Source organism: Lactuca virosa, chromosome 4 (genome assembly GCF_052849685.1).
Source record: "Lactuca virosa cultivar CGN04683 chromosome 4, Lactuca_virosa_CGN04683_v6, whole genome shotgun sequence".
Classification (NCBI taxonomy): domain Eukaryota; kingdom Viridiplantae; phylum Streptophyta; class Magnoliopsida; order Asterales; family Asteraceae; genus Lactuca; species Lactuca virosa.
Window position 1 is genome coordinate 378,634,756 of NC_136429.1, and position 72,089 is coordinate 378,706,844.

Below are 72,089 nucleotides of genomic sequence, written 5' to 3' on the forward strand. Positions count from 1 at the left end.
AGTTCATAAGGGAAAAAGAGCTTGTTGGGTTTGAGCCAGCAGCATTGTTGGAAGACATCTGAAAGAAAAGAAAAACAAGTTCCATTAGATTAAGAGTCCTTAATAAGTCACCCAAATGAAATATTAAGGCTAGGATCCAACAGACTATTTATATTTGAAAGAGGGATGTCGTAATCCAAGCTATAAAATATTTGAAGGTAGGTAAATGATGATTTACCAATTTCCACCATAAGAACGAAATATTTTATTATTAGGTTTTATTGGATTTGAAACTCCTAGATCTTTTGAGATACATTGAACTTTTCAATGGCATGTTTAAATCTCGATTGTGCCCTCTCAAGTTTCTGACTGGGATGCCGAGGATCACAAACAAGGTGTGAATAACCATACAAATTGACTTGGTACCCTTAACTATATTACCTAATCGATGTGCCGGTTAACCACACACGCTCCACCGATCTATAATAAAGTCAAGTTACCCTTTGCCACACTTACTAGTCCTTGTTAGTGTGTCGGTTAACCACACACGCTCCACTAACGACTTGGTAAGGTACAAAGTGTAATTTTATGGGCTAGCACCTATTTCACATTTTTCCTAAAGTAACTAAGATTGGGAATTAATAATGTATAGTTACTTTATAATTCATTATACTTTTAATGAGAGTTAAAGTCTTGTCCTACCCGTTCGGCTAACGACCCTCCACCAGTCAAGGAAGCGGTGGGTGAGAGTGGACACCCATTAAGCTGCCATTTTATAGGCAACAACCTTATACCCCCCTTATAGACCGGCTTCGTGAATGAGGCCTACTTGCGGTAAGATTGACTTATTCTTATACATATCTATATAAATAAGATTATAATAACAGTATAAGTGTGGATTTTTAAACTTTTAAAAATCTAAGGTTTAATTTGGAATTAAAGTATTAAAGTGTAAGACTTTACAAATTCCAAAACTTGAGGGCAAGTTTTGAAACTATTTCAAGACTCTTCAATTTGTAACTTATGAGTTTTAATGGTTCATAAAGTTGAAGACTCTTCATTTTATGAAACCTCCTATTCTTTAATGACAACTTTTAAAGAAGTGACTTTTGGTTATCCACAACTTGAGGAAAAGTTATGGACACCATCATTAGCATTAAGATCATGAATTAAACTAGCATGTAGGTTACACACAATTCCTATGATCTTCTAAAACTCATAAGAACAAATATTCATATCAAACAATTTCAAAAAATCATATTTAACATATAAAAAACTTGAAAATTGATAATAGTCATTTGAAATGGGTTAACATAATCATTACCACTTTTAAAAACAGATTTTACAAGTCCAAAACAGTTTGGGATAATGATTCTAGCCCATTTCCAGCAACAAAACTTGGAAAACTGCCCAGCACGCACCTACTCGTCGAGTGCATTATCCTACTCGACGAGTAGGATGAATTTTGTCTTGGACTCGTCGAGTTCTCCCCTTGCACTCGGCGAGTCCAGTCAAACAGTGAGCAATTTTTCGATTTTTCAAGCAGTTTGCATCAAATATACAGAAAACAATCCTAGGCTCTGATACCACTGATGGGTTTTGAGCATTCTAACACTCCTATGGTGTACATGCAACCCTATAAACCTTGAATCTATGTTTTCTCTAATATACATGAAATTTTGATTTTTCAAGGTTTACTTCCTAACTAGCATGGCATGGGGAATATGTAATATAAAAACTAGTAGAAGTACATACCTTTCTTGTTGCTTGGATTCCTTGAAGACTTTGTGAGCCTAGCATCCCAAATGTTGTGCCTCAAATGCTTCACACAACACCACAAGACTTGGAATAACTTAAGAGAATGTCACTAACACTCAAAATCGGTTATGCCCTCTTAGAATCAACGAGTGGCCGATTTTGCTAGCTATAGGGTTCCTTTTATAGTGTTGTCACAATTAGGGTTTACACATGAATGCCCTTAATTGTCATGACTCTTCATTTCTAATGATCCATGGGTTTGTAACTCCCATATCCATGGAGCTCCAAATGGTTATAACCCAACACCATAAACCATGGATCATGAATCCACCATAAAAGATCAGATGATTGTCATAATCAACCCTATGTATTTACTTGGTCTCATTTTGATCACCAAATTAATTCTAAATTAATACTTGATCAACACTAATTAAATAATACTATTATTAATATATTAGAACTTATAATATATTAATAATCACAAGTGTCCTTTCTCTCATTTAGTCTATCCAAGTATTGCAATGCCATGCAACCTAAATGGACCATGCCGGGTCGGGTCAAGTACATACCAAATAAAGTTATGGACTTAGACACTATATCCAACAATAATAACTATAATGTATCTACTTGTATTCCTCCCCCCCCCCCATAAAAGCATTTAAAATCATTTAAAAGGTAAGTTAAATGGGTATGAACTCACCTGCAGTTAATGATACGAATGAAAGATCGATTTGTAGGATGCTAAGTGCCAAGTGAAGCCTTGAGCACAACGGATCCTAATAAGCATATAATGACACATATATGTATATAATTAGTGTTTAAACGACTAATCATGTAAGGAACACACCTTAGGAACTAGGAAACACTTATATTGAAGTGTTATAATCACAAAGGATTGCATCTAAGGAGTTTACGGCCACACTATGGTGTTTACGGCCATGTGTTCACGGCCCTTTGTGTTTACGGCCATAGGGTTTACGGCCCTATGAGTTTACAACCGTAAAATCATGAAGTATTGTGCCAAAGAGGTGATTTAAGGTCTTAAAAGGATCAAGGAAGTGTTCTAGACCCAATCCAAGCTTTAAAGAAGAGTTTATGACCAACTAGTAGCCTTAACAAGGGTTTACAGCCAAGGGAGATGCTCCTGGCCGTAAACTCTCTTTGTTCTTGGGATTTGGTTGATTTCAAGGATGAAAATCAAGGGATTCTACTAGATAACAAGTATAGGAAAAGGATACTTACAATATGGAAGCAAAAAGAGTTGATTTCGGCCCAAAACACTAGTGTGTGTTCTTGGTGTTCTTGGTGATCTTGAAGATCAAACCCAAAAGATGAAGTTAATGGATGAAATCAAAGGGGTGATACTAGATAGTGAGATGTATCAACAAAACAAAGGATGAAACACTTACATTTTGGGAGATAAAAATGAATATCCTTATGATACTTGAGAGAGAAATCAAGTTCTTGAGGTTGAAATGGTGACTAATGAGGAATAAGGAAGAAATATCATATTTATGGCATGAGTTTACGGCCACCTTGAGTTTACGGCCGTAAACTCATGTGATGTGGTCGTAAACTCCACATGATGAAGTTTATGGCTTGCTTGGTGCACAATGGACTCAAGCAGATACTTCCTAACACCCGGTCCTTGGATGTACTATGATTAGAACACTCAAATAGACCCTAAACAATGCTAGAAGATAGCAGATACGAGTCTGACTTTGATTGAGTTGAAATGTTGTACAAGATAGAAATTTCGGGTTGTCACATCATCCCCCCGTTAGAGAGAATTTCGTCCCGAAATTAGAGTTTAAGCAATTACAAATAATTAAGCGAAAAGATGAGGATATTTCAGTTTCATTTGATCCTCGCGCTCCCAAGTGAATTCAGGTCCTCGCTTGGCATTCCAGCGAACCTTCACTATCGGGATACGGCTTTTCTTCGTTTTCTTGACCTCTCGGTTCGTGATCTCTACAGGTTCTTCCACGAAGTTGAGGCTCTCATTGATCTCGATCTCGTCAAGTGGGATTACAAGAGTCTCGTCAGACAGACACTTTTTCAAGTTCGATATGTGGAAAGTAGAATGTACGTTACTGAGTTCGCGAGGTAGTTTGAGTTTGTAAGCTATAGGGCCGATTCTAGCGAGAATATCGAAAGGCCCTACGTATATTGGATTTAGTTTCCCACGCTTTCCGAAGCGTATCAATCCCTTCCAGGGTGAGACCTTCAATAGAACACGGTCGCCCACCTGGAATTCCAACGGTTTCCTTCTCTTGTCTGCGTAGCTTTTCTGTCGGTCTCTAGAGGCTTTCAATCGTTCACGAATCTGAACGATTTTCTCTGTCATTTCCCGAATGATTTCCAGACCTGTGAGAGTGCTGTGAAGAACCCGTCCTTTAGCTAACTGCGTGTTGCCCACCTCAGCCCAACAAAGAGGGGATCTACACTTACGGCCATAGAGAGCTTCAAATGGAGCAGCCTTTATGCTCGTGTGATAACTATTTTTGTAAGAGAATTCGACAAGGGGTAAATGAGTATCCCATGCTTTCCCAAAGTCTATCACGTAGTCTCGTAACATATCTTCCAAAGTTTGAATAGTCCTCTCACTTTGCCCGTCGGTTTGCGGATGGTAGGTGTCACACCCCAAAACCGGAACGGCGGAATCGTTCGGGGGTGGAGGACGTCATGTTCAGTATCACAACAATGCAAAGTAGTAAACAAGCAACAACATCATCCATTGCATTAATAATATAATTTGATACAAGTGTGTTCTGTCAAGTTATATAGACACCAAAAATATACATCAAAATAAAAGATGAGTCTTGAACGAGCTCCATCTTCTCAAAACCTGGCACCGGTACCTGTCTACTGGTGACCTGAGGATACAAGTTATTTTGAAAGAGTTTATCAGCTTTAAAGCTGGTGAGATCATAAGTATATTAATGTCTGTATTTGCATGAAAGTGCTTGTAAGTCTGTAATTGTATAAGTTTGTAAAAGTTTGTAATTATTTGAACTCCCCTAGAAAACCCTATGTTTCCTACTAAAAGTAGCCTTCTACCAAGGCATCTAGTATCTGTGTGTGTGTCTCTTGTAAGAGTATGTATTTTCCCAAATCCGACTATCATTAACCAAAAATATAGTTTTTACATTATTGTTTATTGTGTGAAGATCACAAAGTAAATGTAATGGGAAAATGAAATAGTACTGTAGTGTTGTATTAAGTAACTACTGCTGTACTAACTACCTTAAACCAATTGTTATTTAAAGTACCATGTGATCGGCCTGTATCCTGCTACCGACTCATAGAAAAACGACGATGTAAGACGTCGTAAGAAATGACGTTTGACACCCGTAGACTTGCAAGTCCCACTGTAGCGAGCAGCAAGGTGTAGGATAGTCAATCCAATATAGATTTATACACAAACTCATACGCTCCCCGCTTAAGGAGATTTTGGATACAAAACAGTCATGACAGGTAGTGCCATGCCTCATTACGTGGCTCACATAAATGTAATAATGTTCTAGTATATGTATGTGCTAGCTGTATTGTGTGTTCTCTCCCTATCTAGCATGTATTGTTTGTTTCTCATCATAATATTCTATTGTTTGTTTCTCATCATAGTATCTATTGTTTGTTTCTCATCATAGTATCTATTGTTTGTTTCTCATCATAGTATCTATTGTTTGTTTGTTATTGACTCATGTATGAACTGACTCATTATATGTTTCACTGTTCTAGTAATAGTATTAGTATCTCCCTAAACTATACCTATTATAGTTTACTAGTAATGTTGTTTGAATGTATGAACATGTTTGTGTACCTATGCTACCCAAAGGTATTGAACTGAATGAAATAACCTTTTATTTCTATACACATATACATGATATATAACTAGGATTCAAACGACCTTCGGACAAATAACCTGAATACCCTAAGTCCACAACCAAACAAGGAACAGGAAGTAAGGTGAGCTATCAGTCCTAAGTCCTTTCAATCCTACTTATATAACTATATCTACATAGATACACAGAATATAAGTTAAAAGAGTTTAATAACAGTATTTGATATGAAAAAGAGTTTATAAAACAGTTTGAAGTAAAACAGTTTGGTAACACAGTTTGAAAAGTAAGAAATCCACTTGTTTGGTAGTTATTAATCACATGTGATTGATATAATAACTATAATTGTTCAACTTGTATCCCCCCCATAAAAGCATTTAAAAACATTTAAAAGGTTAATTAAAGGGGTATGAACTCACCTGTAGTGAGTGGTTTGGATGAACGGATTGATATAGGATGTTAAGTGTCAAGTGAAGACTTGAACACACACAAGGATCCTAGTTAACATATAATAACACATATATGTATCGAATTAGTCATAAAACAACTAATTAACCATTTTAAGACATCCTAAGACATGTAAAACACTTCATTTAAGTGCTATAAGTGCTAAGGATTGCATCTAAGGGTGGTAGGACCTTGATATTGAGTTTGGGGTCCAAGGGTAAACTCTTTTGGAGTTTACGGTTTTGTGACCAACTCTCATTGAGTTTACGGTCGTAAACCCATGAGTTTACGGCCGTAAACTCATGGTACTTTTACCATTTTGTGTTTTGAAGCTTTAAAGGTCATAAGAAGCATTCATACTTCATGTTTAAGCCTTAGGAAGTGTTTAGGGCACCATTTCACTCCTTTTTGGAGTTTACGGTCCTTGGACCATTTCTCCTTGGGTTTACGGCCGTAAACCCAAATGGTTTATGGTCTTTTGAGGTTTTAAGTCCTAAGCACATCAAGGATGGTATCTAGACTAGTTTCCAAGGCTTGGTAAGGGACTAGGGCACACTTTGGCCCCTTTATTAGGGTTTACGGTCCAAGAACATCTTGGACCGTAAACACCTTTGATCTTGTGTTTCATTATGTTTTCTAGATGATTTGGAAGTGTAACAAGTCTTATAACACACTAGGGTAAGAGTACTTACTATGTAGAAGCTTGAAAAGGTGTTAAAAGTCCAAGAACACTAGTGTGTGTTCTTGGTGAAACTTGAAGATCTACACATTTGGAATGATTTCACGGATGGAATCATGTAAGATCACTAGATTAAGTAAGATATCGACTTATTAGGGCTAGAAACACTTACAAAGTTGAAGATCAAGAAGGAAAATCGGATGATACTTGAGAGGATTTGAGTTTTGGATCTTGAAAAGTGAAAAAGTGATTAAAATGGCTAAGTGCCATATTTATACCCTTGGGGTTTACGGCCGTAAACACCTTGTTTAGGCCGTAAACTCCAAACTCTTGGAGTTTTGGGACATTATTGCTACACAATAAACCCTAGGGCATCCTTTCTCATGTTATCTCCTGAAGTACTAGGCTTTAGTGTTGAACCATAAAAGTGACCCTCTTGAACTCAGCTACCGCAACCATCTTTCTACCACAACGGTTCAGCACCCGGAGTCAATCTTGTTCATCAGCAACCGCATCAGCAACCGGAGTCAGCTACCGCAGTCAACTTAGCTAGATTACGTTATTTGTCTTTTATGTAATACACTCTATTATCCAGTATGCCTTGCACGGCTGCTTATAGAGTTGTAATCTAGTGTAGTTTCTAAGTCTATAAATAGAGACTTACTATCTTTGTATTCACAGAGAGATATATAAAAAAAGGAAACCGATAACTTATGAATTCTATCTGAATACACATTCTGAAGTTATCTCTCTATCTTTCTTCACTCATCTCTTCTTACTTAAATCTTATCATAATTCTGCTGATCATAATCCCTCTTCGGAGCAAGTCTTTAAGACCTAATCACTAAGCTTGATCTTCCTTATTAACTTGGAGTGAATGCATTCCTTGTTATGAATCAGCTTAAGTGTCTTCTTGATATAACAATTGCTGTCATTTCCATTCCTTTACATTTCTGCAACTAACCCTCTAACTATCTAACTATATTATTGTTGAGCTTTTAGATCCTTTGAGATTAACTATTCCGCATTATACTTGTTCTAACTTTTGTTCAAGTGTCTCCAAGTTTTTCTCTCAACAATTGGTATCAGAGCCAAAGTGGTTGCTTTTTGAAAACGGAACTCTGTTTTTTCAAAGAGCCTTCTATACCACTAAAGCTCATTTCTTCAAAAAAAAAAAATACAATTTCAAATGGCACAATCATTATCTCTAAATGTTTCCAACAGTGTCGGTGGTTCTAACTGAGCCCCAATACTAGTCGCAAATGAATATCATCACTGGTCACAAAGAATGGAAAGGTACTTGAGAAGACTGGGTAGAGATGTATGGCGATCCGTAGAAGAAGGACCACATGTTCCAGTCCTTACACCAGTCCAAACTGACGGCGCTGCAACCAGGCTAGGAGGAGGTCAACCAGCCATGAGCCGTCCTACCAAGGATGATCTCGATAAAATGGAAAATGATGTTGTTGCTTTTTATGAAATCTCCTGCGGAGTTGCTCCTGACAACTTCGATATTATCATAAATTGCAAATCAGCGAAAGAGATCTGGGATGTTCTCAAAAACCTGTACGAAGGCTCAGAACAAGCACAAGATAAGAAGCTTACTACCGCACTCAACGAGTTCAACAACTTCAAAGCTCATACTGGAGAAAGTTTGGAAGACTCCTTCAAAAGGTTCAACCTGATAGTCACCAAGTTATCCAATGCGGGCACCATCCGTAGTAACCATGAAATCAATCTTCAGTTTCTTAATGGTTTGGGCAGACATTGGACTACGGCCAAGATGATAGTCCAAGGCGATAGAAAGATTCACTCCCTGTCACTTTACAAGCTCTATGGAGAGCTGCAAGCTCAAGAATCCACCGTACTCAAAGATTGTACTGACTTCGGAGGACCAGTTGCTCTCATAGCACAAGCTCCACCGCAGTCACCTTACCCTTCCTCGTATGACACTCTACCGCAGTCATACGAAGCGGATTCTGAATATGATGATGAAGAAGATTTTCAGAAGGCTATTGCTCTGGTTAGCCAACAGTTCAACCGTCTACCACCTCCTTCCTTCCGCAAGAATCAGCAGTTCAACAAACCTCCATTCAACCATAACTTCGGTTCTCAGAATAACTACTCTCGATTTCCCAAAAGTTCTCATCCACCACCGCAATCTCAGAATATTCAACCAAAGGAGGTACCGCAGTCTCCTCAAATCACTGACTCTGGTACTCCTTCAGAAGACAAGACTGATGTTGTAATTTGTCACAAATGCAACAAAGAGAATCACTTTGCACGAGATTGTAAGGCCAATGTAGTAAAAGACAGAGCATTCTACCTTAGAATGGCTCAAGAGTTGGAAGACAAAGAAAAAGCTGAAAAGGCAAGGGCATACGTGGCCCGTGTCAAAAGAGACCATCAAGTCTGGTCATCCGGAGACGAAGATGAGGCCATCAGCATGGTCAAAGGAAAAGGGAAAATCTGCATGCTGGCCACTGCGGATGATGATGGGTCTACAATGTTGAACAAGAACTACTGCTACATGGCAAAGGATGGAACACTAAGCATCGTCGAACAGGTATAACTCATGATCCAAACTCTAAACTATAGCATGCATGACTGTCAGCCTTACATAGATGATCTTAATGACACTTGTGCTGCCGTCCTTACAGACTATAATAAAGCCTTAGATGAGAAGAACATTGCGTCCCAAGAGATGTTCCACGTGAGAGGACGACTGGATAACAAAAGACTTAAGATGGCTATGTTAGAGAAGGACCTAGAGTTAGAAAAGGATGCAAGAATGTTAAGTGAAACCCAATTAGAGATAGCTTTGAACCAGAGAGATTTAGCTCAGAGAGAAATTGTACGCTTAAATCTCTTAATTGAAAAATTGTTTAATGAAAATGAAGCTATTGAAAATTTGGTAAACAATGGAACTGTGGACAATACATACAATTGGGGTTGGTCAAATGGATATCCTACCTCAATGGATTCCTCACCCCGGTTCAACAAAGACAGACTGTATGTCCCTCCAGACCGAGAATTTCATTTCCCTGTCAATGACAAGACTTTTCCCGAAGATATTAAAACTCACTTCGGTAGACTGCACAACTTAAGCAATAATTGTGTCATTGAGGAAATTGTGCCGGAGGTTTCGGGTCACACATGTGATCAAATTCCTATCTGTGGCACCATCTATCCAAATTCTCAAACTTCATCCGTAGTTGATGAAGAGATTGTTGTTGAGGGCCCCGAAGTCTCAAAAGACTTTCCATCTCTGTCCTCAGACCGCAGGGTCTCTCACTGTAGTCAAATGTCCCACAAATGTCCCACCGAAGTCCCATCTAAGACTTACTCAGCGGTAGTCAAGTCATCCCTACCGCAGTCATCAGTTCAAGGAACTGTAACTCTTCAGCCAATATTTCATGAACTACCTATAAAAAATTTTGAAGTAGGTCAATGTTCCCAAATTCCTGAATCCTCAAGTTCTGATGACTCAACTCCGCGTTTTCAAAATCATTCTAAGAATTCCAGGAAACCGCAGTTGAACAACAATAACTGCGGTTCACCAAAATCTTTGGCAAAAAAGGCTTTTAAAGAAGAAATCAGATCTCGCGGTACTAATAGACAATTTTTTTCAAAAAACAAGAAGAAAGTCAGATTTCCTAAATTCAAAAGTCCTTAAAAATTTGTTTTCTCTCACTACATTTCAAAAAACTCTTCTTTCAAGAAAACAAACAAAAAGGAAAGTTCAGTTTCAAAAGTCATTCCTACTCCTTCTGACACAACCCAAAAGGGTGTTCAATCTTTTCGAAACTATGTTTTTCAGGTCTATTCTTCAAATGATCCTAAATGGAAAGGTATTTTACCCACTCCAACACTTTTAAAGTCACGTCAAAATTTCAAATGGAAGGGTATCTTACCAAATCCATCAAAAAGAATTCAGAAATCTACACGTGCTAAAACCTTTCATAAACAGACGTTTTCAAAACCCAAAAACACTCGTGTCAGGAATTACCCATCTCGGACCGGTAACAGATCCAAAACATCCTTAAAACCGCTGACCAATCACAGTGTTAGATCAAAAGACAAAATCTCCTTTTGTAAATGTCAGTGTAGTTGTCAAAAGGTTTTATCTCATGTCAAATCGAGTCAGAGTCAGAAACCTCGTATTTTTTCAAAAAATCACAACACTCCAAATCTACTCAAACACCCAGGACTAGGCTCAAAAGTTGACAAGAGACCTGTCCCTGCAACCTCGGACCATGCATCACTCAGAAACACATCAATTGTCCCAGGCTCCAAACTTGTTTGGATGCCTAAACTAACCGTGTAATTCTCAGGCTTTGTGCAAGGAGGAACAAGAAGAAGAGTGGTTAATTGACAGTGCCTACTCCTTGCACATGACCGGAAGGTTAGAGTACCTTCGGGATTTCAGGCCTATATACAATGGTGGAAATGTCACGTTTGGTAACAATGCAAACGGTGTCATCCGAGGTTACGGTGTTCTCGCTACGGGGAACTTTTCCATTCAGAAGGTTGCTTATGTAGAAAGCCTTAAACACAATCTAATTAGTGTTGGCCAACTATGTAAAGCAGGACATCGTGTTGAATTTGATGATCAGTTTTGCTACGTAATGACGAGTGATAGAAACAATTGCCTGATCAAATCTCGATCCGAAGGTACCATGTACCCTTTGCATGTTTCTCTAATCATTGGTAAACCGCAATTGTGTTTCTTGTCCAAAGCTGTATCCGAAGTCAGCTGGCTATGGCACCGTAAGCTAGCTCATCTCAACTTCCGGTACATCAACAACTTAGTCACTGGAGAACTAGTCCGCAGTCTCCCTATTCTCAAATTTAGCAACGATACTCTCTGTCCGGCTTGTGACTGTGGTCAGCAGACTAAATCAAGTCACCCTCTGATAATGGACTCTTCTATTTCTGAACCACTGGAGCTATTGCACATTGATCTCTGCGGTCCATCAACTGTAGCCAGCCTCCACCACAAGAAGTATATACTGGTTATTGTTGATGACTATACACGCTTCACATGGGTCTTCTTTCTCAGACTCAAATCAGAGACACCGCAGATCTTCATCAACTTCATCAAAGAAATCGAACTTCAGATCAATCTTTCCAGTTAGACGCATCCGCAGTGATAATGGAACCGAGTTCACTAATCATCTTCTTAACAGTTTCTTGGTGTCCAAAGGCATTTCTCACAACTTCTTAGCACCCTACACACCGCAACAAAATGGTGTAGTAGAAAGAAGGAACAGCACACTGGTAGAAGCAGCCAGATCCAAGCTTAACTTCGCCCAACTTCCTCTCTACTTCTGGGCTGAAGCAGTAGCAACCGCATGCTTTGTCCAAAACTGAAGTATCGTGTGCAAACGCCTCAATAAAACACCATATGAGGGCCTTAACAACCGCAAGCCCAATGTTCGCTTCTTTCATATTTTTGGGTGTAGATGCTTCGTGATCAACAACAGAGATCAGCTCAACAAGTTTGCACCGAAGTCCGACGAAGGCATATTCCTTGGTTACTCCACTAACAAGGTTGCTTATCGAGTGCTCATCAGGCGTACAAGGCTGATCGTTGAAAGCTTCAATGTGAAATTTGATGATTCTCACATCCGCGATGCCCCTCCATCCACTGAAACCACCGCAATCATGGAAAGTGACATTCCTGCCTCTTCAGGTCCCTTGAATCTAGTTGAAGTCAACTATGAGGATCTTTTCAATCCTATTGAAACGACGAAACTATCCGAAGTTCTTGTGTCACCCGCAGCTCAACAACAACATGCTGATATTTCTGGACCATCTCTATCTGAAGTAGCCTCTCTCAATACTTCCACCTCTCCGGTTGAGGGGGAAAGATCTACTCTGGATCTAGCCGCAACCGTCGAGGTTCCAGTACTTGATGTTGTTCAAATTCCTGTCTGCAGAGAAGCATTACCATCAAACGTATCTTCGGATTCGGATGATGAACTCATAGAAAATATCGACACTAGAACTGATCCAAGGATTGCCACTCTCCCATCCGCAGTCCAGGGGGAACCTTCTCAGGTTCCAGAGGAACTCCTATCTGCAACCCAGGGGGAACCTCTCCCAACTGCTCAAGAGAATTCCGTTCCAATAGATCAAGATGACTCAGCAGGATGTTCTCAAGTCCAGGGGGAACTGTCATCTCCAACCGCAGATTCCTCTGACATTCAAGATATTCCCTCTACCGCAGCTGCTGATCATCTGCTGCCACGTCTTCATGTATGGACGAAAGACCACCCACCAGGTCAAATCATTGGGAACCCATCCGCAGGCATCCAGACTAGATCTTCCAGGGACCTATCTGATCACTGCCACTATGCAGCATTTATGTCCTCGGTAGAACCCAGAACGATCAAAGAAGCATTGCTTGAACCTGACTGGATAGCTACAATGCAAGAAGAGCTTGAAGAATTTCAAAGAAATAAAGTTTAGCAGCTCGTTCCGAAGCCACGTGGTCACTCCATTGTTGGCACTAGATGGGTGTTCAAAAATAAGTTGGATGAATCTGGTGTGGTAGTCAGAAACAAGGCAAGGCTAGTTGCAAAGGGGTATAGTCAACTTGAAGGCATTGACTACGATGAAACGTATGCTCCGGTAGCACGCATGGAAGCTATCCGGATCTTTTTAGCATACGCAGCCCACAAAAACGTCAAGGTACACCAAATGGACGTTAAGAGTGCCTTTCTCAATGGGGAACTAAAAGAAGAGGTTTATCTTCAGCAACCTCCAGGCTTTGAAAATGTTGAATTCCCAGACCACTGCTACAAGCTTGAAAAGGCAGTCTACGATCTGAAGCAAGCCCCAAGAGCATGGTATGAGACTCTTTCTGAATTCCTTGTCTCATCCGGGTACAAGAGAGGAGTGATTGATCCCACACTATTCGGAAAAGCAAATGGCGACCACCTCATGATGGTACAAATATATGTGGATGATATCATCTTCAGTTCGACTGATCAAGGCATGGTGGATGAATTTACTAAGCTCATGACCAACAAGTTCAAAATGAGCATGAATAGAGAGATTAATTTCTTTCTAGGTCTTTAAGTGAAACAAGTACCGCAAGGCATATTCATTCATCAAGAAAAATACACCACTGAACTATTGAAGAAAATTCTATGGACAACTGTGATAGATGGTTTTGGTACCGCTGTCTAGGTACCGCAACCATATATCATACGTATCTCTCATGGGTCTTTATGGTCTGTTATTACTAATCTTTGTACAAGTGTTTTCCTCAGTTTCTCACTACAGTCTTTCCTTGTTCATCCGCAATGACGTTTCTCAACCGCAATGAAAGTTCCATCCGCAATGACGTTTCTCAACCGCAATGAAAGTTTCATCCGCAATGACGCTTCTCAACCGCAATGAAAGTTCCATCCGCGATGACGTTTCCAACTGCAATAAATTTTCCATCCGCGATCATCATGATAATTTCTCAACTGTTTTATCAACTCTTGAATCTTTGTGTGCTATTTAATGATCCTTCATTAAATTAAACATTAAAGACAAAAAACATTCTCTTTAGAAACTGTCACATTCTCTTTCTGAATAATCCTTGTATCAGACCTATTTTAGGGATGATGACAAAAAGAACGTTTTTCAATAAACTCATCCTTAATTTGTCCTTTCCTCTCCCCAATACGTCCCATCCATTACAACTTCCTCTCCCATCACCCCCTCGATCACCTGACGTATTGACATGCGTCTGACTTTACATTAAATGCAAAACCCCTTTTGGAAATCTCCCAAAATCTCTTCAAACCCGTTTTGATTATGTGTGGCTGAGATTTAATCCAAAATTCATCGATTTCCCCCAAAACCCCAATCGACCTTTTACCCTATCCTTACCATTTACCTAGGGTTAAACATTTTTTTTACCCCCTTTATAAACCCATCTTCTTCCCAAACAATACTTTACGTTTTCTGAATATCGATTCTCTCTCCCAAATTCCTCAAAACCTTCAAAACTTTCAAGAACTCTGTTTTCTTCTCTCAAATCTTCAACAATGGTGAAATCAGGTGCATCAAAGAAGCAATCCAAGGCTTCAGGTTCTGTAAATCCAACAGGTTCCGACTCTCCAACAATCGCTTCAAGTAATTTCAGAGCAATATTTGAAGATCATCCTTAATATAATGCTCCCATCAAGCTTATGATCAAGTTTCTCAGGAACCACCCTCTATTTGGTCCATTCGATGCATTTACAGACGTTGTTCCAGTTTCTACTCTATTTAAATGTGCATTCTCTTCATATCGCCCAATGGAGAACCCCCAAGAAGTTCACCTCAATCTCATGAACGATTCTTTGGTCATCTTGTCCAAAGAAAAGTTCTTAAATGCCATTAATCTTCTGGTTCACCCCTCCATCAAGATTTTCTCACCTTCAATGGCAGACGTTACATCCGCACTCTACCAGATGGGGTATCAGAAACCAATTCGAGGGAGTGGTGAGTTCAAAAAGAATTAGCTGCCTGCGGTATGGCAGTTTGTGTGTCATTTTGTCATCCGCTGCCTATCCGGCAGAACCGGAGGCATCGACAACATGGGACTGAAGCTACTGGAACTGGTATGGAGCATCTACACAGGCCACGACGTAAACTATGGACAAATCCTTTGGGACGACTTCCTCCAATACATTCCCAAAGAGCACCCAAGGGAGAACCCAACTGAGCTCACATTTGCACGGTTCTGGTCACTTTGCATCTCAGACTTACATGCGGATGCTGGAATAGACATGGGTAGTGACATCAACTTTTTCGTCACTAAGGATCTTAAAAGGTACAACCCTTCTTCTGATCAAACGATATTTGGACCGATCCGCAGACTCCCTACTCATATCCTTTCTTCTCTTGGTCTTGAGACTGCTGATGTCTCAGACCACATTGAGGCTACGGAGGGTATTGCCCCATACCCTCCTACCCCGCCTCTTCCATCCGCAGCCATTATCCCTGAGGGTACCGTGGTCCCCTCTTCCACTACACTATCCAATCTTTCTCAAAGAAGAAAGCAGTTGGCAACCAAGAAACAAAGAACACCCAAGAAGGATGCTCCTAAACGAACCGCACCCACCAAGAAACGCAAAACAAAACCTGCCCCAATCATATCTAGCAGTGATTCAGATGAGGATAGGCATCCAATCTCTATCTTCAAGAAAAGGAAAACAACTGATACCACTATCCATATGCGTGACCGGACCGATGCTGAAGCCTCTCAACAGGCTCCAGTAGTCCTTGGGGTGCCCGCACACCCATTCGACACCACCATCATTTTCCAGTCAGACTCAGAAAGTGAGTCTGATTCTCAACTACGTGGAGACTCCCCCCCAGTGCACTCCCAAGAGGACGACACTGGTTCACGCCCTAAGGTCTCCAGGGCTTCCCGACTGTATTTCTTTTCACCAGAGGAGTTGCGCTCCATTCTTCTTTCTGTCACCCAAACACTACAAACACCTTCCCACCCGCAGGGCACTTCTTTCGCCTATGCCAGAACTGAGCAGAGGCCACACTTGACCACGGGTCAAGGAGACCGAGGAAGCTCAGGAAATCCTACTCTGCTTTCATCTTTTACAGGTGGTTTAGGCACGGTGAGCACAAATGTGCAAGGATCCGTGGACCCGAAGGACACTTTGGTGCGCTTTGAAGGATTTGACCATGATGCATCCAATGACTCTTGGTTACAGTACAATCCGGTAACTGAGTCAGACAAGAAGAAGTATGTTGCGTTCCAAAGGGCTTTCCAAGCCCGCAAGGAACAACAAATCAAGCAGCAACAACAGAAAGAACAGGAGATCCAGTCTGTGGCTAGATATTGGGCAAATGCCATCAGCAATGCCAGTACCGTAGCCACCATTCAAAAAATTCAGAACTGGATGGATCAGATGGCTGAGACAATTTCAAAAGCTCAAGCTTCAGGTGCAACCGCAGGTACCTCCAAAGTTCCTCCTACTCCAACTCCCATTCCATCTCCCATTCCATCTCCCACTCCTACAGTCAATCCATCACAAGACGAAGAACCTGCAATCGAACTCAGTTCAGCTCCCACCTTCGGTCTTGATGATGAAGACATCCAAGAAGTAAACAAGCCAAGCCCTTCTGATGATGACCTCATGATGTTTGAAGAAGAGGAGTCCAGCGGTTCTCAATATTCGACTTCCAAGCCTAAAGAGAAGAAGAAAAAGAAGAAGAATGTTGTCACCCGGAAGGAGTTCATGAGCCTTCAAGCCAAAATCGATCAGATCTTGGCTGCGGTCCAGCCTACTCAACCGCAACCTGAAGACACTACAGGACCGCAGTCACTAATTGAAAGAATAGAGCGTCTGGAAACAAGGGAACGCATGGCTGCTGAACGAATCTCTCTCAAAGTAGAGATGGGGATCCGGTCCCTTGACAATAACCGCAAGGCTGACCACAAGGACTTCATGGCTGCAGCGGAATGCCTCATTACTGAGGTGACCGCAATCAAAATGGATCTTCAAGCGGCCATCGCGGATCAAGCTTCTCAATCTCAGAAATTGATAGATGAGACTCATACTGCTTATGAGTCCACTATCTCTATTCTTCAAGCAACCATCAACAGACTGCAGAAATCCCTTTCCTCCAACTTCCATGGCCCTGAGATCCTCCAGCTCACCAAAGAAATCCACAAGTTGCTCTTCAGCTCCTCCACTCCAAACAACCAACATTTGGCAGAAGCTCTCAAAGCTCAGTTCCAAGAAGTCTTCAACAAGGTGGATGGACTTAAGCAATGGCTTGAGGAAGCACCGGGGTTGCATCCCTCAAGAGGGGGAAGTGATGAAGAACAAGAAGTCCATCACTCTGATACTTCTATTCATCAGAGTCCCCCCATCATCACTGAAAAAATTCCCACACCACCGCAACCATCTCAGCATACTCCATCTCCTCACACTTCACCTCCAAAAGATACTCCCAAAAATCCAGAGACTCCTCCGCACTTCAAGAACTTGGCTGAAAACATGTCTTCTCCAAGCACCACAGACTCCCCTGCCACCGCTCAAAGGAAGCATGATTGGAAAGCAGCCAAGCTGGCAGAGTTAATTTGGAGAGAATGCGGGTTTGACACCATGATGGATGAGTCCTTGATCAATTCTTGGATCAATCCGCACCGCAGGCTCCTAGACGAAGATTACAGACCGCACCTCACTTATGTTGAACCCCCTGCTGATGGATACTGGGATATACCAATTTCTCCAAATGCCAAGTACTTCACTGTATTTGAGTAGTTTGACCAAAGCCTTCCAGATCACAAGAGACTGCCAATGGAGTTTGAGAGACTTAGTCTTTTTCATGCTAAACATGCCTCCTCCATTGAAAACATATGGTCTAACGACAGACCATCCGCAGTCAAGAACTACAAAGTCAGGAAATTTATGAAGGCTGACTACATCCAGTATACCCTCACCAGAAGGGAGCATGACTACATCCGCACCCAGGCAGACTTTCCTTGTATGAATCCGGAAGAAATCTTCCTTATTGCCAGGGTGTTCCAAAACAAGTCAGAAAAGCACCCTAAAATGAAGATAGCGCTTGAAAAAGCCAACTCTTTTCTCAGGGATACGGTCTGTGACTTTGCCAAGATAGATGCGGATATCTACCCCACCATCCTCAAGAAGTTTGATCTCCCACCTTTTGAACCTGTGCCAATGCCTACCGAAGGCTTCCAAGAAAGATCTCTAGGCGCAACAAACTACCCTGAACTTGGAGTCATATTCAAAAGGAAGACTGACAACGTCAAATATTTCATTCCTATGACTGCCATGCACCGCCTGACCAAGAAACAACTTGACATCTGTCGGACTACAATTGAAAGATCTAAGCATACTACCGCAGAAGTCAAGTTCGAGATCACAAGAAGAATCACATGGTTGGAAAACGTCAGGAAGTTCTGGTGGATTTTGATCAAGTTCCTCAAACTTGATAGCTGAACCGGAGTTAAAGAGGTCACTTAGGGGGAAATTGTTGAATCATAAAAGTGACCCTCTTGAACTCAGCTACCGCAACCATCTTTCTACCGCAACGGTTCAGCACCCGGAGTCAATCTTGTTCATCAGCAAACGCATCAGCAACCGGAGTCAGCTACCGCAGTCAACTTAGCTAGATTACGTTATTTGTCTTTTATGTAATACACTCTATTATCCAGTATGCCTTGCACGGCTGCTTATAGAGTTGTAATCTAGTGTAGTTTCTAAGTCTATAAATAGAGACTTACTCTCTTTGTATTCACAGAGAGATATATAAAAATAGGGAACCGATAACTTATGAATTCTATCTGAATACACATTCTGAAGTTATCTCTCTATCTTTCTTCACTCATCTCTTCTTACTTAAATCTTATCATAATTCTGCTGATCATAATCCCTCTTCGGAGCAAGTCTTTAAGACCTAATCACTAAGCTTGATCTTCCTTATTAACTTGGAGTGAATGCATTCCTTGTTATGAATCAGCTTAAGTGTCTTCTTGATATAACAATTGCTGTCATTTCCATTCCTTTACATTTCTGCAACTAACCCTCTAACTATCTAACTATATTATTGTTGAGCTTTTAGATCCTTTGAGATTAACTATTCCGCATTATACTTGTTCTAACTTTTGTTCAAGTGTCTCCAAGTTTTTCTCTCAACATTTAGGACACTCAAACTGACTCTACACAGCTCAAAATTTAGCAGAAACTGTTCTGACTTCTATTGAAGTGAATTGTTGTACAGAATAGAAATTTCGGGTTGTCACAGTAGGCTGTACTCATGTCCAGCCTAGTTCCGAGGGAACTTTGTAGCGACTGCCAGAACCTCGAAGTGAATCTACTATATCTATCGGAGATAATGGATATGGGAACACCATGCAGTCGTACGATCTCCCTATAGAGATTTGGGAGAGATTTGAGGTAGAGAGAGATAGAGTGAAAGAGATTGGGAGAGACTTCTTTTGTGATCTTTTTGAGTGTTTGGCTTCGTAACGCAAGGTTTGTAAACCTCGTTAAGTCTCGTTATGATTGTTATATGCCCCCGAGGGTTAAGGAATAATGTTTTATCGAGTAGTTTCATCACTTGCCCTGATTAGGGTTTAGGATTTCCGAACACGCGAAAACTCTAAGTGATACTTTGTATTAAGATTGTGAGTTGTTCAATAAGGAACATAACGGAAACCCTAATATACAAGGGTTAGATGAGTTGACCGGTTTGACTTGTTGATTTTTGTTGACTTTGACTTGGCCAAAAATTGACGGTTGTCACAAAATTAGAGCAGAGCATTCCCTACTAGCGACGGGAGCCCCTTGGGCGAACCCTTAAGTCAGCCAACTGGCGCTCCATATCAAGAAGGTGTCGCTCGTACACTCGCTGGCGTACGCGATGCTCCATGACTTCAGCTCGAGTCATAACTAGTTCTCGCTGTAGAGACTTGTGGCCTCTCGCAGCTCTCTCATGAGCATCTTCTAGACGAAGGATGCTGACTGTATTGACTCCTGCATCGGCATCAACATGCATGATTCGGTTGATGGCTGCCCTACCCTGCTCTCCATTACGAGAAACCCTTCGGACCATGATAGGCAGGATTCTGTCCGCTTAGCCTCCCTCGCTCAGGATGTAGAAGCTTCGGTCTCCATTGTAAGGTATGGGTTGACCCTGCTCTTGACTCCAAGTTCCCAAGTTTTCCGGCTACAGAGGCATCGGGCCTTGAAAAGCCGGACGAGGGTTAGGATTTGGGATTGGAGTGTCACACCCCCGAACCAAACAGCGGAAATGTCCGAGGGCTTGTGTGACTTAAATTGAAATATCATCACAATGAATATACATGAAACATAACATAAGCATCACCATGCATTAATACATTACAACTGACATTGTTCACATCAAGTACATTGTTTACATTACATAATCCAAAACATAAATTGTTTATCGATTGACATTACACAAAAGACATTTCAGAAACACGCTTGATAATTCTTCGTTCTAACGGTTACCTGAGAATACAAGTTATTTTGAAAACGGTCAACATATATAATGTTGGTGAGTTCATAAGCAGGTGTGATATAAAAATAGTTTGTATTGTTTGTAAAACTCAGAAAATCCGATATTTTCTGTAACAAAAACTGTTTACGAAAAGGTGTGATGATCCATAAGTATACGTGTATGTGATTTCAAAACATGTAAAAGTGAAATGTCTTTCATAATTGTTCCTTGTATTATAGTCGTTATAAGTAGAAGTGAATAATGTCGTTCCTCGGAAAACCCGATGTTTTTCGATTTAAATAGTATGATAGTTTTGTATTATTGTATAATCACTTTGCATCGTCACAGTGTATGAATATGATTTCCCATGAATACTTAGATGGTAATGGATCTCTATGTGAGTCGTTATAACCATGCATAATAATGACTAATTCGCCTGTCTTGGCATTTTTCCAAACGCCGGTTTTGATCAAGATTTTGTCACCCTAGACTGGCCGAGTCTAACTGTAGCGAACAGCTCAGGTGTGGGGGAGTCACCGCCGTATAGATCTATACACAAACTCTCGCTATCCCTCCAGGAGACTCTGATTATAACTACAGGCTACGACCGACACTTATTGGTGCCACGCGTTATTTCTCACTAAATCCCAAATGAAATTGAATAACATTGTTTTACAACCCGATTTATGTTTACGTGAATATAAGGTAAGCCTAACAGACAAGAAAGAGGACAATGGAGGCCCACTACTTTTGTATGTTATTAACGGCTGTCGATTATGCTACGGGCACGTTATAGCCCATTAAGCATATGATGAATGTTTAGGACCATATTAGCAATGCAAATGGGCCACTAAGGCCCAATAGCATGTCGAAGCTGATAAAGGCCCGTTGGGCATGTAATTGGGTCACCAAGGCCCAATATACATGTTTTGATTATATTGGGCCCAATAATCGTATAATTGGGCCACAAAGGCTCAATAAGCACGAATAGGAAATATTGTGCCCAACCCTTGAATGGTTTATCTGTTTTGTCGTTAAGTTGTAGTATGGGATTTGGTATACACTTACTGTTTACTTTTGACGTTAAAATACTCAATGTTGGTTTATAACGATATTTTTAATTTTTATAAAAATACCATTTTTAGACCTTCTTGTTGTAAAAATTTATATCTTTGATCAAATTGTTTAGAATTTACATATTTGGCTCAAAATGTTTATTTGACCATTTCAGTCCCTTTTTCATATAAAATTTACATTTTCAGCCCCTTTATGGTACAAAATGACACTTTTTGTCCTTTTTGATGAAAAATGACATTTTAGTCCATTAGATTATTTAACTTGGCGTTTTCGGCCCAAACAAAATCTTAATTTATAATTTCAGCCCAAAATACCACGTTTCACATTTTCAGCCCTTATTTGCTAGAAATTTACATTTTTGGCCCATTTGCCGTAAGTTTTACACTTTTGGCCCAAAATCTAAAAACTTTGCATTATTAGTCCAATTTAGCGAAAAAGGTCATTTTCGGCCCCTGAATTTAATTCATTCACGTATTTGATTTTGTACTTTGATAAATTTACAATTTAAGCCCCACTCTTCAATATTTTTGCAAATTTGGGCCCAAAAACCGTTGGGGCCCAAATATAAGCCTAATAAGCAAAAAGTTATGTTTTTGGTCCTTTGAGAAGTATTATTTCCATAAAAATCATATTTTATATAGATATATACCATATTATTCTTGTAAAAACCGAAAATGCCATCTTTTAACCAAATCTTTGTTATTTTTGCAAAAATGACACTTATGAAAATCTTTGGCCTTGTTTTTCACTTCTTAAACATAAAGATTCTTAGATCTTTGAAATATGTTGTTTATTATGTTTTTGTTTATGTATCCTTCACACTTTAGCCATAGATTTCGAGATATAGCAAATAATATCATATTTTCACAACACAAACCAAAGAAATCACATATAGCATGCAAACACACATAGATCAACACATAATACTTGTATTCTCCCCCCCCTCCCCCCCCCCCCCCAAAAAAAAGTAAAAACCGAAAACAAGGGGGTATGAACTCACCTTGGGTTTGTGGTTTCGGTTTTGAAGAAGAAATGGAAGAAGATGGTGTGGTTTTCGGCCTTGGCAAGCTTCTTGAAGGGACCTTCAAACTTTGATGAGTTCTGTGGAGTATGATCAAGAGATTAAGGTTGTAAGAGGGGTGAATGAGTGTATAAAGAAAGTATGTTTGTAAGATCTTACCACTAGAATATAACTTGAAGTGATTTTTGGATGAAATCCTCCTTGAAGCTCTTATGATTCTCAAAAATTTTGAGAGGAAATAAGAGGTTGTTGTTGTGAGTTCTTGAGAGAAACTTCAAGTGAGTTGTGTGTGTGTATGTGATTCTCGGCCGAGGATAAGAAGAGAGGGGGGAAGAGAGAGGATGAGGTGATGTGCATGGATACCCTCCATGTAATAGTGAGGTGTCTCATGCACATAATTCACTTCATTTTCTTTTTGTTTTGCATATATATATATATATATATATATATATATATATATATATATACATATATATATATATATATATATATATATATTTGAATGTGTGTGTATATATATATGTATATGGGCCGATTTTGTTGGGATTTAAAAGGGAGGAATGGGTTTTCTTGGGCCATTCATAGCTTTGTTCGAATTTCATAGGCCCATAATTAGTTTTCGGCCCATTGGGATTCTTTGGATGGTTCACGGCCCAATTAGCATAAAAGAATGGGTTTTATGGCCCATTAAGGCTAATTAGGTTAGTTATGGCGCAATAAGGCTTATTGGAGTAGTTTATTCCATTTTAGGCCCAATATGGCCCAACATGTTAAATATCATGAAGGTGGGTTGAATTAGAGCCCAACTAAGGGTTCTAAGCCCAAACTAGTCAAATTGGAAACTTATTGGTCTATTGGACCCAATAAGAAAAGCCTAGTCCATAATGAACTTAAACCAAGATTTTTAGGGTTTCCAATCTTTTGTTGACTATTTGAAGTGTTTGTATAGAGTGTTTGATGGAATTTTTTTGTCATTGAATAAACATCATGCATGCTTTCAAGTTTTAATTACAAATGTTATCCTTGTTAATGTTTACAAAAGCATAGAATTTCCTGGTTGTGACATCATCCCCCCGTTAGAGGGAATTTCGTCCCGAAATTCTTTTTGAAGCTAGATTTGAGAATGCGAGAATAAGTGAGGGTACTTTTGCTTCATCTGGTCTTCGCGTTCCCATGTGAATTCCGGTCCACGCTTTGCGTTCCATCGAACTTTCACAATCGGAATGCGACTTTGCTTAGTACGCTTCACTTCCCTGTCCATGATTTCAACTGGTTCCTCGATGAACAGGAGATTCTCGTTGATTTTGATTTCTTCCAATGGGATGATAAGAGTTTCATCGGATAAGCACTTTTTCAGATTGGAAACATGGAACACGGGGTGTACGTTGCTGAGCTCAACAGGTAGCTGCAGCCTATAGGCCACTGGACCGATTCATGCAAGAATCTCGAATGGCCCAATGTATCGTGGGTTTAGGTTCCACCGTTTCCCAAAATAAATTACCCCTTTCCAGGGAGAGACCTTTAACAACACCCAATCCCCGACTTGAAATTCCAAGGGCTTTCGTCGTTTATCAGCATAACTCTTTTGTTGGTCTCGTGACGCTTGAAGTCGAGCTCTGATTTGAACTATCTTCTCTGTCGTTTCACGTATTATTTATGGCCCAGTTAAAGCATTGTTTTGTGTCTGTCCACTTGCTAGCTGAGTGTCACCTACCTCAGCCCAGCACAACGGTGATCTACATTTACGACCATATAATGCTTCGAAAGGAGCAACTTTAATGCTCGTGTGATAACTATTATTGTACGAAAATTCAATCAAAGGTAAGTGGGTATCCCACGACCTTCCGAAGTTTATCACACATGCTCGAAGCATATCTTCAAGCGTTTGAATGGTTCGCTCACTTTGACCATCTGTCTGTGGGTGGTAAGCAGTGCTCATGTCGAGTTGTGTTCCCATAGCCTTTTGAATTGATTGCCAAAAGTGTGAAGTGAATCTACTATCTCGATCTGAGATGATAGATATTGGCACTCCATGGAGTCTCACAATTTCCTTGATGTAGATTCTAGTCAATCGTTCCATCTTGTATGATTCTTTTATCGGCAGGAAATGGGCGGATTTTGTCAACCTATCGACTATCACCCATATGGCATCCAATCCATCAGTTGTCTTGGGTAATTTGGTCACAAAGTCCATGGTAATCCTTTCCCATTTCCACTCGGGTATTACCATCTCTTGTAATAGTCCCGAGGGATTTTGATATTCTACCTTCACTTTAGCGCTAGTGAGGCACTTGCTAACGTAAGTGGCAATTTCTGCCTTCATGTTAGGCCACCAATAATATTGCTTGATATCCAGGTACATTTTATCTGAACCCGGATGGATGGATTATTGTGTCTTATGGGCCTCATTCATGACTACCTCTTTGAATCCCCCAAGTTTAGGGACCCAATTTCGGTTCATGAAATAATATGCTCCATTTTCCTTGACGTCGAAATTCTTTTCCATTCCACGTAACCTTCACTTGTTATGTTTTCTGTCTTCATGGCATCAAACTGAGCTTCTTTGATTTGCGAGAATAGATGGGATTGAATGGTTATCGAAAGAGTTTTCACACGACGATTCGAGTATTCCTTTCGAATCAAGGCATCAGCTACCACGTTAGCCTTTCCTGGGTGGTACTTGATTTCACACTCATAATCGTTTAGCAGCTCAACCCATCTTCGTTGCCTCATGTTTAACTCTTTTTGATTTAAAATGTGTTAGAGGCTTTTGTGGTCAGTGAAAATGGTGCACTTTGTACCATAAAGGTAGTGCCTCCAAATCTTCAAAGCAAAGACCACAGCTCCCAATTCGAGATCATGGGTGGTATAATTCACCTCATGTTTCTTTAGTTGTCGGGATGCATAAGCTATCACCTTCCCACGTTGCATGAGTACACAGCCTAAACCCTGATTCGAAGCATCGCAGTAAACTACGAAGTCCTCAGTTCCCTCTGGTAATGATAGTACTGGTGCACTACAGAGAGCTCGTTTCAGAGTTCGGAAGGCAACCTCCTGCTTTTCTGTCCATTCGAATGGTACACCCTTTTGCGTAAGCATGGTAAGAGGCTTGGCTGTTCTGGAGAAGTTCTGGATGAATCTTCTGTAATAGCCTGCGTGACCTATAAATTGACGAATTTTTGTGGGTGTCGTTGGGACTGTCCATCCTTCAATGGCTTTAACCTTGGAAGGGTCCACATGTATCCCTTCTTGGCTGAAAACATGACACTTAGAGAGTTTTGCGTACAACTTTTCGACTCGTAGGGTTTCCAAGATTTGTCGGAGATGTCGACTATGTTCCTCTTCGCTTCGAGAATAGACCAGGATATCGTCGATGAAGACGATTACAAAGTTGTCAAGGAATGGACGGCAAACTCGATTCATCAGGTCCATAAAGGCGGCAGGGGCATTCGTTAGAACGGCCTTCTCGTGACACATAATTTCGTGGTTAGGGAGATGAAGGCGAACGGCCTTCTCGTGACACATAATTTCAGCATGATGGGGGCTCAACCAATCCATGCCGATAATCACATCAAAACTCCTAATAGTTAGATGCATCAAGTTTATTTGAAATGCGTGGTGATTTAAGGTTAGGGTACATCCTACGTAGATTTCCTCAGCTGATTCTATTTTCCCATTAGCCATTTCCACCGTAAAGGTTTCATTAAGCTTCTGGGGTTGTTGTTTTAGCAAATGTTTGAATTTATTACTCACAAAACTCCACTCTGACCCAATATCAAACAGGATGCATGCATATGTGTTGTTAAGGAGAAACGTACCAGTGACAACAGCGGGATCCTGAACCGCTTCCGCTTGGCCCATAGTCAGCACTCTCCCTGTTCCTCCATTCCCTTGGTTGTTGACATTGGGGCAGCTTCGACGGAAATGCCCAGTCCTTCCGCATCCATAACAAGTGTGGCTAGCCCCAGCGTTGTTGACGTTGTTGTTATTGTTGTTGTTGTTGTTGTTGTTGTTGTTATTGTTGTTGTTGTTGTTGTTATTGTTGTGGTTGTTGCGGTTGTTGTTGTTGTTGTTTCCCTGTTGCTGGTTATGGGGAGGATAGGTCCTACAGTATCTTGTCGTATGACCCTTTCGGTTGCAACTGGTACAATGCATCTCCCTGTATTCACCATTGTGATGGAGATTGCACTTGTTGCACTTTGGGAGATTTCCGGAATACTGCTTAGGGGCACTTGGGGTGGATGAGGCTGGAGCATGTGGTGTGGAGGGAACTTGGGTGGTTGCAGCATGAACTGTCACTGTTTGTTGTTTCTTTGACGACTCTAAGCCTTGTCGTCCCTTCCGCTTGTTATTCTTTCCCTTCTTGTTGTCGCTCTCCTTCTTGTTTTCCGTTTCCCATGCTTTTTCGCTCTTCTTCTTGTTGTGGTCGTACAACTTCTTGGCCAACCTCTTGGCAATGTCAAAGGTTTCAGGATTTGCGGCTATTACGTTTCCTTGAATTGGGGAGGTTAATCCCCAGATGAATCGTTCGATTTTCTTTCCTTCCGAAGTAATCATGTCAGGGCACAACAGAGACAGTTCACTAAACCTTGATATGTAGGCATCGACGTCGGAGTTTCGGACTTTGAGATTCCATAACTCTTGCTCCATTTTCTGAACCTCGCCACGTGGGCAGTATTCAGCCATTAGCATTTCTTTCAATTCCGCCCATGGCATGGCATTAGCCACAGGAAGAGTCATAGCCTCCACATGTCTATTCCATCAGGTGAGGGCTTGATCAACAAATGTACATGCTGTAAACTTCACCTTGAATTCTTCAGGGCATCCGCATATCTCGAACACCGATTCCACCTTTTCAATCCATCTTTTTAGGGTTATTACTCCCCCTGTGCCATTAAAGGTTCGTGGTTCGGCGTTGGTGAAATCTTTGTAATATTGGTAGGTCCTTGGTTCATCCCGTTGTTTGAACTTTCGGCCCCCTGTCCGTTGCCTCCACCATTGTTTCCATTGTGAAACTGCGTCAGTGCTGCTGTGACTGCAGCAGATACAGCTGCTTGAAATGCAACTGAGTTGATTTCTGGTGGCGGCGGTGGTTGATTGTTTCCATGGGTTGGTCTTTGCAGCATCTTGCTGTTATGGAACAGAAAGATGTTGAGTACGCATTGCATTTAAGTTGGGAATTCCGTGAATCGATTGTGCATCTAAGTGGTTCCATAGCAGATAACAACATCACGATAAAACACATAATATTTTCCACTAATAATATCCGCACTTTGATACATGAAAATTTGCCCGAAAGGGCATACATAAGGGTACAAGGTTTGACAGCATAATGACTCTATGAGTAGTGTAATCACTTAAACATAGAGTCGGTAGCACATAACATGGTAAACATAAGAGAACATAGTAACACTGGTAGTTGGTAAAGTTGGTCCTAATCACGACGAGATGCATCGGGGGGTGGTGTTGTAGATGTGGATGCTACCTGGAGTCGAGCCACCTATCGCTCTGTGTCTCGAAGTTGGGCCTCCCACATATCCTGTCTTATGTGGAATTCCCAGATAACCTCATGCGTTTCCTGCTCGACCCTTGCAACTCTCTCTCGCATCTGATGCATGTTGTCAGCAGTGTTCTGAGCTAGGTTGTCGGTATCCCTCAATCGTCTTACCACAACAAGAAGTGTTCGGTCTGCCGGTCCTCCATCCCTCAGGTCATAGAATTCCCTCGCTATGCCGTACGGGGGTCGCTGACCTTGCTGCCTACTCCATCTCCAAATCTCAACTCCCAATGGGGGTGTAAAGCCATTAGGTCTCATCCGATGTGATGGCACCCTAACTGGAAATGGTGGGTTGATGACTATGGACTCTGCGTCCGAGTCATCGTCACTATTGTCGCTAGGTTCCTCCCCTCCAGAGTTCGCCACAGGCTCCTCAGGTCCGTCTTCGATCCCATCCTCTTGTTCCTCCTCGGGTTCGTCCTCAGACTCCTCTTCAGGTTCCTCTTCGGGTTCCTCTTCAAGCCATCTGTTATTCCCCTGATTAGGGAAATATGGATCTCCAGGAAGATGGAAGCCAACCATACTGTCTGCATGAGGGTATATAAATAAACCATTATTATTCCTAAAATATTTTAGTTGTTATTATAATTGGTTTGATGTTCTCCTCTTGGGTATCAAAAGGGTATGCCTTAGGTCTACTGACCATCGCGATCGCTCCAGGGCATGTGATAGTTGTACTATGAAGGAAATGTAGTTGATCAGGCTACATTCATCCCTAACACAACTGTGAACAGTCCTGGTTTAACCGAGATGTCATGATTCTTCCCAATGTCTTATTTGAATTGTTATTATGTTTATTTTTTCTAAGTTGCACAAGTAAGAGTGTTTATTATTATATATTTTTTATTTGTTTTGTTCAGAGTTATTTAGTCCCTTTTTGGGTTTATAGTTGCATATCAATGTGTGGTTAGATATGCCAGTTCACTATAAATAAAGCTCTGATACCATCCTGTCACACCCCCGAACCAGACGGCGGAAACGTCCGAGGGCTCGTGTAACTTAAATTGAAATATCATCACAATGAATATACATGAAACATAACATAAGCATCACCATGCATTAATACATTACAACTGACATTGTTCACATCAAGTACATTGTTTACATTACATAATCCAAAACATAAATTGTTTATCGATTGAAATTACACAAAAGACATTTCAGAAACACGCTTGATAATTCTTCATTCTAACGGTTACCTGAGAATACAAGTTATTTTGAAAACGGTCAACATATATAATGTTGGTGAGTTCATAGGTTTGATATAAAAATAGTTTGTATTGTTTGTAAAACCCAGAAAATCCGATATTTTCTGTAACAAAAACTGTTTATGAAAAAGGTGTGATGATCCATAAGTATACGTGTATGTGATTTCAAAACATGTAAAAGTGAAATGCATTTCATAATTGTTCCTTGTATTATAGTCGTTGTCAGTAGAAGTGAATAATGTCGTTCCCCAGAAAACCCGATGTTTTCCGATTTAAATAGTATGATAGTTTTGTATTATTGTATAATCACTTTGCATCGTCACAGTGTATGAATATGATTTCCCATGAATACTTAGATGGTAATGGATCTCTATGTGAGTCGTTATAACCATGCATAATAATGACTAATTCGCCTGTAACGTCATGATTTTTTTTACTCAAATTTAAAAAAAAAAAAAACCTTTTAACGGAAATGCAGCGGAAGACTGTAAACATTGTTTAGTTCAAAACAATTTCAAACCACAACGTTACGTTCAATTCAAAACCAAAATATCAAAAGTATTTAATTGTAGCGGAAGCATTGGTATCAAAAAGTAAATAACATGTCCAAGTGGCATCTTTATTCTAAGGATAAACTACCCAAAAGTGACCCCATCTCACCAAGTCAAGCTCTTAAGCTACCTGTACCAATCATAGAGGCACAAAGAAAAGAAAACAAGTGTCAGGAAATGCTTCGTGAGCCAATAGGGGTTTGTACACAATCAAAGGGAAAACATACCATCCCCTTACGTGTCAATCATTCAAATTATAAGCATATACACAAGATTCGCATATCAACCCTTAATCAATCATCTTTCAAATATCATTCAATCATTCAATATTGTATCTCCATTCACATTTCATTCATTTGTGTAACATCGATCATATGTCATGTATAATCATATCATAATTGTATAGCATCATATCAAAGGTATATATCATAATCGTATAGGCATAGGTAGTCTCATAGTAATACCTAACCCCAAGGGAAAAACCCGTTCACTACTTGTGTGCCTGGCCAGTCAAATGCTTTAGGTGGTTCGCGACTCCCACCCTTAACACCGACCCCAAGACTTCCACTTTCGCTACTCCGACCTGCAAGACACGAGGGCCTGCGATGTCGTTTAGGATTGGTTCAAACGGTGCCAATTTCACGATACACCTCCCGAATCCCACGTGATGCTTGATCCGACCTCGATCGAATGGCCAACATCACTCCAGTCCATGAACACCAAAGTGTTCGTGTACCATGTGTCACACGGGCATCTAGAAAGACCGAGCAACTCTTTAATTGGATTAAGCTCTTTTCCTAGAAGGTATTTGTCAACCAACTAGGCTCGAAGGTATCCGGATAGCGTTTCATGCTAAGTGCTAGGTTCTACCCTTGCCCTCTATGCATAACCCCGCATAATCAATCGTAAATCAAGTACAAGCATGCAATATTCGTATTATCATAATCAAGATTCATAACTTTTATACCAAGAAGATACTAAAAAAGATCATAGTCATATAGCAAGCATTTCATATAGCATATCATAGTTGCAATTAATCGTATCATGTACCAAGATAGGCATATCTACCAAATTTACTAAGCATATAAATGTAACAGAAGGCAAAACAATGACATATCTCATATTGCACATAGTGGCATAATCAACAATTAGTAATATTCTAATTTGACTAATCGAGCCATTTCCGGGAAGTAGTTTTCGACTATGTACAAGGTTTATGAAAAATCTATTGACTCACATTCGATTTCAACAATATGTACTATATCTGTCACTTTGTAATCTTCTTTAGACGTCAAAAAGAAGAACCTAAACACAATCATAGTTATATTATTAATTTAAGTGCTAACACTTTAATTTTCATCATATGATTAAACTAATCTTATTAAAACACTAAAATATATACCACTAATTACACTACAAGAAAAGTCCTTATTAGTGACTAATTTTTAGTGACGACCTAAAATTTGGTCACTGAAAGCATCTTTTAGTCACTAAAAATTAAGTGGTCACTGAATTTTGGTAATCCTACAAATTTAATGACGAATTATATGTGGTGGTCACTAACTCGGTCACTATAACCCGAAAAAATTAAACTACTTTTGTTTCATATCATAACAACTATTTAGTGACTAAAAATAATTGTCACTATGTTAACTATATAGTGAGTAAGAATAATGGTCAATATGTTAGAAGCTTAGTGACAAAAAAAGTGGTCACTGTATTGGAGGTTTAGTGACCAAAAATAATGGTCACAACTACTCTTATTTAAAACTACACGTCTACTCTTTTAAATGGGGAAAAATAATTAGTGACCACCCAATAGTGGTCACTGAGGAATTATAAGAAAAAAAACAATTAGCGACCATAAAGTAGTGGTCACTAACTATATATATATATATCATGGTTGCAGAAATCGGGATTAATCGGCGATTAATCGTGGATTAATCGCTTGGCGTTCTCCAACCGTCGAGGATTAGGACATTAATCGGAAATTTAGGATTAATTGGGGTTGGCGGGATTAATCGGCCTTGGCGGGATTAATCGGTCAACAAAACTCAACAAAAGTCAAAAAAGTCGAAAAAAGTCAAAAAAAATGTCAAAAAATGTCAAAAAAATTTTAAAAAAATTCAAAAAAAATTCAAAAAACCAATTTTTTTTTTTCACTCCAAAATTTTCAAATTTTCAAAATTTCGAATATTATACCAAAATGTTCATATTTTCGTATTTCCAAATTTCCAAATTACAATTTTTCTTATTTTCTAATTTTGAAGTACTTGTTTTTCTTAAGATATATTAATATTTAATTAATTTTAATATTTTATTAATAATCTATGGTTCCCGATTAATCCCCGCCAAGACCGATTAATCCCTTAACACCAGTCGACCGTCGAAGTACCGTCGAACGATTTTTACAACCTTGATATATATATATATATATATATATATATATATATATATATATATATATTAATTTTCAATTAATAAAAACTAAAATATTTTTAATTAATATTTTTTATTTTTGAAAATAACTACAGCTTTATTTTCTTTTTATACATAATTTCGCAAAGACTGGTTACATTATTGACCGGTCCTTATCAAACATATTACTATAATAATATTTGGAAAAGGTTGAAAAAATAAAAAGGAAAACACATTTGAAAAAGTCCGTTGTATTTATATTTTGACTAAATAAGGAGACTTTACTAATTTTGACCAAATTATACTTATACAGATAATTTTTGTAAAAACGATTAATTGGTTTAGTAAGGAGGATAAACAAGGTTGACTAATTTTGACTACCAATAACGAGTACTATGCCCTAAATCGACTCAACACATCTCTTTTGCCCTAAATTGATACACAACAATCTCCAGTTTGACAACATCGCGCCGACCCATCGTCGTCGGACCATTGTCGCCGGTCCATCGCCGCCAGTCCATCGTCGCTCCATCACATCTCCTTCCAAGCATTCGGATACTCCGAGATAACCGCCGTCCATCGCTACAATGGCGTTACAAATTCATCATGTTTGCCGGCCGATTCCGCCGCCGCCGTCAACTGGATCACTGTCATCATGGCCGACTAAACAGTTTACCATCGGCAGAGACGTTCACCGATCCGTTGCTTCAACCAAGTCGATCGATAGTAAAACCATAAAAAACTTGAGGTCTTCGGTGAAGGTGAGATCGAGCTTGGAGATGTCCGGTCCAACGGTCGTTGTAGGTCAGGTTACCGAGGTTGATAAGGATACATTTTGGCCAATCGTTAATGCCGCCGGTGATAAGACCGTTGTTCTGGATATGTACACTCAATGGTAATTAATTAGCTCAATTATATTCTCCAGCATTTTATATTATTTAATTTCGTGATTGCTTTTCTAAGGAGGTCAAATAGGGTATACTTCTCTTTTGTGATATCGAAACCCTAGACTTGGCTCCGTGGAGTGTTTGTTTATGGAATAAATCATCAGAATCAGCAATTTACAAGTATCACAAAGGAAATTGGAAGTTAATGTCTTAATGAAGTTTTCATGTATGGAGGGCAGGTATTAAGGGATACATGTGTTAAAAATATTCTTGTTTCCTAATGATTCTGAATATGGAAGTAGGAAACAAATGTAAGCTTTCTTGAATCTTGATATACACCATCTTACTTAGTTTTCTACATCTATTCATAAACATACAAATCCAGGTTGGAAATTAAGCAATCAGCTGAAGGAACACAAGAAGTTCCTGGACTCTCTCTGAGGTGCCTGTGTACAAGACATATGAAGTATGGGAACTGCTCAAAAGCGGGAGTCATGTCAGATCTGTTGGATCTACCAATGCCAATGAGCTAAGTAGCCAATCTCACTGGTAAGTGTGTGTGTGTGTGTGTATTCAGTTATAGCATTGTAGTTGTGAATATAAAATCAAGGTGGAATCTTTATGGAAAATGTTGTTGTGTAGCTTATTGAGAGTGACAGTTCGTGGGGAGAATTTGGTGAATGGACAGTTCGTGGTTATTTGATTTGGTGGGAAGTGAACGTGTGGGGAAGATTGAAGGAATCCCAATTCATAAATAAATCACTTTCAGCTTTAGGAGATGTGATTTCAGCTCTTGCATCAAAGACTTCTCACATTCCTTACAGGTATGTCTCTCATCTACCCCATCTTGGATTATTTATTTTTTTATTGTTTTTTTCTTATTTCAATCTTCTTTTTGACCAAATCAGGAACTCAAAGCTTACCCATATTCTTCAGAGCTCTCTAGGTGAGCTTTCTTTGTACATAATTTTGTGATAAAATTACTATACTACAATAAATAAATTAGTAAAAGTAGATTGATATTTTCTTGTAGGAGGTGATTGTAAGACATTGATTTTCATCGGATTTGGGAGAAACAATTTGTTCCCTGAATTTTGCACGCAGAGTGAGAGGTGTTGAATATGGCCCAGCTAGAAAACAAACCGATGTCACTGAGATATTCAAGTACAAACAGCTGGTAATTAATTAGCAAACTACTTTCATTTATTTATTATATTGTTTTCTTATATAGTTAAATTAATTATCTGTTGTTTATTTTGTTAAAAAAATAGGTTGAGAAAGCAAAACATGATGAGAAAGAAACCAAAAAGTTGCATATTCAGTCTCTTCAACTCCGTCTTTCTGCAAGAGAACACATATGTAGAACTCTACAAGAAAAGGTAAATCAAGAAATAATAACAACATTAAAGAACAATTACTGATTATTATTATTATTTATTTATTTTGTGGTTTTAGGTGACTGACTACAATATCGGAAAAAAGACCTCCATTAGTTCCTTCCACATCAAAACTCCGCCTCCCTCTCAGAAGAATCACAAATTTTGTGTCCACTCCCAATTTCAGCAACATTGCCTCAAATAAGTTCAAGATTGTATGTAGTGTGGGGAATCCTTTATAGTTTTCCTGAGGTTAGAGCTTTCTTCCTTTTAGTTAATAATTTTCAGTTTTATTACAGTTTTACTGAGATAAAAAAAACTTGATTGTGACAGGTTCAAACACATCCTATTGTTAGCTCTTTGGTCATTAGTTGGAGTATCACTGAGGTAAAAAAATATTTGAGCTTGAAGAAATGGAAGAAAAAAATAAATGATTTCATTATTTTGTAACCATATATTATTTATGGTGTTGATAATTAGATTATTAGATACTATTTCTTTGGGACAAAAGAGGCATTTGGTTCTACTCCATACTGGCTTTTATGACTCAGGTTTGACCTTCATTCTTTGGTCAACTAGGTTCAAGAATTTATTTCTCATTATTTTTCTACTCTCTTTTATAAAAATTGTAACTTTTGGTTGTGTGAGTGTAGGTATAGCACCTTTCTTGTGTTATATCCAACTGGCATCTCAAGAGAAATTGCTATGATCTATAATGCATTGCCTGATATGAAGGTAACAACCCTCCATTCCTACTACCATATAATATGACCATTTTACCCTTTTCTTTTCCTTGACTTTTTGTATTAAGTAAATATAGATAGCTTACCGGAATTTTTTCCCATTAAGTCGTGTATGGGTATCCAGAACCAAAATAAACTATCTGAATCGAAGTAAATGACCATTTTACCCGTCTATTTAGAAATGATGCTTGTTAACAAAGAAGTAGTATCTGACTCTTGCTTGAGTAAATGGTCATTTTACCCTTCTCTTTGGTCAATGATCATTTTACCCTTCTATTTAAAAACAATGCTTGCTAACAAGGAAACAATATCTTACTTTTGTTAGATTAAATGACCGTTTAAACCCTTCTATTTAGAAACAATGCTTACTCACAAAAGAAATAGTATCTTACTCTTGTTTGAGCAAATGATCATTTTACCCTTCTATTTAGAAACAATGCTTACCAACAAAAGAAACAATATCCTACTCTCCTTTGAGTACATGAACATTTTACCCTTCTATTTAATGAATGACCATTTGACCATTCTATTTGGTAAATGACCATTTTATCATTGTATTTTGTAGGAGTCTGAAAAGTATTCCATAAGGATGCCCAACAAATGGAACTTTTCATTTGATTACTTCTATTTTGCTTTTGTGGTGTTAGCAGCTCTATAATTCCATGTATAATTTAGGTGGGAAATCATCCGTTCTTATATGAAGATTTATTTGGTTATTGTTGTTGTATTATAAACATTTATAACATTTGCCTTTTTCTTTTGTCTAATTGGATATTATTATATTTCATTTTAAAAATGACATTTAATATTTCAATAATTTCTTAATTATTGACCCTTTTTTTTTGTCTAAAAGGCTAAATCAGTGACGACTTGTTATAGTCACTAATTAGATAAACCAGTGACCACTTTCTATGGTCACTAATCGGATAAAACAGTGACGACTTTTATTGGTCACTAAGTAGATAAAATAGTGACGACTTTCATTGATTAGTGACAACATTAGTGACGAAGCGGGTCGTCATAGATTTGGCGACTGACTATATTTTAGTCACTGTTTAGTGACCATATTTATATTTGGTCACTAAATCGGTTTGTGACGGACCTATAGTGACGAAAAGTGACAGACCGAAATTTTGGTCACTAAATCATTTAGTGACGACTCATTCTATTTTTAGTGACCATTTCGTTTTGGTCACTATTTGGCATATTTTTTTTAGTGTTATAATTCCAACCGTGAAATTCCATGTAAGCGTATTTACTAAGAATTAATCATAACGTAATGTTATCAATAAAAATTATTGTAAATTCGTAAACTTCCCATTTGGTATAAAATATTATTATTAGTATTATGTGTGATATAAATCTAACTCTCAATCTAATTAAAGTGGATACGTATGATACCTGCCCATGACCACTCCATTATCTTAATTAGCTTGATCTCACCACGAAAGCTCCATACTTCTATTTGAAAAGGAATCGCAACACTCATGCATATTCGCATGCACCAGCATTAATTTTTACTTTCAGACATGTATTGAACATTTGAAGTCATTCTTCATTCTGCATGTTTGAACCGGGTCTTTTATTCAGATTCCAAACTTTAGTTTAACTGTCTCCTGATAATCTTATTATAAACGTGCAGCCCCTTTCATCATAAAATCATGTCCTGCCCAACAGGCGTACACATTATTTCAGCCACAAGATAAACGCGAGTAGTCAAGCTTAGAGCCTTCGATTGCTTCTCATCTTAACCGTAACATGTATTATATTGGCATTCGTAGCCAATGCCACCAAAATATGTCGTGCGGCAATCGTCTCTTCGTTCACATATAACAAATCAGATGGATCAATATTCTGAAATTGCAGTGGAAATCACATCGAACTTTCATATTACCTCTTGGTATTCACGACTGTGACCTCCGTCATTACTGATCTGTAATCTCATCCGAACCTTGTCATCGAATCTTATTCCCTCCTTGGAACCTTTTTAATGACTCAGCAAGGTCTTCACCGAGCTTCTCAGAAGATCTCCAGATCTCGTCGAAGAGACTCCACTGAAACCTCCTATAGATCGCATGCTCACATGGTTCAAGGATGTAATGACTGTCCAAGGATGGGAAAGCAACTTCAACAGATAAGTCTGGTTCTTTTCTTCTTCACCAAATCGTCTCTCTTTTGACTCTCGTTCTCCCTGTTTCCTCTCTTTCATTTCTCTTCTCTTGATCTTGATCTATCCGTTTCACAATTAGCAAGTTTGTATAGTGAGTGTATGGATGGGTAGTTACGGATGGGAGTCGGCATCCTAATTATTGTCAAGAGAATGGAACGATGAAACGTAGGAAAAACGAAGGGTTTAACCGTTCCTAATTAATCGCATGAAGCTGGATGGAGCTGCATACGTTTATCTAGTAGTTTTATTTTATAGCTTTTATTAGATCAATTTACAAATTTGGTCCCTAAATTATGATACTTGTTCACAATCTACCCCAAAGTCGTTTCCTCCAAAGACAATTTATGCCTTGTGATATTTCAAATATCAAATAAACCGTTAATTTATTTTAATTATTAAGTAGATCCTATAAATCTTTCAAATTTCAATTAAATCTTTAAAATCCTAGTTAATCTCCATTTGTTTATTTTATTATACACTAAACATATAATCTCGTACCATACACACACATAACGCTTAACCCTACATAACGGAAAACTAACTACGCTAACCGTAAGAATTTGGGTCGTTACATCGCCTGTCTTGGCATTTTTCCAAACGCCGGTTTTGATCAAGATTTTGTCATCCTAGACTGGCCGAGTCTAACTATAGCGAACAGCTCAGGTGTGTGGGAGTCACCCCCGTATAGATATATACACAAACTCTCGCTCTCCTTCCAGGAGACTCTGATTATAACTACAGGCTACGACCGACACTTATTGGTCCCACCCGTTATTTCTCACTAAATCCCAAATGAAATTGAATAACATTGTTTTACAACCCGATTTATGTTTACGTGAATATAAGGTAAGCCTAACAGACAAGAAAGAGGACAAAGGAGGCCCACTACTTTTGTATGTTATTAACGGCTGTCGACCATGCTACGGGCACGTTATAGCCCATTAAGCATATGATGAATGTTTAGGACCATATTAGCAATGCAAATGGGCCACTAAGGCCCAATAGCATGTCGAAGCCGATAAAGGCCCGTTGGGCATGTAATTGGGTCACCAAGGCCTAATATACATGTTTTGATTATATTGGGCCCAATAATCGTATAATTGGGCCACAAAGGCTCAATAAGCACGAATAGGAAATATTGGGCCCAACCCTTGAATGGTTTATCTGTTTTGTCGTTAAGTTGTAGTATATGATTTGGTATACACTTAGTGTTTACTTTTGACGTTAAAATACTCAATGTTGGTTTATAACGATATTTTTAGTTTTTATAAAAATACCATTTTTAGACATTCTTGTTGTAAAAATTTATATCTTTGATCAAATTGTTTAGAATTTATATGTGGCTCAAAATGTTTATTTGACCCTTTCAGTCACTTTTTCATATAAAATTTACATTTTCAGCCCCTTTATGGTACAAAATGACATTTTTTGTCCTTTTTGATGAAAAATGACATTAGATTATTTAACTTGGCATTTTCGGCCCAAACAAAATCTTAATTTATAATTTCAGCCCAAAAATACCACCTTTGACATTTTCAGCCCTTATTTGCTAGAAATTTACATTTTTGGCCCATTTGCCGTAAGTTTTACACTTTTGGCCCAAAATCTAAAAACTTTGCATTATTAGTCCAATTTAGCGAAAAAGGTCATTTTCAGCCCCTGAATTTAATTCATTCACGTATTTGATTTTGTACTTTGATAAATTTACAATTTAAGCCCCAATCTTCAATTTTTTCGCAAATTTGGGCCCAAAAACCGTTGGGGCCCAAATATAAGCCTAATAAGCAAAAAGTTATGTTTTTGGTCCTTTGAGAAGTATTATTTCCATAAAAATCATATTTTATATAGATATATACCATATTATTCTTGTAAAAACCGAAAATGTCATCTTTTAACCAAATCTTTGTTATTTTTGCAAAAATGACACTTATGAAAATCTTTGGCCTTGTTTTTCACTTCTTAAACATAAAGATTCTTAGATCTTTGAAATATGTTGTTTATTATGTTTTTGTTTATGTATCCTTCACACTTTAGCCATAGATTTCGAGATATAGCAAATAATATCATATTTTCACAACACAAACCAAAGAAATCACATATAACATGCAAACACACATAGATCAACATATAATACTTGTATTATCCCCCCAAAAACAAGTAAAAACCGAAAACAAGGGGGTATGAACTCACCTTGGGTTTGTGGTTTCGGTTTTGAAGAAGAAATGGAAGAAGATGGTGTGGTTTTCGGCCTTAGCAAGCTTCTTGAAGGGACCTTCAAACTTTGATGAGTTCTATGGAGTATGATCAAGAGATTAAGGTTGTAAGAGGGGTGAATGAGTGTATAAAGAAAGTATGTTTGTAAGATCTTACCACTAGAATATAACTTGAAGTGATTTTTGGATGAAATCCTCCTTGAAGCTCTTATGATTCTCGAAATTTTTGAGAGGAAATAAGAGGTTGTTGTTGTGAGTTCTTGAGAGAAACTTCAAGTGAGTTGTGTGTGTTGGATTAGGTGTCTAAGCCCATAACTATTATTGGTATGTATTCGACCGAAGAGTAGCATGGTCCATTTGGGTTGCATATCATCAGAACAATTTGTTAGGATGGACTTTTGAGAGAAGAGGTATTTATTAATATATTATAAGTTCTAATATATTAATATGAAATCATATGTTTTAATTAGTATTGATAAAGAATTAATTTGGAATTGATTTAGTGATCAAAAGAGACTAATTAAAACTACGGGGACTAATTATGGTAATTAGTTATATTTATATGTGTTGGGCTTATGATCCATGTTGGACCAAGTTTATGTATGGATACATAAAGAGTTGGGCCACATGAACCATGGATCATAAAACCCATGGGTATGGGTTTGGGTTATACCCATGACTCTTAGAATTCAACACATATAAATACATATGTTATGACCAAAAAAAGGCAACCACTAGTGTGTGTGCATGTTCTTGGAGTTCATGAAGGTTTTAGAGTGCATGGAGATTCTCTCTCAAGTCCTACCTTTGTCCTTGATGTGTTGTGACTTCATTTGAGGCTTCCACACTATTGGGGCTAAACTCTTAAGGCCAAATGCATCAAGACTTCCAGCCACACAAAAAGGTATGTTACACTATCTAGTATTTTATGTAGTTTGTATGACAATTGCATGCTAGCTATAGGTTCAATACCTTGGAAACCATTTGCATGTGTAATTAGTGAAAACATAGATCCATGGTATTTAGGATTGTATGTGCACCATAGGATGTTGTATTATACCAAAACCCAACAGTGGTATCAGAGCCAATGCTTGTTTTCATGTTATACTTGCTGAAAGGGCTGAAAAATCGAAAATGTTGGCTGTCTGGGCACTGGACTCGCCGAGTCCACTGATGGACTCACCGATTCCATGAAGAAATTCATCCAACTCGTCGAGTTGGTTCATGCACTCGACGAGTTGGACCCCCTGACAACATATTTTCGACTTTTAAGGCTGGAATTGGACTAGAAACATTACCCTAAGCTGTTTTTGATCTTATAAACCTGTTTTTTATGTGGTAATGTTCATGCTAATCCAATTCAAAAGATAATTGTCAATAGATTCATGTTTTGTATTAGTTTAGTGGTTAGGCTAATTACATGAAAATTGTTTGACTTGAATTATCTTGTTCTTATGAGTTATGTGATAATTTGTTTTCAATCCAAATTAATCTTAAAGTTGTTCATAAAATGTGTTTTTATAACTTGTCCTCAAGTTATATTAAAAGTCACATTTATGATTTTTAAAACTCATAAGATTTCCATAAGTTAGGAAAAATGAGGAGTCTTATTTTCTTGAATGATTTTAAAGTCTTCCATAACTTGTCCTCAAGTTATGGAACTTGAAGAGTTTATCCATTAAACTACTTTAAACTCATAGGTTATGAAAATGAAGAGTTTTTTTTTCCTTAAATGTTTTAAAGTCTTCCATAACTTGTCCTCATGTTATGGAACTTGAAGAGTTCTCATTAAAACTACTTTAAATTCATAAGTTATGGAATTGAAAAAGTTTTTTAATTGTTCTAAACTTGCCCTCAAGTTTTGGAATTTGTAAAGTCCCCCCCCCATGAATACTTTAATTCCAAGTTAAGCCCTTAGAGTTTTAAAAGTTAAAATTCAACCCTTATACTATTATGATATTAATAGTTAATAGTTATATATATGTATAAGAACAAAGTCAGTCTTACCGTTAGTAGGCCTCATTCACGAAGCCGGTCTATGAGGGGGTATAAGGTTACTGCCTATAAAATGGCAGTTTAATGGGTGTCCACTCTCACCCACCGCTTCCTTGACTGGTGGAGGGTCGTTAGCCGAACGGGTTTGACAGGACTATAATTCTCCCTTCATTAAAAGTATTAATGATAAATACTAAGTAACTAAACACTTATAAATTCCCAATCTTAGTTACTTAGGAAAATGTGAATTTGGTGCTAACCCATGAAATTTACACTTTGTACCTTACCAAGTCGTTAGTGGAGCGTGTGTGGTTAACCGACACACTAACTTGGACTAGTAAGAGTGGCGAAGGGTAACTTAATGTTTATCATAGATCGGTGGAACGTGTGTGGTTAACCGGCACATCGATTAGGTGATAATATTAAGGGTACCAAGTGAATTTGCATGGTTATTCACACCTTGTTTTGTGATCCTCGGCATCCCAGTCACAAAATATGAGAGGGCAAATCGAGATTGAAACATGTCATTGAAAAGTTCAATGAATCTCAAAAGATCTAGGAGTTTCAAAACCAATTAAAACCTAATAAATTATTTCGTTTTTCATGGTGGAAATTGGTGAATCGTCATTCGCCTACCTTCAAATATATTATAGCTTGGATTACGGCATCCCTCTTCCAAGTTGTAAAATATTGTGTTGGGTCCTAGCCTTAATATTTCATATTGGGTGTTATATTAAGGACTTAAATCAACTAACTTGAATATCTCCCATTTTATATGTCTGGTTCAGACAACTATGATCTTCCCAAATCTGTTTCCTCCACCTCCTCCAATTATTCTCCCTAACCCACAAGTTTAAGGTCACTCAAGCCCTATTGGCAAGCAAAGTCTATGTGTGCTCACATCTTGGAGATGAAGTCACATATTGACAAGCCGGGAGAGTTGGGTGTCAAGGTCTTGAGGAAGTTGATTGTTGACTCGGTTCTTCAATCACTTTCTAAGTCACATAGTGAGTTCCTTTAGAGCTACTATATGACAGACCATGACATGACCCTTAATGATCTTACCTATTTGCTTGGTGCTGCTGAATCAGAAATTATTTGGAGCACTGGTAAATCAAATTTGATTGGAAGATCGACTTCCCAAACTACCAAGGACATTGATAATGGTAACATTGGAAATCCAGAAAAGCTTTCTCTTCCCAATGGAAAGGGGTCGGCCATAGTCAACTCGGTTGACCAAATGGTAAAGAGAAAGGCTAAATATGAGATAGTCTCGTGTACCATTCCCAAAGAGTCCATAGGGTTCAATTGGCAAAGGAAGGAGCATTGGTTGTGAAGCTGGCCAAATTTACCTGATAGTCTGTAAGGATGGTAAAGTCAAAAGTTTTGACTCTACTTCAAGTAAAGTCCATTATCTAACTCTATTAAGTTACTATTTGGAGATTCTTATTACATGATGTGACTAGATCACATTTTTATGTTTTAAGAATCAAAGTGAAGAGGAAGCTTAAAGGAAGAATATGATGATTCTGACCGCGAAGATGGATTTCGGTCGCATGGTTCGGTGATCAGAAATTTGAGCTGTTACTTAAAGAGTTGTGATAGATTGCTTAGGAATACATAACAACATAGTTTTTCATATGCATTTGCATTGTAAGGATAAGTTTTTCCGCAAAGTTTTTTAAAATAAAAGAAAATTTTTTGATTTTATTTATTTTAAGTATCCTTACAATGGCATTTGTGAAAAATTGTTGTTTATATGTTTCCATTGATAGCAATATTGGAAAATGGATTTGATTCTTTCGACTGTGGTAGTGTCATAATTTACCAAATGAGGAAATATTCTCATCACCCAAGTTTCAGTTGGGTAGAAACTTGGAATCGTGCAAGTTGTATGATGAATGAGAATTTTCATCTTTGGAAAAATTAAGACTAATTCCTTGTTTATATGTATATGTGAGTCAAGTGAAGGACTAAGGGATCGAGTACACATTCTTGTGCACTGGTAAAGTCCACCACAAAGATCGATAAGACTATTCGTCATGATTTACTAAGGTTTAGTAATTATGGTTATTCTTACAAGTTTAAGTATAATTCTGAAACATTGCAAAAGTTTCAATGTATGGCAGAACGAATGAGAAGAATCAAATAAGGCAGAAAGATAAAAGCTTCTCAATCTAAAAAGATGGGAGAGTACTTTAGTATCATGTTTTCTGATCATCTTAATGATTAAGAAACCATATCACAATTGGTCCTCTAAGGACATCTTAGTGCATTCCTATGGCTAAGGAGAGGAATCATGAATTGTTGAAATGGTTAAATCAAGAAGATGAGTCATACTTCGTTCCTAAACAAGTCTTAGAATCATACTCCAAGATTGTAACTTGAGTGACACATCTTAAAGAAGGTTTATTAACATTAGTCAAATGTAAGAGTAAAAGGTGTCCTACTCTTGTACATTTGAAATTGGTAAGTTGTGATGTTTTGGATAAAACAAAGACCAACTAAGGCCAATTGTGTGAAGTGTTTGTATTGATAAGAATCCGCACTATCCCTTGAATATTTGTTTGTCAAGGAATGGTTCTTGGCAGGAGAGGCTTATATGTCAAGAGGACAGTGGGAGTCTAAAAGATCCTGAAAGAGTTTGAAGATCTAATCAAGAATAAAACCTGTAGTTTATCACTAGCAAACGACTTGAGGTTTATAACCTGTCGTGTTGACATATTCGTAATTCTGTGCCCATTCCAGTTAAAGTTGGTTTTGCATTGGTTGTATAACAACTTGGAAGACATGGTAGGACCTTGTGCTGCCAAGTGGCAAGAAGTTAAGATTGCACAAGTTCGGTCCATATGAGTTTGGATTTGTCACTAACCTTGTCTAGTGATTATGGTTTGACAAATTCACATGGATAGGAACACATACACCATAAAATCTAAGTGTCGGAAGGTTTATCTCCGATTCATGAAAATGATGGTGAGGATATGCTTTCACTAAGTAGATTTTAAGTAGATAGCAATTGTGATATTTGCATTCTCAAAGTCGTTAGTGGAGCGCGTGTGGTTAACCGGCACACTAACATGGACTTGTGAGAAATGGCAAAGGTCTAAACAATTGAGACTATGATTACGGCATCCCTTTTCATAGTTCTAAAATTGTTTAGACACACATGTGTGCTATCTAAAGAAATGTGTATGATTTGATAAAGTTTTATCAAAGCATCTTGTATCAGAAGTCTGAACTTTGGTAAGAAAGTCAATAAAGTATTGATTTCTAGAAGTCCAACTGATTTCTGGATACATGTCAAACCTAGTGGGAGCATGAGTGTTATGCTAATAATCATCATGTTAGTAGGAGCATGATAATTATGATAAGTGTTACAAGTTAGCAATGTTAATTATAGAAAACAAAAGTTTCAATTCGTGAAGTTGCAGGGGTTGAAGAGGTTGTTTTGCTATAATTAAGGGAGAGGAAATTATACTTAATTTCAATTCTAATAGCTTAGATTGTGAGATTTTGATCAAATTTAGTCATGATTATATTATTTGCGTTCTAAAATTTGATTATGATTACGGCATCCCTTTTCATAATATGAATTATGAGAACATGGCAAATAGAAATAGAAATATTATAGCAAAAAGACTGGTCTAGTATCATGTCTTTATGTGAGACATCATGAATCGTGTCTCATATGTTTCAGATATAGGATCGATTGCATGTGCTATAATATTCATCCTTTCTAAATTTTCCAAATGCTCAGGGCATTAAGAAGGGAAAAGTCTAGAATTGGATATGACTAAAATGATTAAGCAATTGTCGAGGACAATCTACGGTTTACCAAAGATTGGTTACTCATGGACAGTTGGAAGTATATTGTTAATTTTGGAAGGACCATATTAACATATTCTGAAAAGAGGCAACTCTTGTTCAGAAGTGATAGTCAAAATGGGAATCTGGAAAGGTTTCCATATGTGGAAGTTGTTCTTCAAATCTATGTAAGATTAGAAAGCTTAATGCAAGAAGGATGTTCAAAGTAATGTACTTTGAATTTGAGACTCCATTTCCATGGAATTGATCTCCAGTGGAATACTCTGTAATGTCTGTTGACAAGTCTTTGTGACTTTGTGCATAATCATTACGAGAGGATCAATGCATATAAGTTTAGAATCTAACAGATTTCGGTAAATAGCAGGAATTTGGAATTCTTACATTTACAATGAGGATTTGGGATTGTGAAATGAGAATCATTGGAATTATGTTCAATCGATCTATTTCACAAAGTAAAAGATCATAGACAAACTTAGTGTGCATACTTGGTGTATGGCATGACTAATGTTTGGATAAACATGATGTGCATTCTTGGAGCATGGCATGAGTATTGTTTTGATTCAAGTATAAAGTTGATTATTTGAAACATTATACAATGAATAATGAGTAATCAATATGGTGTTTAAATAAAAGATGTTTTATTTACTCTCAAAGATGCTTGGGACCATAGAGTGATTAGTATTATTCTTGTGTTTCACTTTGCTTGTTTTGACTTCCAGAATAGCTAGGTTATTCTTTCCGAATGACTAAGTTATTCAAATTCTCCACAGTCGGTCATATGTTGGAAGTAGGTATGAATCAAGACTGTCATGAATTGGGTTTGTAGATGTCTAAGGTGTTGGACATAGCAAAAGTTGTTGCAACATTCATGAGTGCTCCTGAAATGAGATTTGAGTAATGGATTAAACCCACGCTCACTTGTATCACTTCATGGATTTTATCTCGAGTGATCTTGAGACGATAATATCTTATATTCTTCAAACCTAGAGATATGAGTTGTTAACTATGAGTTGGTTATACATTGATTGTACGAAAACACATTGGTAACTCAATGTTATAAAACGTGCCTTTGTGTATGATTCAACAAGTAGTAGAACAAGCATATGAGTCGAATTTTATCCATTCCTTTTACCCTTGGAGGGATAAAAGCGATATCTGTGGGCCCCTCGATGATTTAGTGATGACAAACGTAAGTGCTCGGCCGGGCCTGGACTGATTTGATTTGTTCAATTAGTTAGTCGTCATAAATCGGAAATCGGGAAACAATATATGGACAGAGAGAATGATTATAATCCATGTCTCAGTCCATATGATATATAGAATGGAGGAATATATGATCCCTTATCTAATGGACGCGTCATTGATTTGTTCAGAGTTCGACAGCGACTTTAAGAGCTACGATTGCTAATCGGGTTTTGGAGTCATACGCAATAATAGTTTTAGACTTATCCAAGTGGGAGACTGTTGGATTAGGTGTCTAAGCCCATAACTATTATTGGTATGTATTTGACCCGAGAGTAGCATGGTCCATTTGGGTTGCATATCATCAGAACAATTTGTTAGGATGGACTTTTGAGAGAAGAGGTATTTATTAATATATTATAAGTTCTAATATATTAATATGAAATCATATGTTTTAATTAGTATTGATAAAGAATTAATTTGGAATTGATTTAGTGATCAAAAGAGACTAATTAAAACTACGGGGACTAATTATGGTAATTAGTTATATTTATATGTGTTGGGCTTATGATCCATGTTGGACCAAGTTTATGTATGGATACATAAAGAGTTGGGCCACATGAACCATGGATCATAAAACCCATGGGTATGGGTTTGGGTTATACCCATGACTCTTAGAATTCAACACATATAAATACATATGTTATGACCTAAAAACAGCAACCACTAGTGTGTGTGCATGTTCTTGGAGTTCATGAAGGTTTTAGAGTGCATGGAGATTCTCTCTCAAGTCCTACCTTTGTCCTTGATGTGTTGTGACTTCATTTGAGGCTTCCACACTATTGGGGCTAAACTCTTAAGGCCAAATGCATCAAGACTTCCAGCCACACAAAAAGGTATGTTATACTATCTAGTATTTTATGTAGTTTGTATGACAATTGCATGCTAGCTATAGGTTCAATACCTTGGAAACCATTTGCATGTATAATTATTGAAAACATAGATCCAAGGTATTTAGGGTTGCATGTGCACCATAGGATGTTGTATTATACCAAAACCCAACAGTGTGTGTGTGTGTGTGTGTGTGTGTGTGATTCTCGGCCGAGGATAAGAAGAGAGGGGGGAGGTGATGTGCATGGATACCCTCCATGCAATAGTGAGGTGTCTCATTCACATAATTCACTTCATTTTTTTTTGTTTTGCATATATATATATATATATATATATATATGTTTGAATGTGTGTGTATATATATATGTATATGGGCCGATTTTGTTGGGATTTAAAAGGGAGGAATGGGTTTTCTTGGGCCATTCATAGCTTCGTTCGAATTTCATAGGCCCATAATTAGTTTTCGGCCCATTGGGCTTCTTTGGATGGTTCACGGCCCAATTAGCATAAGAGAATGGGTTATATGGCCCATTAAGGCTAATTAGGTTAGTTATAGCCCAATAAGGTTATTGGAGTAGTTTATTCCATTTTAGGCCCAATATGGCCCAAAATGTTAAATCTCATGAAGGTGGGTTGAATTAGAGCCCAATTAAGGGTTCTAAGCCCAACTAGTCAAATTGGAAACTTATTGGTCCATTAGGCCCAATAAGAAAATCCTAGTCCATAATGAACTTAAACCGGGATTTTTAGGGTTTCCAATCTTTTGTTGACTATTTGAAGTGTTTGTATAGAGTGTTTGATGGAATTTTGTTGTCATTGAATAAACATCATGCATGCTTTCAAGTTTTAGTTACAAATGTTATCCTTGTTAATGTTTACAAAAGCATAGAATTTTGTGGTTGTGACATGGAGCTACCTGGGGTTGATCATTGACTTCCGGCTCGGAGTCAGAATCCTCCGGGAAGTTCTCTGCGAAGTCATCGTCCAATGGGATTTCATGATTCTCCTCTAGCTCATCACCGAGCCATCCACCATTGCCGTTGTTGGGAAAGTACGGGTCTCCGGTGATATGGAATCCAACCATGTTATCTACGCGAGAATAGGGATAAAAGAAATAATTAATAGACATACTAAATTAAGATAATTATAAGATGATCCTTACCAGTTACTCCAACATTTGCGTAGTGCATACCAGTCATATGTAACCAAAACAGGATAGACCTTCGAATAAGTGATCCTAACTCTAAGCCCACAAACAAACAAGGAACAGGAAGTAAAGCAAAGATCACAGATTCTAAGTCTATGACACCTTAGTCACATATAACCTTAGAGTATCCACTCAACAACTATTGACATACTAATAAAGATCTTTTTAGTTTGCACATAAGTAATTATAGTAACACAAAATACTCCCATAGTATTTTAAGTTTATGTTTTGTTCTAATGTTTTCATTGTAGTAGTGTTGGTAAGTTTTTAGACTTGCTGCAACATCACAACCATTCCTGGACACATGTTAATCACTTCTTGGAAAGATATAGTTGATCAGGCTATATCACTCCCAGATCTGATTATATGTCCCCAAGACTACTCGTGCTGTTCAACAATCGTATTACTTTTGTTCTGTCCTAGTGACACTGATTTTAGTATGAATGCAGGTATGTATACTTTGGTTAAATATTTTATTATTTAAAAGTATAAACTCTTGGTCAGAGTATTTTAATCTCGTTGTGTTTATAGTTGTATATCTTTTATGGGTTGATATACTCAATTCACTATAAACAATGCTCTGATACCAATCTATCACACCCCAAAACCGGAACGGCGGAAACGTTCGGGGCGGAGGACGTCATGTACAGTATCACAACAATGCATAATAGTAAACAAGCAACAACATCATCCATTGCATTAATAGTAATAATTTTAATACAAGTGTGATCTGAAGTTTATAAGACACCAAAAATGAATATCAAAATAAGAGATGAGTCTTGAATGTGCTCCATCTTCTCAAAACCTGGTCATCGGTACCTGTCTACTGGCGACCTGAGAATACAAGTTATTTTGAAAGCGTAGATCAGCATTTAAGCTGGTGAGTTCATAAGTATTTTAGTTTCAATGCTTGTATAAGTTTGAAGAAAGTGTTTGTAAATGTTTGATATAAGAGTTTGTAAGCGTTTGATGTAAATGTTTGTAAACTTCCTAGAAAATCCTATATTTTCTACTAAAGTAGTCTTCTACCAAGACTCAACTGTTCTCTATGTTTGTTCTTTTGTAAAAGTGTGTATTTTCCCAATGTATGAATATCATTACCAAAATATAGTTTTTCATTACCGGTTATGTGAGAGGATCACAAAGTGAATGAAATGGGAAAATAAAGATGTACTGTAGTTTTATCGAGGTAACTACTAATGTACTAACTACCCTTAAACTTGTTAGTTTAATTAAGGTAAAATGTGATATGATTGTAACCATACTTGATTGACTAGTATAACACGACGTTCGAGACGTCGGAATGATATGACATTCGTTACCCGTAGACCTGCAGGTCCCACTGTAGCTAGCAGCAAGGTGTAGGAGGGCCAGTCCCGTATAGATCTATACACAAATTCACGCTCTCCCTCCAAGAGACTCTAGGTACAAAACATGACACGACAGTATACGTCGCGCCATGAAGTAGTATCTCACATTAATATTATAGTATTCTTGTATTTGTATAGTATGTACTAGTGTAGTATTCTCTCTGTCTAGTATGTAGTATGTTCTCGAGTGTATAATGTGTAGTATGTATTGATTCTCGTTATAGTATGATCTATCTGTTTCTCTTTATAGTGGGTATTGTCTCTCGTTATAGTATTCTATATTTGTTTCTATTTATAGTGAGTATTGTCTCTCGTTATAGTATTCTCTATCTGTTTCTCTTTATAGTGAGTATTGTTTCTCATTGTAGTATGTTCTCACTCATGTATGAACTGACTCTTTGTATGTTTCATTGTTTTAGTAATAGTATTAGTGACTTCCTAAACAATACCTATTATAGTTTACTAGCAATGTTGTTGGTATAAATGAACATGTTGTACACCTTTGCTACCCAAAGGATTTGAACTGAATGAAGAACTTTTATATCTATATACATACACACAATATATAACTAAGATTCAAACGACCTTTGGACAAACAACCGATACCCTAAATCCACAACCAAACAAGGAACATGAAGTAAGGCGAGTTATCAATCCTAAGTCCTTTCAATCCTACTTATATAACTATATCTATATAGATATACTTTTGACAAAATATAAGTTTAAAAGAGTTTGTAAAACGATTTGAAGTCATTTGTTTGAAAACATAGTTTGAAGTATTAGAAATCCATTGTTTGATAGCTATTAATCACATGTGATTGATATAATAACTATAATGTATCTACTTGTATTCCCCCCATAAAAGCATTTAAAATCATTTAAAAGGTAAGTTAAAGGGGTATGAACTCACCTACAGTGAGTGATACGAATGAAAGATCGATTTGTAGGATGCTAAGTGCCAAGTGAAGCCTTGAGCACAACGAATCTTAATAAGAATATAATGACACATATATGTATATAATTAGTGTTTAAACGACTAATCATGTAAGGAACACACCTTAGGAACTAGGAAACACTTATATGGAAGTGTTATAATCACAAAGGATTGCATCTAAGGAGTTTACGGCCACACTATGGTGTTTACGACCATGTGTTCACGGCCCTTTGTGTTTACGACCATAGGGTTTATAACCCTATGAGTTTGCGACCGTAAACTCATGAAGTCTTGTGTCAAAGAGGTGATTTAAGGTCTTACAAGGATGAAGGAAGTGTTCTAGACCCAATCCAAGCCTTAAAGAAGAGTTTATGACCAACTAGTAGCCTTAACAAGGGTTTACGGCCAAGGGAGATGCTCCTGGCCGTAAACTCTCTTTGTTCTTGGGATTTGGTTGATTTCAAGGATGAAAATCAAGGGCTTCTACTAGATAACAAGTATAGGAAAAGGATACTTACAATATGGAAGCAAAAAGAGTTGATTTCGGCCCAAAACACTAGTGTGTGATCTTGGTGTTCTTGAAGATCAAACCCAAAAGATGAAGTTAATGGATGAAATCAAATGGGTGATACTAGATAATGAGATGTATCAACAAAACAAAGGATGAAACTGATGGGTTATTAACACTACAACATTCCTATGGTGTACATGCAAACCCTAAAGCTTTGGATCTAGTTTGTCTAATGAACATGCAATAATCATCCAAAGCCATAAACCCTAGAGCTAGCATGTGATAATCAATATTAACATAAGAATAAGGGTTTAGATCTTACCTTGATTGTTATGTAGCAATAACAATCTATTCCTTCTTGTAATTGACTTCTGAAAGCTTAGAGTCACAAATGTCACTCCTCTAATGGCTCACAAACACCAAGAGCAAGAGGATGAAGAAGGGGAAGAGAAGGAGGCACTAAAAACGTCTAGAAACCCTAAGGATTTAGTTGTCCACGTTTTTGGTGCCCTAGGGGTGCTTAAATAGTGAGGCTATTAGGGTTATCTAACAAGGAAACCCTAATTTGACTGCTTAGGCCCTAAGCAACCCATGGACTCCTCCTTTAGAGGCCTTGGACGATTTCTAATGGGTTTCCCCATAGAATTCGTCCACTCCTCTAATATGGGGTCCATTAGCCCAATATTCAAGTATCACACAATTGACAATTCTAGTCCCCTAAGTTTAATTAATCTCTTTTAGCTACAAAATTAATTCTTAATTAATTATTGACTAATATTAATTAAACAATATGATTTCTCCTTTAATATATTATTCTCATAATATATTAATAAATCATAATTAATCCTCTATCTCCATAATTCATCCTATCAAGTTGCTTTGGTGAAGGCAACCCAAAAGGACCATGCACCATCGGGTCAAGTACATACCAAAATAGTTATGGACTTAGACACTAATCCAACAATCTCCCACTTGGATAAGTGTAATAATTATTTTGCGTATGACTTCAGATCCTGATCTGCAATCGTAGCTTTCAAAAGCCGCTGTCAACTCTGATCTTATCAGATACGCGTCCTTTAGATAAGAAATCATATATTCCTCCATTCTAGATATCGCATAGACGTGAGACATGGATTGAAATCATTCTCTCAGTCTATTTGTTGTTTCCTGATTTCTGATTTATGACGACTGACTAATTGAACAAATCAAATTAGCCCTGGCCCGGCCGAGCACTTTCCTTTGTCATCACTAAATCATCGAGGGGCCCACAGATATCGCTTTTATCCCACATTGGGTAAAAGGAATGGATAAACTTCGACTCAATGCTCGCTTGTACTCACTCACCGAATCACACACAACAATACGTTTTATAACACCAAGTTACTGGTGCGTTTACATATTATCAATGTGTAACCGACTCGCAAGATACAACTCACACATCTCGGTTTCAAGAATATAAGATATTATCGTCTCACCAATCACTCGTGATAAAATCCATGAAGCGATCCAAGTGAGCGTGGGTTTAATCCAATGCTCAAATCATATTCGTAAGCACTCATGAACGTTGTAGCAAACTTTTGCTATGTCTAATACACTTTAGACCATCTACACACCAATTCATGACAATCTTCTTTCATACCTACTCCCAAAGTATGAGCGACTGTGGAACGTTCAAATAATTCAATTATTCTCAATTAACTCAATTATTTAGGAAGTCAAAACATGCAAATTGAAACACAAGAATAATACTAATCTTATATGGCCCCAAACCTTTGAGTATAAATAAAACACCTTTTATTTAATCACAGTATTGATTACTCATTATTTGTTGTTTCGGTTAATCAACTTCTTACTTGAATTATAACGACAATTGTCCCATGCTCTTAACATGCACACTATGTTTACTTATGGTCCTTACTTTGTGAAATAGTATAATTGAATAACATTTTCAATCACACTCATTTTACAATTCCCAATCTCTACCACAGGTGTAAGAATACCAAATTCTTGCCACTTATAGAATATGTTAGATTCTAACACTTTATGCAACGGTCCTTTCGTAATGTCATAGCACCAAAGTCACAAAGACTATTGCCAATGAAATTACAAAGTCGTCTATTGGAGATTGTTGCAAGACAATTCCATAGACACGAAGTCTCACATTCAAAGTACATTCCTTTGAACATCCTTCTTGCATAAAAGTTTCTAATCTAGACATATAGATTCTTAACGTCCAACTCCCAATCTGGAAACATTTCCATATTTGCCATATGACAACTCATTATTAATAGAATCATATCTAATAATAATAATGTCAATATGGTCCTTCCATTACTATACTTCCAACTGTTCACAAGTGACCAATCTTTGGCGAACCTTAGATTATCCTTGACAGTTGTTTAACTAATTCAGTCAATTCCGATTCTAGTCCTCTCTCCCTCTTAATGCCCTATGCATTTGGAAAATTTTATAACGGTCGAATATTACAACGACATGATACCTTACCAGTCTTTTGCTATAATATTTCTATTTGCCATGTTCTCGCGATTCGAACTATGAAAAGGGATGCCGTAATCATAATCGAGTGTGAGAATGCAACAAATATTTCCATATATATAGAATTCTCTTATGTTGAATCCTTTCAACATAACATTCATATATCTTTTTGACTAAATTTGATTAAAATTTCTCGATCTAAACCTTTAGATTTGAAACGAAGTATACTATTCTCTCCCTTAATTATAGCAAAAACAACTTTTCAACCCCTGCAACTTTGCAAAGTGAAACTTTTGTTTTTCTATAATTAATATTGCCAACTTGCAATACTTAAAATAATGATCATGCTCCCACTAACATGATGATTATATCCTTTTAGCATAACATTTATGCTCCCACTAGCTTTGACACGTATTCAGAAACTAGCTAAACTTCTAGAAAACAATACTTATTGACTTCCAAATTTCATTGTTTCTAATACGATATGCTTTGATACAATTTTATCTAAGCATCTCAAACTCATACACCTTACTTTAGACAGCTCACATGTGTGTCTAAACAATTCCAGAACTTATAGCAATAAGTCTCGATTGTTCAAACTAATTGCCAAATCTCATAGTTCGAACTATGAAAAGGGATGCCGTAATCATAATTGAATTTGAGAATACAATTTACATAATCGCTATCTCCTTAAAATCTCTCTTAGTGAAAGCGTTTCCTCACAATCATTTTCATGAAGGAGAGAAACCTTATGACACTTAGATTTTATGGTGTATGTGTTCCTATCCATGTGAATCTGTCATAATCATAATCGTAAGATAATGTTCGTGACACATTCAAACTCTTATGGACAGAACTTGTTCATTCTTAATTTCTTGCCATCAAGGTACCCACCATTGCTTCCAAGTTATTTAGCAGCTCACCTATGCCAGTCAATGTACTTTCATTGATCAAGGTGTTTGCCCTTATGCATTCAATTGAGAACTCATAGAACTCATATGCATAATCACTCAACTGGATTGGCACAGAAATAAAATTTTGTCAACACGATAGGTTACAATCCTCAAGTCGTGTGCTAGTGTTTAATAGGTTTACTTCTTGATTTGTTATTGAAACTTTTCAAGATCTTTAGACTCTCACTGACCTCTTGACATATAAGATTCTCTTGTCAAGAAACATTTCTTGACAAACAAATAATCAAGAGTTAGTGTGTGTCTTTATCAAGACAAATCTACTCACAGTTTGGTTACTAGTTGGTCTTTGTCTTATTCAAGACATCACAACTTACCAAAATGTGCAAGTGTAAAAACATTTTTACTTAAGATTATCTAACTCAATTCACAATCTTGGAGTATAACTCTAAGACTTGATATTGGAACGAAGTACGATACATCTTATTGACTTAACCATTTCTACAATTCACCATTCCTCTTCTTAGCCAAACTAGTGCACTAAGGTATCCTTAGAGGATGAATTGTAATATGGTTCCTACAAATACCAAGACGATCACAAAACACGATACAAAAGTACTCTCCCTTCTTCTTAGATTGGAGAACCTTTTATCTTTTCTGCCTTCATTGATTCTTCTTATTCGTTCTGCTATTCATTGAAACTTTTCAATAATTCAGAATTACACTTAATCTTGTAAGCATAATCATGTTTACTAGACTTTTAGTAAATCATGACGAATAAACTTATCGTTCTTTGTGGTGGACTTGACCAGTGCACAACATTGTGTACCAGATCTCCTAGTCCTTCACTTGACTCACATACTTATGTGAACAAGGAATTAGTCTCAATTTTCCAAATACGAAGGTTCTCATTCATCACACAATACCAGTTGCATGATTCCAAGTTTCTGTCCAATTGAAACTTGGGTGATGAGAAACTTTCCTCATTTGGTAAATTTCTGACATTACCACAATTAACGTAACTAAGAATCAAATCCATTCACAATATTTCCATTCAAACACCAATTTTCATAAAATCCATCGTAAGGAAACATAAATAGGATAAATCAAAATTTATTTTATTGCGAAAAATATTGTCCTTACAATGCGATTACAAATGAAAACTATGTAAATATTACTTAACAATCTATCCTAACTCTAAAGTAGTAGCTCAAACAATCTGATCTTTGAATCATGGGATCAAGATCCATTTCTTCATGACCAGATTTAGCTCACTTCTTTCCTTTTAAGCTTCCTTTTTCTTTGATTCTACAAAACATCAAATGTAATCTTATCACATCATGTACTAAGAATCTAAAAAGAACTTAATAGAGTTAGATAGTGGATTTTACCTGATGCAGAGCCATACATCTTGACTCTCCCATCTTTTAGATCTCTCAGGTAGTCAGGGCAGCTTCGTAACCAATGCCCCCTCTTTTGGCAGTAGAAACATATGGATTCTTCTTGGAATGGTACACGGGACTATCTCAGATTCAGCCTTACTCTTGCATAGAGAAAACTTTTCTGGACTTCCAATGTTGCCATTTCCCATAGAGGGTTGGGATATTGATTTACCAGACAAATTTGCTGACCAGTGCGCCAAATCATTCCTGATTTAGCAGCAAATAAGCAAATAAGTCAAATCAATAAGGGTCATGTCGTGGTCCATCATATAGTACTCTCTAACGAACTTACATATGATTCGGGAAGTGACTGAAGAACCAAGTCAACAACCATCTTCCTTGAGACATCGACACTTAACATTCCCAAACTATCAATATGTTACCTTTTATTCAAGACATGAGCACATATAGACTTTCTATTTTCATGTCTTTTGCCAATAGGGCTTGAGTGACCTTGAACCTTTCAAGTCTTCGAACACATGGGTCAGGGAGAATTATTGGAGGAGGTGGAGGAAGAGAAGCATGATTTCTATTTCCACAATCCAATCGTGGAACATCATCTTCATGTGGAAAACTTTTTCCAACGGATTTAGGAAGACCATAGTTGTCAGACTTTGACATCTATAAAACAGGAGAAAATTCAAGTTTAGTTGATTGAGTCCTTAATAAAACACCCAAATGAGATATTAAGGCTAGGACCCAACACAATGTCCTACAAATTGGAAGAGGGATGTCGTAATCCAACTCGCAGAACATTTGAAGGTAGGTAAATAACGATTTACCAATTTCCACCATGAAAAACGAAAAGAAGGTTTAAGTTTTAAATGAATTGAAACTCCTAGATCTTTTGAGATTCATTGAACTTTTCAATGTCATATTTAATCTCGATTATTCCCTTCATTTGTGACTGGGATGTCGAGGATCACAAATAAGGTGTGAATAACCATGCGAATGTACGTGATGCCCTCAATGTTACAGTCACCTAATCGATGTGCCGGTTAACCACACACGCTCCATCGATCTATGACAAAACACTGAGTCACCCTTCGCTACCAATGCCAAACCCAACTTAGTGTGTCGGTTAACCACACACGCTCCACTAATTGTCTCAACAATGGTACAAAGTGTAATTCCATGGAATTGCATCGATTTCACTTTTTCCTAAAGTAACTAAGATTTGGGAATTTTATAAAACATTTAGGTACTTTATTCATTATACTTTTAATGATGAGAGGGTTCGCCCTATCCTACCCGTTCGACTAACGACCCTCCACTAGTCAAGAGTGCGGTGGGTAAGAGTGGATACCCATTCAATCGTCATTTTATAGGCAATTTCCTTAAACACCCCTTATAGACCAGCTTCGTGAATGAGGCCTACTAACAGTAAGACTAGCAGTTTAAGTTATACATATATAATATTAGACTTTTAATGTTATATATAGTATAGGGTGTGTTTTACACTTTTAAAATACTAGGTGGTTTAATTTTATAAATTACACTTGTAATTCAAATTAAATATAAACCATATCATTATGGATTTATTAACTTTCTTTTAATTATACCTTTAACTAACTTAATAAAACCATAAGGGTGTAATTTGAACTTTTTCAAAACTAGGGTTTTAGAATTTAACATTTTAAAATCAAACTTTTAATCAAAATTTAAATTCCAAAACTTGAGGGCAAGTTTTGAAACATTTCAAAATATTAGGGTTTAACTATTTAAATTTCAAAACTAAAACTTTTAAAGTTGAAATTTAAAACTATGAAACCTAAAGGGAGAAAATTGAAACTTTTCCAAATTTTATCAAGAACATTCTAGATCAACCATTCAAATAAGGCAATTAACAATTAATTTAGGTATCTAATTTTGACCTAGTCCAATTACTTGCAAGACAATTCACCAAATAACTAAAATAATTATACATTATCATATAAGGCAACAAATATTTGATTAATTGGCAATTATCTACTATTTTGGCAAGGATATGCACCCACAATCAATAAAAATCGGATTTTACTAATTAAAAACGTTTATGGTAAGTATCCCAAGCCAAAACAGCAAGTAAATCGCGAATTTTAGCTCCCAGACCCTTGGACTCGTCGAATCAACAATGGAAATCGTCGAGTAGGACCTACTCGTCGAGTCCATGAACGGACTCGGCGAGTCTGCCAGTCAGAACCCAAAAAATTCGATTTTTCAAGCAAGCAATGAACAATTAAGCATCAACTCATCATACAAACAGCCTAGGCTCTGATACCACTGATGGGTTATTAGCATTACAACATTCCTATGGTGTACATGCAAACCCTAAAGCTTTGGATCTAGTTTGTCTAATGAACATGCAATAATCATCCAAAGCCATAAACCCTAGATCTAGCATGTGATAATCAATATTAACATAAGAATAAGGGTTTAGATCTTACCTTGATTGTTATGTAGCAATAATAATCTATTCCTTCTTGTAATTGACTTCTGAAAGCTTAGAGTCACAAATGTCACTCCTCTAATGGCTCACAAACACCAAGAGCAAGAGGATGAAGAAGGAGAAGAGAAGGAGGCACTAAAAAAGTCTAGAAACCCTAAGGATTTAGTTGTCCACGTTTTTGGTGCCCTAGGGGTGCTTAAATAGTGAGACTGTTAGGGTTATCTAACAAGGAAACCCTAATTTGACTGCTTAGGCCCTAAGCAACCCATGGACTCCTCCTTTAGAGGCCTTGGACGATTTCTAATGGGTTTCCCCATAGAATTCGTCCACTCCTCTAATATGGAGTCCATTAGCCCAATATTCAACTATCACGCATATAACAGTTCTAGTCCCCTAAGTTTAATTAATTTCTTTTAGCCACAAAATTAATTCTTAATTAATTATTGACTAATATTAATTAAACAATATGATTTCTCCTTTAATATATTATTCTCATAATATATTAATAACTCATAATTAATCCTCTCTCTCCATAATTCATCCTATCAAGTTGCTTTGGTGAAGGCAACCCAAAAGGACCATGCACCATCGGGTCAAGTACATACCAAAATAGTTATGGACTTAGACACTAATCCAACAGAAACACTTACATTTTTGGAGATAAAAATGAAGATCCTTATGATACTTGAGAGAGAAATCAAGTTCTTGAGGTTGAAATGGTGACTAATGAGGAATAAGCAAGAAATATCATGTTTATGGGATGAGTTTACAGCCACCTTGAGTTTACGGCCGTAAACTCATGTGATGTGGCCGTAAACTCCACATGATGAAGTTTATGGCTTGCTTGGTGCACAATGGACTCAAGCAGATACTTCCTAACACCCGATCCTTGGATGTACTATGATTAGAGCACTCAAATAGACCCTAAACAGTGCTAGAAGATAGCAGATACGAGTCTGACTTTGATTGAGTTGAAATGTTGTACAAGATAGAAATTTCGGGTTGTCACACATAAGGAATGGGTAAAGTCATGGGTTACATGGTGTAACCCTAATCCGCACACTATATAAAGACCCCATTGATTGGTGAAATCACACTAGTGTATACACAAGAGGGCAAGCCGATTTCTAGAGTGAAGTATCTCTTCTCTTGGTTATTCCAAGTTGTTTTAATGTTGTGTGAACCATTTGAGTTGTCACACTTGGGGCACTAGGATTTTGAGCTCCATGGAATGAATCTACAAGGAAGAGGTATGTAATTCTACTAGTTTTTATATTACATGTTGTTCATATTATGCTAGTTAGGATAATACCTTGGAAAATTGATATTTGCATGTATAATAGAGAAAACATAGATCCAAGGTATTTAGGGTTGCATGTACACCATAGGAGTGTTAGAATGCTCAAAACCCATCATATTCATCCCAGGGCAACAAAGGTGTATAAAGATCTCCGGCCAGACTATTGGTGGCGACGCATGAAGCGGGATATGGCATGGTATGTGGAGAGGTGCTTGAATTGCAGGAAGGTCAAGGCCGAGCATCAGGGACCCCATGGCAAAATGGACCCGTTGGAAGTTCTTGTTTGGAAATGGGAAGAGATTATGATGGATTTTATCACAAAGTTGCCTCGTACAACGTACGAGATGGATTCAATATGGGACATTGTGGATCGATTGACCAAGAGCACGCATTTCATTCCGATTCAGGAGAGTATTTCAGTGGAGAAGATGACCAATATCTACATTGGGGAGGTAGTGGCGCGGCATGGAGTGCCGGTTTCTGTGGTCTCTGATAGGGATGTTCGATTTACTTCCAGGTTTTGGAAGAGATTCCACGAGGAGTTGGGCTCTCATCTACACTTTAGCATGACTTTCCACCCGTATACTGATGGTCAGAGTGAGCGGACTATCCAAACATTAGAGGAGATGCTGCGGGCATGTGTACTGGATTTCGACGGTAGTTTGGATACGTATCTTCCTTTGGCATAATTTTTGTATAACAACAGTTATCACGCCAACATTAATCGATGTAAGGTCCTAATACGGATCTTTACTAATGATCAACCAATCAAACAATCAAGAGTAATCAGAATATGAGTAGAAGAAGAATGGAATTCAATCAATCAAGCTTGCACACGTTTATTGCTGTAAAACGTCTGGTACAACTCGATATAATAAGCCATGAAATCTGTGGCATCAACAACTAACAATGACCTACAACTCCTCTATATATAATGGACTTGGGCCGGAAACAGGGTTTACGGCCGCAAACAGGCTTACGACCGTAAACTCACCACTAGGTCGTAAACTAACCAATAACCTACCAAAAGACTCATAAGACCCATTACAATGAAAGCCTAGACCAAACCATTAACTGGACCCTTCAATCTCCCCCTTGGTTTGGTTCTAGCTTGGACTCAGTCTTTATCAACCACTAGCACGTGCGACTTCCCCATAGCTCCATACCACATTCCTTTTCTGATAATGTCAGCAACCATGGATGTGTATTATTTAGCAGCAGGCTCAAAGATGTCTTCAGCGACCTTGATCTGATGATAAGAAAGCTGATGTATATCCCATTTCCCAAATTGAAGCAGATCTCTTTTATCATATAAACGTATACATCCATCTTAAAGTTTGATGACAGCAGAAGCTGTAGTTTCATCAAACACCCAGTACTGCATAGACTTTAGAGAGCCATCTGGATGATTCTGAAGAATAGGAATCTGCTTTACTTGAGCGGTAGCAGGCCACATCACAGATCGAAGAGGTTGATTGGTTTTAGGATCAATTACACTTGGGTATACCTTAATGATTGACTCTGCATTCTTCATTGAAGGAAAACCCTTAAGCACTTGATCTTCTAAAAACATCTTGAAATGTGCTGCCTTGGGATCATTTGACGGATTGGCAAAAGGAGCTTTCGACAGTTCTGTAAGATGAATCCTGGTCCAAGAGTGGAAGTCATGAGCATCTTTGTATAATTCAGTATTACCACTCTTCCTTCTCACGATCCACATATTTAAAGTATCATGAAATCCCCATGAGATGATCCCAGACCTATCACCATATACGTCCCTGAAGCGATTCTCTCCAAGATCCGTAACGGTGATGCTAGATTGATCTCCAGGAGCATTTTGATCCGAGCTCCTCTTGAACAAAAACTGACCCTTCTCAGCAGACTTAGCCAGTTTAGCACATTTCAGAGCCACAACATTAGGAGCATGTGTTGGTTCTTCGTCAAAACGATCAACAATCCTGGTTGTTCTTGTAGGTGGTGGAACTATGGGAGCGTCTTGATTGGGAATATAGATCCTTGGCTCATCGACGGATGACTTGAATTTATCGCCAAGTTCTTCTTCCAACTTCTTCCTTAGATCGTAGTAGCTGGCAGTCAACAGACCAAAGTGAGTCTGTAGATCAGTGATCTGCTTGGTCTTTAAAGCTTTATCTTCTAGAAGATCAGCAACTTGAATGTTGAGCTTGGTGTTTTCAGTTTGAAGTTCAGTAACCCGGATATCAAGCTCAATATTCTTTTGGTTCAGCAGATTGATCTCCTTCTGTAGTCCAAGAACAGTAGGATTCTCTTCTCCCGAGTTTCCTTCCCCGAAAGATATTCCTTTACCACGGGAGGGAGGCATTGAGAATTGTTCTTCAGCCAAATGCATGGCTAGCCTTACAGAAGCAGCCTCATGATCGGGCCTAGGAGGAGAAAATCCTGTGGGAAATGAAGAACGACCAGCTTCATATGCAGTGCTAGGGCCTTCACTAAACGGTTCAGATGAGACAATAGCAGGAGTAGTTATCGGTTGAGTTGCAAGTCCTTGATGTACACCAAAATCAAGAATCTCTTGTCAAGGATCACGTCTTCTTCTTTTTGCAGGAGGTTGAGAGGTCTGCGTTGCTGTGCGATCACTCTCAAGTGGCGCAGATGTAGGAGAAACAGTATCAAGGGGAGGAATCCCTGACACCGTCACCATAGGAATTGCTATTTCCGCCACTTGTTGGGTAGTTGGAGGCGTGGATTCAAGAACGTCTTCATTTTCCCTTATCTCCGTTGCTGGATTAACAACATCATTGATATTGTCAAGCAGCGTGTTGAGGTTTTCTCCTGACATAAAATCTTCATTACTTCCAAAGTTTAAAGGAATTTCATCCTTATCGAAACCAGTAAGATCAAGGTCTTCATACAAATCAGTCTCGGTCCCACTCTTTGAAGATCCTTCATAGTAATCACCTTGGACCGGAACTGATGTCAGATCATGTTCATCCGCTACACGTGCATTAGGATCAGCTGTTTCTTGTCTTTCTTCATGATCTGATACCGTGATAACATCATCTTCCGAAATTACCCTCTTAAAAGAAGTGGGCTCAGAGGATATTTTATCTGACGTTCCATGAGATTCGGAAGATTCATTGAGCTCCGCAAATCTTCCGAACTTCACAAGAGGATGCAATCCTTGGAAGACGACCTTGCCCTTGTGATTTTGCTTTATGAGACCAACAGTGTGGGGACCTAACGACTTCATATCTAGGTTTTCTCCCTCTTTGAACAGCTCTGGAAATTGAATGTCGATGAACAATTGGATGAACCTAGGATACATCAAGAAAGTATCCCGGTGTATAGCATTGATCTTCACTACGAACTCATCCAATATGAATCTTGAAAAGTTGAAGTCAATTACGGTAGCAAGTGAAACAAAGGCTCCAGTGTTTCTCAGAGAGATTTCATCAGCACCTGACCTTCTGCCCGAGATGCAGCTCACAAAGACATGAGCTAAGAATCTCAAGTATGGAGGCAGAAGCTTCTTCACAGTGGGAGGAAAAATTCATTCGTATCCCATCTTATTGAGAATCTTTTGCACATCTTCAATCCCGATCTCAGTAGGAAAATCAGGTTGATCATCAATCAATAGCGCTTCTTTGATAATTTGCTCCGTGATCACAATCTGGCAACCCTTCACAATGGCATTAACAGTAACTGCACCATCGTTGTCTCTTGTCTTTTAGCAGTCTGCCAGAACTCCCTGATAATTCTCTGATAGACCACTGGGTTCACAGTAATGGCAGAGGCTAGGCAGCATTCTCTCAGTCTGTGGATCATTGACCGGAATTCTCCATGAACAGCAGGAGGATCAGCCAGTACAATGGCCAAGTTATGCATGTCAGCGAATTTCAGAGCTGCCATTTGATCTGCACTAAAACAAGCCAAGTAAGAAAACAAGAGTATTTGAGCAATTAAAGTTTTAAGTTTTCTTAATTAATCTATTTAATTTTGGCCTTAAAAAAATTATTTTGACCAAAATTTGGAGTTTACGGTCAACATTAGTCAACAGGGGTTTACGGTTAAATTTGGGTTTACGGCCGTAAACCCATGGCCGTAAGCTCCTGGCCGTAAACGGAGTTTACTGTCGTAAACTCCTTGGCCGTAAGCTTGGGCCGTAAACGCCGACGAATAGTTTTTCTTTGATTAAACCCTCAAAATCAGTCGATTCGATGAACAAAATACATTCCCATGGTCGGTTTTAGCATACCTTTGAAATGAACGGAATGATTTTGCAAAAACACGAGAAATTTTTTTCGAGAGGAGAGGGAGTGTGAGAGGGTTTACGGCCAGAAGTTAAGAAAATGAGGTGGGAAGGGTTTCCGGTTGTAACCTCCACCTTTTATACCCTTTTCAAATTTACCTGTCTTCCACACTGTATAAGGCACAGTCCAAATCCCAAATAATTTTTTAACAAATAAAACTTTTTGAGGATTTTTAAAAATAAAATTAAAATTAAAGGTAAACTGAAATAAAAATAAAATAATTTCTAAAATTTAAGAATTTAAATTTTTGACAATTATAAAAATAAAATAAAATAAAATAAAACAAAAATAAAAATAAAAATAAAATTGAGATAAAATAAATGCAGACTAAAATTTATCTAAAAAATTACTGAATACAGTTTTGTGACACTGGGATCAAAGTTGTTAGACAGCCTTAATCCACTTGTCGGTACCTTTATCTTCATGTCTTTGTCTGATCGATCGTTGGTATTGTGGTCCACTTAAACACGAAAAGTTTATGACAAATTTGGACAAGCTAAGAAAGACAAGACATTTGTTTTTGAGCCTTTTTCCTTAGATAAAATTTCCCAGGGACCATTTAGCTAACGACGACCAGGGATATTGTTGTCCACCTAAATTGAGCAGCGAGATCTACAGACAATTTGTAAGTGTTCAATTTTAATTGTACTAGAACATGTTTCCCGCTTCCTGATATGATCCAGTAATCAAGGACTTCCAGAATACTCCTTACATCGGGTGAGCAGACAATTATTAAGAGAGAAGATAGATTTAGAATGCATATGCTATACACCCAGGTCGGATCTTTTCCAATCACGCAGAGGGTGAAACATATGACTAATTGAAGTTTTAGAGGGGTTGAGAAGAAGAATGATGCATATACTGTGTACCAGGTCGGATTGAAAGTCACGCAAAGGAGACAGTATATGACTAACAGACAGAAAGAATTGCATAGATAGAAGATGGAGAGAAATAGAGTTGCATATGTTACATTCCAGGTCAGATCTCTTGATCACGCAGAGGAGGCAACATATGACTAACAGACAGAAAGAAAAAATATAACCTTCTACAGACCTAACTTATCGGAATTCACCAGTCACCCCATCAATACCGGGATTAAGGACATAGTCCGCACATCGAGGAAAAGTTAATCCACAGTTTCAGATACGAGTTCTTTTAATGTGACCAGTAGATTCCCATATATATCTCCCTGCTCAACCTATCCGAGCGTCGTATTGTCAGGCTAAACGGATTTAACTAGGTTAATATTTGTCAAGTCTATGAATTACTTAAATTCAAATCTGCCTAGTCAAGTCCATTTAGAATCTTTCGTGCCTACCGGCGCATCGAATACAGAGCGTAGACAGTTTAATTTTTGGTACGTTACGCAGACTCAGATTGCCTGTTATCACTTGATAATATCACTTCCCGTCACAACGCCTACAAACAAAACTGTTAGCAACAAATTTTTTGATTTTCTGATTTTTAATGTTTTTGAGTTTTTCATATTTTCTGAAAAAAATAAAACAGAAACAAAATATTTTTGGATTTTTTATTTTTCTGAACAAAAAAAATAAAAACATAAATAACACTATTTTTGGATTTTTTTTTAATCTTTTAATTTTTGTTTGGTTTTTGTTTATTTCTCCCCCTAAATTTGTGCATGGGTGAGAATGAAATCATTAAAATGCGCAAATTTAAACTAACTTAACCTAAAACAAAAATTATTAATCCTCAAAACGAATCATTTTCAAAAATCCCACAAGCACATCGAATCGAGCTTTGTTAAAAGGCTTGGTAAACAGATCCGCTACATTATTAGCAGATGGAACCTGTTCAAGCCGAATGAGCGAGCGCTCATAACATTCTCTGATAAAATGAACTTTGATGTCAATGTGCTTGGTTTTGGAATGTTGGACAGGATTTTTTGTAATTTGAATCGCGGCCTCATTATCACAGTAAATGGGGGTTTCTAAATAATTCAAACCGTAATCCAACAGCTGATGTTGGATCCAGATAACTTGAGAGCAACAAGCAGATGCAGTAACGTATTCCGCTTCTGCTGTTGAGGTTGAGACGATATGTTGTTTCTTGCACTGCCATGACACCAACCTATCTCCAAGGAATTGACACCCTCCTGATGTAGATTTTATGTCGAGCTCACAGCCTCCATAATTACTGTCAGCAAAAGCATATAAATCAAATTCAGAATTTTTCGGATACCAAAGGCCTAATTTTGGGCTTCCTTTGATATACCGAAAAATCCTTTTGACAGTAATAAGATGTGAAAGTTTAGGATTAGCCTGATAACGTGCGCATTAACAAATTGCAAACATAATGTCGGGACGGCTTGCAGTAAGATACATCAACGATCCGATCATCGATCTGTAGTGTGTCTGATCTACGGATTCACCATCAGTATCTGGATTCAGCAGAGGTCTTTCGGCTATCGGTGTCGAAGCAGGTTTTGCGTCTTGAAACCCGAACTTCTCAAGAATATCCTCCACATACTTAGCTTGACGGAGCAGGATTCCGGTTGAATTTTGTTTGACCTGAAGCCCCAGAAACATGGTCATTTCTCCCAATGAACTCATCTCAAATGTAACAACGTGAAATTTCCAAAACAATTTTTCATTTTAAATCATACTTTTAAATCATAAAACAAAATCAAAACATAATGTATCCATTGTCATCATTACAAAACAATTCCCAGAATCTCAATCATAATCTCTATGAGTGTGTACTGATCATGTCGGCGCCTTCCCGCGATCCTCACTGGTACCTGAAACACATAACATACAACACGGTAAGCATAAATGTTTAGTGAGTTCCCCAAAATACCACATACGCACATACGCCACTTAAGGCTATAAGACCTTCTGGACTCTGTGTCTCAGGGGACTTCCGTCCCATAACTCTGGTAGACCTTCCGGCCCTACCTATAATGACCTTCCGGTCCATATCACTCTGACCTTCCGGTCCATATCCTCTTGACCTTCCGGCCCACATCATAACATACATAACACATACATATCACATAACAGCATACAATACATACACATTATAGCATACAAGACCTTCCGGTCACACATAGGTACCTTTCCAGGTACAGTATAGTGAGAAGACTCGCCTCGGGTAACTCGGATAATCTCGCACACGGATATACTGATCTAGCCCCCGCCTAATCACATAAACAATATTCTCAAATAAATAATGGCTCTCAAAGGCTAGATTAAATCCCTTTCTACAACCCCACAGAAGGGTAAAAGACCATTTTACCCCTCCTTGACCCAAAGGTCCAAATGTTGACCAAAACCCTAAAAGTCAACAAAAGTCAACCCTCCGGGTTACGCTGCGCGTACCAAAACTGTACGCTGGGCGTACCCGGCGGCTTCACAGAATAGGGGAACGTGACCCCCTACGCTGCGCGTACTGGGATTACGCCCCGCGTAACTCCCATTTTCATACTCCTTTTGATTTTGGGTCTTAAATGGTTAAGACATATACTCAAACTTCAGATCTGACTTCTCTAAGGTCACTTAATCCATAAAGTCGAAACCTTTAAGCCTTTGCATGGCTGTAAAGGCCACCTATCACTCTAAACACCTTTCCTCTTTCCATAATAAGTCTAGATCTCATGCATGGCTCAATATTCACGTCAAAGTTTGGATTTTTATGAACCCACAACTCATAATACTCTGAAATATAGAAGATCTAAGCTTATGGACACCTTTTGCTCATAAAGTCTCCATCTTGGGACCAAAAACCCTAAAAATTGGTCCAAGAAGCACACAACAATACTAACAAAGAAAGTTCTGAGCTTTTTACCTCCAAGTGGAGCTTCTCCCTCTGTAGAACTAAGATCCAAGCTTGCACTCCAACTTCTAGCCTTCACAAGAATCTTCTATTCTTCTTTACTAACACACAAAGGCAATTTTAGCTCCAAAAACACTCACACAAGCTTAGAACGAAGGTTGGCTCTCTTTTAGGGTTTCACTCTCTCAAATGGTGGCTGAGGATAAGGCCATAGCCTTCTTTATATAGGGCTCAAGTCTGAATTAGGGTTTTGAGTCTGGACCAGCTACGCCCGGCGTAGCCCAAGGTACGCCTAGCGTACCGGGTGGAGTCCGCGTCCAACTTAAGCGCATGAGTATGCGCAGCGTACTCTTCAGTACGCCCAGCGTACTCATTTGCCTTAATATTTCCTTTAAGGGGGTAAACTTGACAACTTGGAAAAGAAGAAGGGTTAAAGAAACGCACCTGAATTCCGGGATGTTACAATTCTCCCCCACTAGAACCAGACTTCGCCCTCGAAGTCTCATGCCGTAAACAACTCCAGATGCTGCTCCCGCATCTCTGACTCCGGCTCCTAAGTCAGCTCGGACCCTCTCCGATGTTGCCACTGGACCTGAACCAAAGGCACCTCCTTGTTCCTCAGAACCTTGATCTTCCGATCCAAGATCGCGATCGGTCTCTCAACATAATTCAGGCTCGCATCCACCTGAATATCTTCTAGAGGCACCACCGCCGACTCATCGGCTATACACTTCCTCAACTGAGACACATGGAAGGTATCATGTATCTGGATCAACTCCGCAGGTAGCTCCAATCGATACGCTACCCTGCCCACCCTCGCGGTCACCCTGAATGGACCAATGTACCGGGGCCCCAGCTTGCCCCTCTTCCTGAATCGAATTACTGCTTTCCAAGGAGACACCTTCAGGAGTACAAAATCCCCGACTTGAAACTCGAGCTCGGACCGTCGCCTATCCGCATAACTCTTCTGGCGACTCTGGGCTGTCAACAACCTCTGTCTAACCTGCTGTATCTGCTCGGTCGTCTGAAGCACTATCTCGGTGCTGCCCATCACGCGTTGTCCTACCTCTCCCCAGCAAATGGGAGTCCGACACCTCCTCCCATACAACAACTCGAAGGGAGGCATCCCAATACTCGAGTGATGGCTGTTGTTATATGAAAACTCAGCCAACGGAAAATACGTGTCCCAACTTCCTCCGAAGTCCAACACACATGCCCGAAGCATGTCCTCGAGCGTCTGAATCGTCTGCTCACTCTGTCCATCCGTCTGTGGGTGGTAAGCGGTACTGAAATGCAGCCTCGTGCCCAACTCCTCATGGAACTTCTTCCAGAACCTGGAAGTGAAACGTACATCTCGATCTGACACAATCGAGATCAGTAATCCATGCCGCGATACCACCTCCCTCACATACAACTCTGCCAGTTTCTCTGTAGAAGAGCTCTCACTGATAGCAAGGAAGTGAGCGCTCTTCGTCAGCCGGTCGACAATCACCCAAATTGCATCGACACCTCTCGCCGTCCTTGGCAATTTGGTGATAAATCCATGGAAATCTGTTCCCACTTCCACTGGGGAACCTCAAGTGGCTGCAACTTGCCGTGCGGACGTTGGTGCTCAGCCTTAACCCTGCGACAGGTCAAGCACCTCTCAACAAACCATGCTACATCCCTCTTCATACAGGGCCACCAATAATCTTTCTTCATATCCAAATACATCTTAGTGGTGCCGAGATGAATCGAGAATCTCGATCTATGTGCCTCCTCCATCAGAATGACACGTGCCCCGCCCAAAAACGGCACCCAAATCCGACCCTGAAAGATCATAAGCCCACGACTATCGGTAACGAACTCAGATACCTGCCCAATCACCCACTCTCTCTTGCGGTTCTCCGGTCTCACAGCCTCTGCCTAGGCCTCCCGAATGGTGTCCAACACCGGAGTCATCACCGTTAACCGCATACAAATGTCTCGAATCGGGGCACTCTCCGCCCTACGGCTCAGGGCATCAGCTACAACATTAGCTTTGCCCGGGTGGTACAGGATCTCGCAATCGTAATCTTTTACCACATCCAACCATCTCCTCTGGCGCATATTCAGGTTGGGCTGATCCATCAAATACTTCAAGCTCTTGTGCTCCATGTATATGGTACACCGAACCCCATATAGATAATGGCGCCAGATCTTGAGGACGAACACCACTGCCCCCATCTCCATATCGTGGGTGGGATACCTCGTCTCATGAGGCTTCAGCTGCCTCGATGCATACGCTATCACGTGCCCCCTTTGCATAAGCACCACACCCAACCCTGATATCGATGCGTCGCAGTACACCACAAAGTCCTCCATTCCCTCTGAAAGGGATAACACCCGGGCTTCGCACAACCTCTGGCGAAGAGTCTCAAACGAGGTCTGCTGCTCCTGACCCCACAAAAAAGCAACGCCCTTCCGGGTCAGCCTGGTGAGAGGCACAACGATCTTGGAGAAATCCTTGATAAATCTCCGATAGTAGCGGGCCAACCCCAGAAAACTCCTGATCTCGGTGGGAGATCTCGACACCTCCCAACTCATCACCGCCTCAATCTCGGCCGGATCGACCAATATCCCCTTCTGATTGACGAGATGCCCTAAGAACTGGACCTCTCGTAACCAGAAATCACATTTGGAGAATTTGGCTTACAGCCTCTCTGATCTCAAAACTCCGAGGATTTCCCTCAAATGCTCCTCGTGCTGCTCTCGGGACCTCGAATACACCAGAATATCTTCGATGAACACGATTACCGATCGGTCCAACATCGGTCTGCACACCCTGTTCATGAGATCCATGAACGCTGTTGGTGCATTGGTGAGCCCAAAAGGCATCACCACGAACTCGTAATGCCCATAACGAGTTATGAACACCGTCTTCTGGATATCCTCATCACGCACCCTCATCTGATGATATCCAGGCCTCAAGTCAATCTTGGAGAACCAAGACGCTCCCTGCAACTGATCGAACAGATCGTCGATCCTCGGTAAGGGGTAACGGTTCTTGACCGTCAACTTGTTCAACTCCCGGTAATCAATACACATCCGGTGTGAACCATCCTTTTTCTTGACAAAAAGGATCGGCGCTCCCCATGGCGATCTACTCGGTCGAATAAACCCCTTCCCCAGCAGCTCCTGAAGCTGCGAGGATAACTCCTGCATCTCTGGTGGCGCAAGGCGATAAGGCGCCTTGGCGATAGGCGCTGCCCCCGAAATCAAATCAATGCGAAACTCCACCTGCCTCTCTGGAGGCACACCCGACAACTCCTCGGGAAACACATCCGGGAACTCATGCTCTATCGGCACATCATCAATCGATCTTGGCCCCTCGGCGGCCACTCGTGAATCCATCACATATGCCACAAACCCGCTACAACCCTGCTGTAGACTCCGCCGCGCTCTAGCAGCTGAACAAAATGCTGACCCAGAACGGGTACCCTCGTCGTACACCGTAAGTACTCCCCCACTAGGGTCTCGTATCGTCACCAACTGTCGCTCGCAGTCTATAACAGCCCCAAACCGGCTCAACCAATCCATGCCCACTATGACACACACGTCCCCC

General features: G+C 38.6%; 1 protein-coding gene and 1 pseudogene across 4 annotated transcripts; both read left to right on the top strand.

Moving 5' to 3' along the window:
- Positions 1 to 32,928: 32,928 nt before the first annotated feature.
- Positions 32,929 to 33,945, top strand: LOC145108792 (uncharacterized). 3 transcript variants are annotated; one of them, XM_079045881.1, is made up of 3 exons: positions 32,929 to 33,436; positions 33,505 to 33,667; positions 33,814 to 33,945. In XM_079045881.1, exons 1-2 carry the CDS (start codon positions 33,129 to 33,131, stop codon positions 33,548 to 33,550), a joined length of 354 nt encoding a protein of 117 aa, XP_078902007.1. In that variant the 5' UTR covers positions 32,929 to 33,128; the 3' UTR covers positions 33,551 to 33,667; positions 33,814 to 33,945. The 3 variants fall into 3 exon arrangements, with proteins under 3 accessions (XP_078902007.1, XP_078902008.1, XP_078902009.1); XM_079045882.1 differs by having other exon boundaries at positions 33,505 to 33,739; positions 33,814 to 33,938; XM_079045883.1 differs by lacking the exon at positions 33,505 to 33,667 and adding an exon at positions 33,668 to 33,739 and having other exon boundaries at positions 33,814 to 33,938.
- On the top strand, positions 33,721 to 36,314 carry LOC145106376 (uncharacterized; annotated as a pseudogene). The gene is made up of 10 exons (XR_013707549.1): positions 33,721 to 33,726; positions 34,071 to 34,252; positions 34,337 to 34,387; positions 34,533 to 34,605; positions 34,700 to 34,807; positions 34,922 to 35,056; positions 35,138 to 35,191; positions 35,285 to 35,355; positions 35,458 to 35,539; positions 36,113 to 36,314. The product of XR_013707549.1 is annotated as an uncharacterized LOC145106376 (transcript).
- The last annotated feature ends 35,775 nt before the right edge of the window (positions 36,315 to 72,089 follow it).

Excerpts from the sequence above, each read along its gene's own strand:
- LOC145108792 (XM_079045881.1), top strand. The coding sequence starts at position 33,129 with ATGGCGTTACAAATTCATCATGTTTGCCGGCCGATTCCGCCGCCGCCG. Across the intron at positions 33,437-33,504 it reads CTGGATATGTACACTCAATG|GAGGTCAAATAGGGTATACT; the intron begins GTAATTAATTAG and ends TGCTTTTCTAAG.